This window comes from Arachis hypogaea, chromosome 20 (genome assembly GCF_003086295.3).
Source record: "Arachis hypogaea cultivar Tifrunner chromosome 20, arahy.Tifrunner.gnm2.J5K5, whole genome shotgun sequence".
Lineage (NCBI taxonomy): Eukaryota > Viridiplantae > Streptophyta > Magnoliopsida > Fabales > Fabaceae > Arachis > Arachis hypogaea.
Window position 1 is genome coordinate 26,105,114 of NC_092055.1, and position 72,089 is coordinate 26,177,202.

Genomic DNA, 72,089 nt, shown 5'->3' on the forward strand with positions numbered 1-72,089 from the left:
GGAGTTGAACGCCAGTTTGTAACCTGTTTCTGGCGTTTAACTCCACTTTGCAACCTGTTTCTGGCATTTAACTCCAGAATGCAGCATGGAACTGGCGTTCAACGCCAGTTTGCGTCATCTAAACGTAGATAAAGTATGGAGTATTATATATTGCTGGAAAGCCCTAGATGTCTACTTTCCAACGAAATTGAGAGCACGCCATTTGGAGTTCTGTAGCTCTAGAAAATCCACTTTGAGTGCAGGGAGGTCAGAATCCAACAACATTTGCAGTCCTTTTTCAACCTCTGAATCTGATTTTTGCTCAAGTCCCTCAATTTCAGCCAAAAATACCTGAAATCACAGAAAAAACACAAAATCATAGTAAAGTCCATAAATGTGAATTTTAATTAAAAACTAATAAAAATATACTAAAAACTAACTAAATTATACTGAAAACTATGTAAAAACAATGCCAAAAAACGTATAAATTATCCGCTCATCAGGGATCATTACTCTCGGTCATAGATTTTAGGATTGTTTGATGCGATATTTCATGTCGGTTAGACTATACTCACGATTGGACTCATTGTTAATTTCTAATCCGGCATGAGAATATAACGTTCATCAAAATGGCGTCGTTGCCGGGGATTTACTTATGTGTGCCATTCTATTGGTTAGTGTGAATATGTTAATATGTGGATACTTGCATTTCTCTCTGGATTTTTTGTTTGTTTGATTGTTAGTTAGGATTAATCTTTGCTTAAATACCACTTGATGTCATGAGCTTCTTATCTCCTTCATTGTATGACGCGTTCACTACCAAATCCGAGTTTATCCCCATTTGATTCGGAAATTGAAAGAACTATGCTTCATATTAGGCAAGCTCGGAGGCGGTTAGCCTTTGAGGAAGGTGAAAAGGTTTTTACCAATTCACCAACCATATCCGAAGTAGATTCCGACTCGTCATTCAAGGAAGGCACTAATTACTCTTCCATTGATACTACTAATAGTTCTTCTTTTGATCTAGGTGTTGACAACATGGCCGCTCCAAGGAGAGTTACTCTCAAGGAAGCGGGTGCACCGGACTTTGTTCTCCAACCTCTTCATGTACTTCATCCCAACTTGAATGCAAACTTTGAACTCAAGACCGCTCTCATCAATCTTCTACCAAAGTTCCATGGACTTCCCGCACAAGATCCAATTTGACACCTTAAGGACTTTCATGGTGTATGCTCGACCACTAGGAGGGAAGGATCTGATGAAGTGGCTATATGGTTGTTTGCCTTCCCTTTCTCTCTTGAGGGAAGAGCCAAGGAGTGGTTTTATACCTTACCTAGTGATGTTGTCTCCGATTGGGACTTGCTTAGAAGAGAATTCCTTGATAAATTCATGCCCGTAGAAATGACGGACAAGCTAAGAAAGGAGATCTCTTGTATTGTACAAGGCGAGATGGAAACCCTATATGAGTATTCGGATCGGTTTCGCAAACTTCTTGACTCATGTCCCAACCACATGACTGACACTCAAGTATTACTTAGCTATGTGTGCCAAGACATGAGAGAGCAAGATAAGAATCTATTGGATGCCTCAAGCAATGGTTCTTTGTCAAAGTATAGGACGGCGAAGGAGGCATGGCAACTCATTACCGACTTGGCCGAATCCACTCAACATGCTAGACGGAGAATCAACCGCCCAAAGGCCGTGAATGAAGTCTCTTCTAGTGGTGAGACCGCTACCCTTACCAAGACCTTGTGTGAGATGACAAGTCTTCTAAAGCAACTCCAAGTGAATAAACAACAACCTCCACCCTCTCTTCAACACCAACAAAGCCAACAATTGGTCCCTCAAAAAGTATGCGGCATCTGCTCATGCTACTCCCACTACACGGATGAATGTCCAAGTCTCCAAGAGGATAATACTCTAGCGGCTACCCACAACTTCTATGATCGCTCCTACTATGATCGCCTTAATCAAGGATACCATTCACAAGGGAGCAATTACAACCAAGGGTACCCCCAACAAGGAGGCAATTATAACCAAGGGAGTAACAACTCTAATCAAGGTTGGAGGGATAGCTCTAACCAAGGTTGGTGGGACAATTATCAACAAGGAGATAGGGACAATGGAGGCAAGCAAAGATGGAACACAATAACCCACAAAACCGATACTCAAAAACCCACCACCTCAACAACCAAACCAAGGAAGGAACTACCAAACCTAAATACCACCTCATAGACAACCACCTCAACCCAACCAATCACAAGCACCACAAATCACATATCCCTCCCCTTATTTAAATCAAGATGAGACACTCCGATCCATACTCCAAGGGCAAAAAGAACTCCAAAATACACTCAACTCAAGTCTCAATGGTCATACTTCTACCCTTCAAGCCCTCATTGCTCACATGGAGTCACCTTCTACCTCTACTCCTCAAGCTCCAAACTCTAGTGCCATACCCTCTCAACCTCTACCCAACCCCAAGGGTGGAATCAACACCATAACCTTGAGGTCCGGAACTCAATTGAAAGAGAAGAACTCAAAGGCACTTAGCCCAATGATAGCTACTCAAGAGGAGGATGGAGTTGAGATAGAAGAAATTGAAGAGGAGGAGGAAGCACATGTGATAGTTGAAGATGAAGACCCTCAACCAAGGAGTGAAGTCCCTAGAAAGGAGCAAGTCTTAGAGGAAGTGGCTCAACCAATCCCATTTCCTACATTGGCAAGAAAGGCTAAAAGCGTGTAGAACTTGACCCAAAAATGGTAGAGATGTTCAAGAAAGTGGAGGTAACTATCCCTCTCTTTGATGCTATATATCAAGTGCCTAAATATGCGAAGTTTCTTAAGGAGTTGTGTATGAACAAAGATAGAATCCATGAGTTAGAAACTATTCCATTGAGGAGTTCTATTTCGGCTTTGATGGGAGCCATTCCGGAAAAGTGTGTTGATCCGGGCCCTTGTTTAGTCTCTTGTGTCATTGATGGAGTCCAATTCATTGATTGTATGTGTGACCTTGGTGCATGCGTTAGCATTATGCCCCTTTCCATTTGTCATATATTGAAGCTCCCACCGTTGAAGCGGTTGGCGGCTAGGTTTGTCTTGGCGGACAAGATCATAATAACTGTGACGGGTATTGCAGAAGATGTGTTGGTTAACATAAAGGGTTTGGTATTTCCAATTTATTTTCATATCCTTGAGATGCCACCAAGTGAATCCGAAAGGACATCATCTATCCTACTTGGGAGGTCGTTTTTGAGGACCTCTAGATTCAAGTTGGATGCCCATTCGAGAACCTACTCATTTGAGATAGATGGGAGAGTCGTAAGTTTTAGCTTAGAAGAAGTAATGAGGCACCCACCGGAGAATCATTCCATATTCTGGTGTGACTTAATTGACAACTGACGATCGGATTCTTGCTAGTAAAGAATTTTATAAGAATAATCACGTTGTAAGTATAGTTTCTAAACCAACAGAGAATCCTTTCGTACAAAAACTTTGGTTGTCACAAGTAACAAAACCCAATAAAATTTATAACCGAAGTATTTAAACCTCGGGTCGTATCTCAAGGAATTGCAGGGAGGTGTGATTTATTATTGGTTATGGAAGATTATCTTTTTGGGGATTTTGAATAGTGAACAGGAAAAATAAACTGGCAAGAAAGTAAATTAATTATCATGAAAACTATTGCAAGGTATAAGAACTGGAAATCCCATCCTAGTTATCCTTATCAGGTGTGATGAGAATTGTTTATTGCTCCCACTTAGTTAACCCTTACTAAATAAAGAAAAGTCAAGTGGACTAATCAATTTGATTCTTCAAGTCCTAGTCAACTTCTGTGGAAAGACTAGCTTTAGAGGGATCCAAATCAATCAGCAAATTCCAATTTTCAATCAACAGCTGAGTTTGATAACTCAAGTGTCACAATTACTCAACCAAAGCAAAGGGGAAAAAATCTAAATTATTTATATCATAAATAGAAGAAAGAAATCATAAATCTGAAATACCTCAAATTGCATTAAATAGAATATTCAAATCTAACATGAAGAGTTCATAAGCCAATTTGGCAACATAAGTAATTAGCAATTGAAATAGAGCAACTAAAGTAATAGAGTGAATAAAAGTAGATCAGAGAAAGTAAATTAAAAGAACATTGAACCTGGAATTGAGAAGAAGCAATCCTAAAATTAAGAGAAATTCTAAATCCTAAATCTTAAGAGAGAGGAGAGAGCTCTCCCTCTACTAAACTACATCTAAAGCCTAAAATTGTGAATTATGAATGTTATCTCAATAAATGAATGGATTCCCCCACTTTATAGCCTCGAATCTGTGTTTTCTGGGTTGAAAACTGGGTCAGAAACAGCCCAGAAATTGCCCCCAGTGATTTCTGGTACGTACAGGTCGCTGCAAAGTCACGCGTGAGCGTCGCGTGGATTGGTTTTTTGCCAGGTCACACGTGTGCGTGATCCACGGGTGTGTGTCACCTATCTTCGAGGCAGCTATGGCAAATTATATATCATTGTGAAGCCCCGGATGTTAGCTTTCCAACGCAACTATAACCGTCTCATTTGGACCTCTGTAGCTCAAGTTATGGTTAATTTAGTACCAAGAGGTCAGGCTGTACAGCTTTAGCAGTTCCTTTAGTTTCTTGTATTCCTTCCACTTTTGCATGCTTCATTTCCATCCTCTAAGCCATTCCTGCCCTATAAACCTTAAAACACTTAACACACATATCATGGCATCGAATGGTAATAAGAGAGGATTAAAAATAGAAAATTTAAGGGCCCAGGAAACATGTTTTCAATCGTAACACAAGATTAGGAAGGAAAATGTAAAACCATACAATTAGTATGAATAAGTGTGCAAAGACTTGATAAAAACCACTCAATTGAGCACAAGATAAACCATGAAATAGTGTTTTATCAATCTCCCCACACTTAAACATTAGCATGTCCTCATGCTAAGCTCAAGAGAAGCTATAAGAGAGTGAAGAGGAATGGTAGAAAGTATGAAATGTAACCTATCTATATGAATGCAACTACATGCAAAATGTTTCACCTACTTGGTTAAAAGTAAACAAATCCTTCAAGAAGAAATATGAACTAGATTTCACTAATTCAAATCATAAAAATGAAGTACAAATAGACTTGCAGAAGAAATAGCTCGTGAAAGCCAGGAACAAAGAATCGAGCATGAACCCTCACCGGAAGTGTATACACTCTAATCACTCAAGTGTTTAAGGTTGATTCTCTCAATTCTCAACTAACCTTGCTTTCTAAGGCTTGCTCTTCATCTAACAATCAACAAAAATTTAATGCACAAAATACACATATCAAGAGGTCTTTTAAGGGTTGTAATGGGGTTGTGGTCAAGGTAGGATTGTATTTGGCCAAGTGGACTAAAATCTGAATCCTTAGTTAACTTAAACTTTCCACCTAACTTAGGACAATGCATGTAATCATAATATAAAGCCTATCTACCCATTGATTATGTTTTCCATATATTCATGCATCCGAATTTCGAGTACAGTACATATGCTTTGCTTTCACCATTTACTTTGGGGCATTTTGTCCCCTTTTTATGATTTGCTCTTTTTCTTTTCTTTTTTCTTCTTTATTTTTTATTTTTTTGCTTTATATATATATATATATATATATGGTGAATTCTACTCTACCCTTCCTATAATAACATGTAATTTACCCTCTATGACATGTCATCTTTTAATTGGTTGCTATGTTAACTATGGTTAAACTATTAGTAATTAAATTATAGCCCAAAGTGGGTGATTATGTAATTTACTAAAAATTCAATCTTTAATTTTTCCCCAAATCCAGCTCCCACACACCTAATCCTCTGTATCTCCTTTCCCATCTCCGTTTGTCCTTCTGTCTCCTCTCTCCGCTGCCATGGATCCATACTTTCATCACTACTATCGCCCAAATTCTTCTCCAAATCAAGCTCCCACACAATGAACCCTAATCTTCTATATATCCTTCCTCCATCTCCGTTTGTCCTTCTGTCTCCTCTCTCCGCTGCCATGGATCCCTACTTTCATCACTCCCGTCGCCCAAATACGTACATTCTTCTTCCTCCGCCGTATAACCACCACCATTTCCGTCAGGTTCCCAACCACGTTCTTGTGAGCCCTACCGCATTCAATTTCAACCCTCCCATTTTTTTACCCGCCAATCCACTCTTTGTTCCTCAAGTTCCTATTCTTTTCGAACATGATTCGTGTCACCGTAGTTCAATGCTATCGCAGTCTCCTTCAAATTCTAATCCTTGCCGCAGTGCTTCCAGGTTCAGTAAGGAGTGCTTTGGCGGAGCAAACCGCCGTTGCCATGTGGTTGTTCCTCCGAATTCCGGTATCGAATCGAAACTTTGCTCGGAAGAGGCGCGAGACTCTTCTCTCGAGACAACGGCTTTGGAACTGGATAGGTACGATTATGATAGAGCAGATAGGGTTCATGATATAATGGCATTCCAAAGAAACAGGTTAAGAGTAAGAGTGTTTTTCTTAGAATCCAGGCGCCAAAACCGAGCAATGGTAAGAATGAGGATGATGAACAATTACATTGTGATGATTGTGCTGTTGTTGACTCATTGGTTATTTTAACACTAAAAAAATTATTTGGATAAGTTTTGCAAAGGAACACACTTAGATGCTCACACCCAGTAAGATTGTTTTTGACACACTGGCTTGATGGTAATAGTTTCTTGTGATTTGGAATTTTGTTTCCCCTAAAGGATGTAATGCTACATGATCTGGATTCTGCCAATGCACAACCTCAGGGTGGGCAAGAATCGATTGATGAGTGCAAACAATGGATATGGTGGCTTAGGAGTACAGGGACAGAATCGATTGATGAGTGTTGTGCTTCCACAAGGTACGTATTTTTATGGATGTCCATTATAATGGTGTTGAACAATACTTATCTACAAAGATGTTCTCATGCAATGACCCCTAATTGCATTTGCTTTGTGCAAGTGCAGCCATAGAGAAGATGACTTTATTTTCTGTTTGCATTGGTTCAACTTGTCCAACTAGTTGGCCTTCTTCTATGCAACCACATTGTTCGCTTCCACATGTTGAAAACTGTTAAAGAACTGATGGTTGTTTTAGATTTATATGTAATATGCTTGATGAAATCATTTATATTTGTTTTCATGCATGTTGAATGCACAAATATTTTTCTTACGATTGATACTCATTTGAGCTTATGATAGGTATTGAAGTATTTCTTTGTGGTGACAAGAGCTTTTGATTCAGGATCTCCGTAGGTGATTTCAATGCTAGGGAACTCTTATCCCAATGCTGGTGGTCCACTTTCACAAAGCCATGTTATGGATATGTTGAATGATGTAAACTCAAGTGATAATTCTCGTTTTGACATGAATGACTTCCCTCAACTGACTAGTCGACCTAGTTCTGCTGGAGGGCCTCAAGCACAATTGGGTGCAAACGAAGATTTCCAGCTTTGCCAGGATTCAAAGGTGTAGTAACCGGAGAAGATATGTAACCTGATTGGCTGTTATGCATTTCTTTCTAGCAATTTTGGCTGTTTTATGTTATCAAATAGTTTTTTTGTATAGTTGCCTTATGATTTGTTGTTTAAAGAGTCTCTTCTTACAGAGTTGGGTTGTAGACTGAATTATGCACTTTCTCTTATGGAAAGTTTTATGGATTTACGTGCATATCTACCTTAGTTCCTTTGGTGCTTGGTTTTATTGCTTTGTTTATTATATTCTGAAATTGTAAGTCATGTAAGGTGTTAAATAAGCATATGGTTTTCTGGTTTGTATCTCATCAAGTGTTTGTAGGTTGGAACTACTTAATGTTGTCTTTTTATCACAAAATGTAGAATCACCATTAATAGATTGTTCCAACTCTTACTTCCTTGTGCAATTTGATTTTAACATGCTGATTTTTTATGTTGTAAGATATGATTCTGATTGGACTGAAAAAAAATATTTTTTGCAAATCCTTGTTTGGACACAGAACAGCATAGTGAGTTCAAATTCATAATGATTAATGAGATCTGATAAATAAATGTCCTACTCCCTCCGCAAGTGAATTATGGTTAATATTAATAAACATGGCATAGAGAGTTCAGAATAATTAAAGAAAGGGAACCGAGGAATTTTCACGGTTCTTTCGGATTTTAAGAATTTGTTTAAAGATGGGTTTGGAGCAATGATTGAGTTGTCTTTGTGTGCATAAAAGTAATTATCTTATACATTTTCTTTTAATGTTGAGTGTTTCTTGTTTTAGAGGATCTTGGTTGCCTGAAACTTGAATTTAAGTAAACGGTGGAAATGTGTATAGTAAAGTGGATTTTTTTTACTTCTTTTCATTATATTCCTCTAATACTTGAAATCTTAGTTCATAATCATTAGCAACTGCTCCATTGTAGATTGATTTAAGAATTTCGAAGCTAAGACAATTCATCTGCAAGAAAGAATCCAAGCAACATCTACCTCAGATTAAGGAAAACACACAGGATTAAGTAAAACTAATGCAGATGCTTATAATTTCTATATCTATTTAGTTGGAACCTAACACAATGGACATTTTGAATTCCATCTTGCCTCAAAGAGAAACACAATGTTCAAAACATACATCCCGAGAGAGGCAATGGCTTGATGAGTGTCAATGGCTGAAGCCATTTTACTTGTGGAATACCCTTCTAAAGCTTTTAAATGTTATAGAATTAACTACTATATTAAACATGATTCCACATAAAAATGTGACTATTTTTGTAAAACTCCAAAGTGTGAAACAACTTGTCGGTTGCCACCATTCAAAATTCACCTTTGCCTTAAGATTACATTATGGTCTTGCTTTCCATCTCAATCTTCATGGCTATCTTCATCTTCTGAATCTGCATAATGGAAATGAAGCAGTTCGAAATCAAATAATCAGTTGGAAGAAATTCATATTAAGCTTTTGAAACTTTTACAGGCTGAAGCTACTATTGAAAATAAAGCAATATAGTTGACGTAAATCCATCAAGATTTATTGAATAAAAGTAAACTGCAGACAGCAATGTGTTAAGGCACAAAGATGTCCTACAATCATATACAATTACATTGAAGGAAGCAATTTAAGGGGAAGAAGTCAACCAAAACCTAGCTACCATATCAATACAGATACCAGATTCAGATGACACATTAATAACTTGTGCCAGAACTTCTAAAGCATGTCTACTTCCATGAACATACTAAGCATGCAAAACATATTGAGAACAATGCTCTTTGAATCAAGAGTTTACATTAGCAAGCCAGGATCTTTCAACTTACCAGATCGAACATCATCACTAATTTTTCCTCTTGCTTGAATTTGTCTAACAAGCATCCGAAATATCAGCACCCACCAGTATATATGCAGAACAAGCAAGCAATATAGAAGACTATTGAACACATAATAATATTTTCGACCCTCCACTTTGTGCTTTTCCTTATCCAATGTGAGCCAAACTTCATAGCTGGCAAAGAAAGATGTAAAACTACTGAGCATCGAAAAGCAAGATTATACAGACAACCAACAACTGTAATATTACACTTTGTAATCAATTGTTGAAATTTATGCATGGAAAGATCTTCTTTCTAATTTAGTGAATCTTTTATATGAGCTATTATTTGATAGGAAGGGGAAAATACAACAGAGGATAAAAGATTACCGAAAAGAAACCACAAAGCTAAAGGAAAACAAATGATACCCCGACCCCCTCCCCCTTTTATTCTTTTTTCTTCCGCAAAAAAAAAACACACAAATTATTCACAAATGCATTGTTAGGAGGACTGGAGCAAGTTATTATTCACAAATGCATTGTTAGCAGCAACAACTAATCCCTAGTCACACTGAACCTGAAATTTCAACAGCAGCAAGTACAGCAACAAGTAATCCCTAATCACACTGAACCTGAAATTTCAACAGTAGCAAGTAATCCCTAATCACACATTCACACTAAACCTAAAATTTCAACAAACATTACAACACAGTAACAAGTAATCCCTAGTCACACTGAACTTGAAATTTCGACAGCAGCAAGTAATCCCTAATCACACTAAACCTGAAATTTCAACAAACATTACAAAACAGCAACAAGTAATCCCTAATCCCTAAACAAAAATGTCAACAATGATTTGATTTTCAATTTTAGCAGCAACAAGAAAATTTCAACAAAAATTTCAGGAAGTAAAGAAAGAGCAACAGCACAAAATCAGCAAAAATTAGCAATTTCACAGTTTCACATTAAAAATCAGCAAACAGAGGCTATGGGGAGAGAAGACTGAGACACGAACTGAAGAACTGAAGAACTGACGAATTGAAGAAGTGAAATCAGCAAACAGAGGCTCTGGGGAGAGAAGACTGAGACACGAACAAGAACTGAAGAAGATAGCTGTGACACTAACCTTCGACGGAGACATGAACGGCAATCGGGGAGACGATGGCGAGCGACGACACGGCGAGCTGCTCCAAGCCAACAAAACAGAGAAGCCATGGAGGACGGATGGAGGACAGGGGGAAGGAGGACGCTGAGCTACAAGAGAGGGCTTGGCCACAGACGATGCCGACAGCACGGACGGCGGCAGCAGTGCGGCAGAAATGTTGCAGGGAGGACCTAGGGTTTTGGTTTGGGGATTTAACTTTGCTTCAGAGTAGAGTGATTCATGAATTGGTAGGGGGGTTGTTGGGGGAAGGGGTGAGGGTGTAAACTGTAAACGCATTAACGCAACGTTGGGTTTTTTTTTTTCTCAAAAAAATCAAAACAGGGTCGTTTATCAAGAACCGGAGAGTTACCGGTCCGGTAGAACCGACCAGTTTTTGGCCGGTTCGATGGTTTGATAGAGATTTTCTAAGAAGAGGTTATTAGAGGTGGACCGGATCATTTTTACTGCCGATTCCCAGTTGGACCGGTTCAACTAGCCGGTCCGGTCCGATTTTCAGAACATTGGTAATTAGCATGATTTAATCAAGAATCCTCACAGATATAAGTATATAACCATTTCAGTTTGAATTTTGCGAAAAATAAACAAACACAAACAAATTAAGAAAATTATAGATTTGTATCTCCAAAGAAATTACAATTAAAAAACAAAAAAAAATTTGCATGACAAGAAAATAATAAATTAACACACCTAACAATGTAAGATAGCACAATGAGAATGAAAGTAGCCACATGGTGACCCATGGACACCCCAAAGTCAGAGCACCGTGTCTCCCAAAATATTAAAGCAAAGAAGGAGTAGGAATATAATCGAGCAGCATACATGTAGAGTGCCTTCAGTTTCAACCTGAAATGTTTAGAGCTTACAACTCTATCACCAGACTTAATTTGAACACAAAATTTATAGCAAGGGAAAATGATTGATGAAAGATATTAAACATTGCAACTGGATAACTATAATAACTGGGCTTGTAAGCAAATAATCTTACTTAATCTTTTGATCTGGTCAGACCTGGATCCCAGGCCCCACCCAAAAATTTCTTGTATTAGTAAACCAAGGTTCATCATAAGCTACGGACAGAGCAAGTACTTCTGCTGACAGAAAATAAACACATTTCCAGGCTGATTCCTTGAACTTCCTAATTTTTTTCTTCTCTTATCATTCTGGAAATCCAGCTGCTTATGCCCCTTTCCAAATATCAACCGTCTACCCAATTTCTGTAAATGTTGTTTACTTCAGTTTATATGAACAAACTAGAACCAGAAATAGAAAATTCTAAAAGTATAGAACGACCACAGTGCAAGGCCACCAAATGATGACTCATATCATCATCACAGTTGATAGATAAAACAAGTGATGAAAAGCATAAGGAAAAATAACATGAAAAAATGAGACGAGAAAGAAGCTTATATGTTACCAAGATTATATAAAGTAAGAATGTAATCACCTAATTCAACATAAATATTTAAAATCAGTTTTACCATCTATCATGAACGAGGGAGGGGGGATGAAGCATGCAGATATTCATTGTCTTTGGAATTTCCAATGATGAAGGGTCAGCATTTTCGCTCTTTTAACAAAAAAGTATGTTAACATCATAAATTTAATTAGCTTGTGAAGAAAGCTAACCAAACCCTCACTGATAAACACACTAATCCAATAAAGGAAAGCAAAAAAAGGATCAAAATGTTGATGCTGAAGCCCCCAGTAGAAATAAAGAAGATATCATAAAATATCAAGGCATATCTGTGAAGATAGCATAGAATTAATTTTGTTATTTACTTTATATATGATCAAATCACATCAGTGTTATTTTAATCAAAATTATACCATTAATTTGCACTGAATTTTGTGAAAATTGAACATCAATAAGACTGACAACTCATATTTATGCATATTTGAAACTCTTATATATTACCATCAATTTTGATCTATAAAAAAGTATGTCTAATGATTTTAGATTGATATGAAATTTTTTAGATTTGATCTACAATTCACAAACTTCTAATCCAACTTATTCAACGTAATAATTTTGATATAATTCAAGTTTCTATCTCTTCCTCTCCTACCTAAGACCCTCAATCTCAACAGAGCTCCAGATAACAGAATTGGATTGAATTTAAGGATTCAAAAACACATTGAAGATACTGTAATCACCCCCAAGCTAAACAGTGTAGGAACCATCTCACACATCTGAAACTATAATAACAATAACGCCGCACAGAACAACACTCCTTAAACTGATACAACAACTCACACATATTATACTCAAAAACTCTATTCCTCAACAAATTCTCATGAAAACTCAGTAACAAGTAGCAAACGTAAACAACAATACATTCAAGTCAATGCCACCATGAAAACACTACTGAAAAAAAATTACGAACTTAACGTAGAAGCCCTTGCAATCGCAATTGTACTTTCCTCAATATTAAAGGCATTAATATTAAAAAAAAATAGGAACACAAGCTAATAAGAAAAAGTAAAAAAATCCAATATGAGTAACTAAGAGAGAATTAGGGAATATTCAAATAAAGTTTGCCCAAGTTAATTCTTTGGTTGACATGTATGCTAAATGTGATTCAAGGAAGCAAATAGGATTTTTGCAAATTGGGCTCTTCAAAGTTCAGTTCCTTGGACAGACCTGATCTCGGGTAATGTTCAGACGGGACACCCTGAAGAAGGTATAAAGCTATTAATTGATATGCAAAGAGCTGAAAAGACTGCAGATGCAGCTACCTATGCCAGCATCCTAAAAGCCTGTGCAAATTTAGCCTCTCAGGCTCTGGGAAAGCAGTTACACTCGCACATTAATATTTTGGGTAATTTTTAGTTGGTCTACCAATCTGATATTTAATACATTACCAGTGTTATCGACAGTATATTTGTGAATCTAGTAGATTCAAACAAATTCTGATAAAGCTTTATGCGAGTGAAAGCCTAAATACCTTACGATATGAATGTAAAAGTGTTCTTTCGAGTTTCTTGTCGAGTCTTTTCAAAGGCTATGCACTGAAGGAAAAAAAGAATATTCAACATCAAATCACATTGCAAGGCTTGAATCACTACAGAAGCACTGGAGGTTAAATCATTCCTGAAGCTCAACAAAATAATAGACACATTACCTCTCTCCAGTTACTGCTCTAAATGCGTCCATGAATACTTCAACATTATGGTTTGAACATTCACATTCAACTTCTAATTATACTGTTCATAAATTAGAGAGGAGAATAGTTCTGATGCTTAAGAAAAATGATATTTTCACCCAACTGGTCGCAACTGTAAATTGAAAAATGGTTGGCAATGAATTACATAAACCTTAACAACAAGATTTGTTGCAAAATTAGAAATGCCATCCTTTCCCTCCAATGCTTCTACAACAGCAAGAGCCTTATCTGCTAGAGGTCTAGGAAAACTCTTGGACTACAAAAGGAAATAATAAACAAAATGTAAGTACTCATTCTATGGCTCCTACTAATGCTCAGCAGCAAACACAAAAGCAATACAGACGTTGATGCAAATAACATCTTATTCTTACAATTGCAACTCTGTCTCCAGGACTAACTGAAATAGATTCAGAACTTGGAGCCTCCTGAAGCTCAACACCGTTCTTCAATTTGTTCTGTTCATCCTGCAGATGATGAATCTATTTTGTTAGACCATATTAAACCCTCTAGATATATATTACGTTTACAGACAATTTATTGTATAGAATTACCAGATCATGAAGAAGCATATCCACCATAGGAGCTGCTATTGTTCTTAGTAAATGCCTATGTAAAACAACATGCCATCATTTACATGTCAATTTGCACATTTCAACAATGATAACAGAAAAATAAAACTTCTAAAAAACATAACAGAACTTACATAAGAGTAAAAACTGGAAATGTAATACGTCAAAAGAATTTAAAATTGCTTCCAATTGTTGCCAACCAAACATTGAGAGAAGGATCATCAAGGGTTCAACCAAAACAAAGGCCCAAGAAAGAAACCATAAAACCTTAATCTGGACATCACTTTGACAATGCATAATCGATCGCAAACATGTCAGTTACAGCTGGTGTCCAATGGACTCCTGCACGAACTGATCCTTGAATCTCGCCTTCCTTCACAAGTCCATTAAACAAAGATTGGAAGAAAGATTCATCAAACGCCACACCACCGGTTCCGCCCATTTCCTGCAGTAACTGCTGCAATGAGCTCCATAAGATTTATATTTTTTTTTGAAAATAAGGGAGAAAATTGTTTTTTTTGAAAGATTTTTGAAAAATTTTTTGAAAATAAAACAAAAAGAAAATTACCTAATCTGAGCAACAAGATGAACCGTCGGTTGTCCAAACTCGAACAATCCCCGGCAACGGCACCAAAAACTTTGTATGCACGTCTTAATAAATTGTTTTTCATTCACAACTTCGATACAACTAACCAGCAAGTGCACTGGGTCGTCCAAGTAATAAACCTTACGTGAGTAAGGGTCGATCCCACGGAGATTGTCGGCTTGAAGCAAGCTATGGTCACCTTGTAAATCTCAGTCAGGCGGATATCAAATAGTTATGGAGTTTTCGAATATAATTAATAAATAAACAGAAAATAAAGATAGAGATACTTATGTATATCATTGGTGAGAATTTCAGATAAGTGTATGGAGATGCGTTCGTTCCTCTGAACCTCTGCTTTCCTGTTGTCTTCATCCAATCAATCTTACTCCTTTCCATGGCTGACTTTATGTAAGGACATCACCATTGTTAATGGCTACTTTTAATCCTCTCTGGAAAATGGTCCGATGCGCTGTCACTGCATGGCTAATCGTCTGGAGGCATCACCGTGGTCAATGGCTGCATCCTATCCCCTTGTGAAAATGGTCCAAATGCTCTGTCACAGCACGGCTAATCATCTTGAGGTTCTCGATCATACTGGAATAGGATTCACCCTCCTTTTGCGTCTGTCACTACACCCAGCACTCGCGAGTTTGAAGTTCGTCACAGTCATTCAATCCCAGAATCCTACTCGGAATACCACAGACAAGGTTTAGACTTTCCGGATTCTCATGAATGCCGCCATCAATCTAGCTTATACCACGAAGATTCTAATTAAGAGATCCAAGAGATAATCATTCAATCGAAGGTAGAACGGAAGTGGTTGTCAGGCACGTGTTCATAGGGAATGATGATGATTGTCACGTTCATCACATTCATGTTGAAGTGTGAATGAATATCTTAGAAGCGGAATAAGTTGAATTGAATAGAAAAACAGTAGTACTTTGCATTAATTCATGAGGAACAGCAGAGCTCCACACCTTAATCTATGGAGTGTAGAAACTCTACCGTTGAAAATACATAAGTGAACATAGGGTAAGCATGGCCGAGTGGCCAGCCTCCCATGGAGGTCTAGAGATCTAAAAATGATCAAAAGATGTCCCAAAGATGTTCAAAGATTCAAAGATGTCTAATACAATAGTAAAAAGTCCTATTTATACTAAACTAGTTACCAGGGTTTACAGAAGTAAGTAATTGATGCATAAATCTACTTCCGGGGCCCACTTGGTGTGTGCTTGGGCTGAGCTTGAATGTTACACGTGCAGAAGCTCTTTCTGGAGTTGAATGCCAGGTTGTAACGTATTTCTGGCGTTCAACTTTGGTTTGTGACGTGTTTCTGGCGTTTAACTCCAGACAGCAGCATAGAACTGGCGTTCAACGCCATTTTACATCGTCTAAACTCGGTCAAAGTATAGACTATTATACATTGCTAGAAAGCCCTGGATGTCTACTTTCCAACGCAATTGGAAGCGCGCCATTTTGAGTTCTGTAGCTCCAGAAAATCCACTTTGAGTGCAGGGAGGTCAGAATCCAACAGCATCAGCAGTCCTTCTTCTACCTCTGAATCTGATTTTTGCTCAAGTCCCTCAATTTCAGCCAGAAAATACCTGAAATCATAGAAAAACACACAAACTCATAGTAAAGTCCAGAAATGTGAATTTAGCATAAAAACTAATGAAAACATCCCTAAAAGTAACTAGATTCTACTAAAAACATACTAAAAACAATGCCAAAAAGCGTATAAATTATCCGCTCATCACCTTCCTTCACAAGTCCATTAAACAAAGATTGGAAGAAAGATTCATCAACCTCCACACCACCGGTTCCGCCCATTTCCTGCAGTAACTGCTGCAATGAGCTCCATAACACCGTCAAATTTGTTGGCACTGTGATGCCCCTTGCTGCCCCCCGAACCATTGCATTGATGCGGGCCACATAGGCGGGAGTATACAATTGCCCTCCCTCAAGCCTTCCTTTCACCTGTCCCAAAGATCAACATCACGTAAAATATAACTCCGATGTCATTCCAGATCTTACATAACACATGAGAAACACTATTGCGGTGGGTCGTGGCTTAGTGGTCAAGGATAAATAACAAGGAACAGAGTTGACGAGAAGATGAGTTTAGAGAAGGATAGACGATGGGTTTAGGGAATAAAAGCTCAGCAAAATAGAGATTTTGGTGAGAAGCATTGACGAAGGAGTTAGGGAAGGATGGAGAAGAATGTTTTGTTTTGGGCGGGTTTAGGTTTTCCTTTTGCGCCAAATTTTGGGAAAAATTGAAAGAGGCGCCTATTTATCTAAGATTAAACATTTTTTAAAGGGGTTTATAAAATCAAGTAAATAGAATTTCGAAAAAATGAAAAGGAAAAAAAGAATTCTCCTATTAATATTGCATGAATTTATAAAAAGTCATAGTAAATGATATCAGTAAAATAAAATATTTTTTGGAATGCACAATAATTTTAAATTGGATGAAACATTATTCAAGTCTAGTGTACTGACCTGCTTAAATATTATATTAGCAGTTTAATATATTCAGTAGCTTTTTAAAAGATTAAATTTTCTAATTTTAATTTTAATCTTATTAATTGGACATAATAATTTAAACATTACAAATAAAAACATTAAAAAATGTATAAAAATTTTTTAATTTATATTATATAAAATTAATAAATTTAAATTAAATAAGATATTAAACAAATTTATCATGTTGTAATAACAACATAATAAATTATAAATAATTTATAAACATTATTTTTAATTATTTATAAACATTATAAATAATTAATTATTTATAAACGTTATTAACTTTACTTATTTATTTTTAATAGTATCTAATTTGAAGTAGAGATAAAAATTCATATTCAAAATACTCTTTATATTCATACTTAATATCAATTGATGAAAAATTTTTTGTTAAATTTTATGTTTAATTTTTTAAATTATCTTTATTTTTATTATTTTTTTCAAAACATTAATATACATTTTTGTAATATCCCTTCACTATATTAAACAATATTCTTTTTTTTTACAGTATACTAATCTCTGTACACATACCTAATATTAACTATTAAATTACATTGGCCTTCCTTCTTATTTTTTTCTTCTCCTGTTACCTTCTCTTCACCCGATCGTTATGAGTTATCACCACGTATTATCATCGCAACTTTCACCCTTGTCTATCACTATAATCTACAACCATCTATGCTGTTAACTTTTATGAGTTGTTGAAGGTTTGTGGAAAAAATTAAGACACAAAGCATTTATAATTTTTGGTCAAATTATCAAGATTTGATGTTAGTAATCCTATAAAACAATATCAAAATTTATTATTTCGAACTAAGTTAAAAAAAACAGCTCATAAAAAACAGCTCATGAAAGTTATATCTTTGGATTTATCTTGAAAGCTAAAAATTAAAGTTATATGATATTAGCTCTTTTATTAAGCACATAAATAAACATCAAAAAGAGTCAACAATAGGTTCGATTAGAGAACAAAATATCCTATAATAAAAGAATCACTTAAGCTAAAACGTGCATAACAAAATATGACGTGTCTCGGCAAATATAAAATGCGATGAAAATAATAAACTATATATCCTTTTGCAGTCGTGATTGTTTTTGTAGTATTTCTTTCATATATGCATGTGCCTTATCCATAACTTCTGACTTCTTTAAATTGAATTCCTTGCTAACCAAGTCGATTGCTAGCCTCATCCTATCACTGTCATAGACCTAATAATTTTAAAAAGTACGAAGTAGTTAGAATAACATATATATACCTGGATACATATTACATTTTGTCCTAATAATAATGAAAAATTTAGAAAATGAATAAAGTTGGTTACCGTGATGCCAAAATCATCAGTCCATCCGCATTCTTTCATCCATTGAGCAACCCAGATACCGCAGTCATTACTGTTTAGTTAAATGTGTGATTGTACTAATTCATCAGTTTAACCGAACACATGATTCGTACATAACAAACTCAAAAGACACGATAGCAAAAAAAATTAAAATTAATATTACTTACGAGCCTTTCCTCTGTTGTGGCAAGTCGGACGGTTCCACGACACGAAACTCAGAAATCCTAGGTACAGTGATTTCACTAGACATGTAGAAAGATTTGTGTTCTAACATTCCTTCGATGAATATAGCCTGTGTGACATAAAATATTGTTGGTTACTGTGTAGTACAAGCAATGTAACGGGTTAATTTTTATTACCTGTCTAAAATGGATAGATTATTAAAAAATTTAAAAATAATTAATTCGATATTAGTGTTAACAAATGAACCTTCATTTCAAATTAAACAAACTACTAAATTGCTTACAAACCAAATATAGCAATGATCTTAAATTACAAATTCAAATTGTAATTTCAAACGATGTCGTGTTTTTTTTTTTTGTTATATACAAAACATTCAAAATTAATAGAGAATAAACGTTTAAAAACTAAATGTACTTTTAACAAAATCAAACTAGACCACTTACCATGGTTTTAACTGATAATAGCCTACCATAGTTTCTGTTTGGTATTTTACAAGAATCAAGCACAAAGATCTTTTCTTTTTTCACGTCTACGATCATCAGGAACCAATGCTCATTGAGGTCGTTGATGGGGACAAAAATCTACTTATTTACAAAATAACGAGGATTGTGAATCTATGCTATTAAGATAAACATACAATTTGGATTAAATAAATCATATATTCTTTACTAAAAAATAAAGGACTTACCCTTGACAAATACTCAATCTTATGCATGTACTTATCCGCATATTGTTCCCTTAGTTGATTGGGTGGTCTAGATCATGTAAGTGCTAGTTGCTTGAGTATATTGTAAAAAAAAAAATAATACATCAAATTATTCATATGCGGCTTGAAACTTAATTTAAACAAAATATCAAATACAGATTTTTTTGAGATATTTTTTTTACTGAAACTTACCAAAAAGGTTGTTGGCAGAAACCATATGGATGGCAACTTATTAAGCTTTTTATGCTCTTGTGTGAGAATGCAAGTAAGGGAATCTATAACCTACAAACAAATAAATTTGTACATTTTCAATTTTACGATATATAACATTAACATTTTGTACTTTTTTAATGTTAACCAATAAAAAATAAATATTTACATCCTGGATGACTAGTTCTCCTGGAACTAATGTGGCTAAACTTTCTCTATTTGCATATGCGGTACGAGTTGACACCAGTACTTCATCCCTTTATGAATACACATGCAAATATTTATCTCAGAAAATTGTCGTTACGAAATGATAAATTAGACCTGCATCAAATCGAATAGTGTTATAAGTATTTACCGATTAACTTGCCACTTTAAATCCGGGCCAAAAATATAGGCGGCACAAGCAACTTCATCCGTCGTTAGAATCATGTCCTCCGGTGGTCTAAAACTAATGGGCATCCACTGCAAACACGACACCATCATCATGTGTAATTAGACAATAAAATTAAAAAAAGTAATACTAAACAAAGTCATCACAACACATTTTCATGTTTTCATACACATACCTGTGGAACTTTCGGGCCACATGAACGCCGCGGCAGCACAAATGATGAGGTACCCTTTTTACCAATATATATTCCCGTATTTGAATTCAAATATAATTCAGATGATCTTCGTGGGGAGGCATTTGGTTTGAATATCTCCTTGAGATTCATGTCATTTGCGTGGTTATCAGAATCGTTGCTAGGGGAGAATTTGTGTAGGGTGGGTTGTACAACTGTTTTTTGACATTCTTGGGATCGAATGAATTTGCTCATTATTTTATATATGTCGACTTTATTATCAGTTTTTGAATTATTAATATTCGTGGTATTATTAATAGCTAGATTTTCTATGTACGGATTGTCCGATCTAGTTCTATTAACGGCGTACAATGGATAAGCCATTTGGTTTTGTTTTTCGAGAATTTTCGTCAGACAGGTTATGGCTGTTGTCATCTTATCAACTGCATTAGTAAAAATAATTTCACAACGGTGGTGGTACTGGTTGTAGGTGGGTGGTGAGTGAGCTTCAATGTCTTGAGAATGGTTCTTCTTAAGGGGCGAACTCACCTCCTTTTGTTTCTTGTTACCCGTATTTAAACTTCCATGAAAACTGTATTTTAAATGTTGCAAATAATACACAATTTAAGAACACTTATTTAAAGCATCAACAGATACTAAATAATTAATAAACGTTAATATTGTATTCTAAATATTACATAAAATTTAATAAAAATTAATTCCTATTAAAACATTATCACAAAGTTTGTATCTTATTGAAATTGAAGAATTGATTACTTCGTTGTTCACTAAATGTACGCTGAAATATTAATCTGATACATTGTTCAATAAGCTCTGGTGCAGAATAATTAATTACACAGGAAAAAATGGTTCATGTTTTAAAAATTATAATTAAAATTGATCTACAAAATTTCATAGGTTGTTTAAAATCTTGTACTAAAGATATGTACTAATAAATAATAAAACAGGTTTTTTCCTATTATATTAAATATTACGGGATAATAATTAAGAATTAAATTAATGTTAAGAAAAACACAAAATTGGACGTACATCTATTACTCAAATAAACCGACCATACTATAAAGAAAATATTTAGTTGTATAATAAAATTGGACCGGTTACCTTGAGGATGTATCTATTATTTGTTTTAGTGTTCTTTTCCTCTGTTTTGTCCTATTCTTGTCCATGCTGTCCGTTGATTCGCTTGTTACGTTGATGGTAGATCTAGCTCTTTCCTTGCTCGGCCTCCTACCTCTCCCCCTCGAAGACATGTTTTTGTGATAATAGTTAATTCAAGCTAAAATTAACTAAAGTTTTTCTCGTATGAATAGGTAAATTATAAAAACTTTTGACTAGAGTAGATCCATGTGCTCCGAATTTATAAGGGCTACTGATAGAGTAGATTTCAAAAATTAAAATTTCAAATATTGAATTTTGAACAAATCAAATTTAAAGTTACGGAATTCAATTTGTTTTCAATCTACATCATGTCAACCACATTTGAAAAAAATACACTAAACTATTAAATTGAAGTGATAGTTTCCCTTTTTAAATTTATCCAAATATATCTTATTCCAATATAAAGACGCAAACACATTTTTTTATATATCTTTAGAAATCGCTACTAGCAATAGCGGTTTACGTAAACACATAATCCGCTATAGCCAGCTGCATATTACATGCAAATGGGGGAACACATAATCCGCTAAAAAAAGTCGCAGTTTCTGTTTATCGATGCTTGGCCATAAACCGCTACTGGCAATAGCGATTTATGTGCATAGAGACACGTGCATAAATCGCTGGAGGCTATAACGATTTAGTTTGAAAAAAGATATTTGTTGTTTCTGTACCATTTAAGAGAAAAAAAATAATGCATTTAAACTCAAAAAGCATTAAATCGAATTTATTTTTAACCGAATTGCTGAATTTCTTTAGTTTAAAATTTAAATGGTATTGTTGTTATTGTTTTCATATATCGTAGTTAATTAAAAAACAACAGAAATTGATAGCGATAATTAATATTATTCTATTACGCCTATACATCTAATATTCTTCAATTTTTGAAACCACATATGTAATATTTAATTTGTAACCATATGGTTTGGGCTTTTTTTTATAAATCATTGGAAATTTTAGTTTTTAAATTTCAGTTTATGTATATCATTTATTTGCAACTCATTTTACACATATTTAATCTTATTTAAATTTTCGTTTCCAACAAATGCTAGAACGATAAACTATCGCTTTTAATTCTTATTAAAAATTGATTTTTTTGAAATCGAATTTGTAAATTTCTTAATTTTAAAATTTAGATGGTATTTTTTTAAACTATTGGAGATTCGTTTACGAGTAACGATGATCATGAGATTAACGTTGATCATGAGTCATCCTCTCTGTGTAGAAGATATCGTTGGACAATTCAGTTGGTTAGACTATCTCATTCTTGGACTATTAGATAGTTTCAGTAACAAAATACGTTTGTTAAACTTTTTAAATAATTGTTACATAATTCTTATTTAATTTTAACTATAATTTAATCTTTTATATACTATTTAATTATTAATTTTATCTTTTATTTTATAAATTATTATCTCTTATTCATGTATCATATTTAATAATGTTAAAAATAGAAGAAACAAGGAAACACATCTTCCATTAATCAACAATTTTTTTTCCTTGATCCATCTCTAAACACCAATAAATTCGTGTTTCTTGGTAAATCAATCGAATTGGCCGTACAACACCATCGTTTGAATATCATATGTTTCTTCAAGATTCAATTGATTAGTGGTAACACCTTTAATTTTAAATTTTATTTAGAATTATATGAATATGTTTATTTAAATAAAAAAATTAAAATAATAAGAGTACATTTATTTAAAAAATTTTAATTTAAAAATAACATAAATGTATTTATTTGTAAGTTAACATTTAACAACCGTAAATTTTTTCTTTTAAACAAAATCTAATAAATAAAATTAATAACATCAGTACAATAATACGAACACATGCAATTTAATAAATCATTAAATTTTAAATTACAAAGTACTACAAATTTTATAATTTAGATTATTAATTATTTAAATAAAATTAAATTTATCAAAAGATAAAAATATACTAATACACTTCAAATTGTATTAGAATTATACAGGTTTGCTGAGTCCATAAACAAACTTTACGTAAATAAATAAGTCTAAGTCAACGGTGAATTTTGTGCAAACATTTCGAAAACACATTAATAATATTAAATATTAAAAAGTAACATGATTTTTTTCAGAATTGCATTTTTTTAATCTATAACAATATATATCTATAACAATATACCATCAGAATACGGAGAATCTGTTCTCAAATTCTCTCTTCCTATTTTACTCCGATTTTTATAATCTAAAACTAGAAATACGTACTCAATTTCTGTCAATACTACATTAAGTCAGCACAAAAATATATAACTGCTTCACTTTCAACCATCAAAGAGATTTAAAAAGAAAAACCGCTCAGTCTCAACGTAAAATTATAAAGATAGATTCGTTTGCAAAATAATTTTAACACGGTAATTTTTTAAAATAAATCTTCCAGAAAATAATTTTCCTCTTTAAAATACCTGTAACAATATATAATGGGAATATGAAAGATGTAGTATCCAATTCTTTTTTTCTATTTTACCCCTATTTCTTATAATCTAGAACTACATGCATGTACTCACGTTTCGTAAAATTTTACATTGACTCTCGAGAAAAAAATATAACTACTTCACTTTCAACCATCAAGGAAATTTTAAAAATCTGCTCACTCTCAACCTAAAATTTAAAAATAGATCCACTTACAGAATAATTTAAATAAGCTGATTTCTTAAATTAAATGTACAGAATAATGTTTCTCTTTAAACTATTATCATACTATGTTAATATACTCTTGATACTTATACAATATATTATGATAATTGGTGTGTACATTCAAGCTTTAATAAAATAGGTTTATTATTAAATAAATTCTTTCGTCAATTATGTTAAATTCAAAAATCTCTAACCATTTTTTCACATATATTTTTGCTGGATGTAAATTAATCTTACAGATTTTCTTAATAGGATATTTTTATTCGTAAAGGATTTAAAATAGTTGAACGAGGCTAGTTTTTTGTTAAAAAAAATTTATAAAGACAAATTTTTCTCGTTAAATTATAAACACACTTTTCTAATATACTCTAGGTACCTACACAATATATGATATCAATTACCGTTTATATCTAAGTTCTAATATTGTTATTAATGAGATAGATTTATTATTTTTCAAACAATATAGAGACAATAATTTTTGTGTCAACATATCATGATCTATTTGACATATAATATTTATTCATATGAGTTCATGATGTGCTTTAAAAAATAATGTTTAAGTAATTTATTTATTTTTGTAATTTTTTTTATTTTGAAATTCAAATTTTAGTACATTTATTTTTATTCAAGGCTTATTTTTTTATTTTATTTTAATTCTGTTAAAACAAGTTATGAATTTTAATTTTAGTTTATAATTTTTAGGATAAATAAAACGCTAAGATTAATTTTATAAATTAACTTAGTGAAACATATTTAAGATTTAAATTAAATTTTGAAAGGCAACATTTTTAAAATGAAGTTTAAACGGTTTGCCACTTGTGCAAAGACTAACTTAAATTTGAATATTGTTAAAGGCCATCAGATAAAAATTCGTAACAAATTCCACATGTGTAGTCGAATTAATTTAAAATTGAAAGAAAAAAATTTAACTTAAACCTCCTAGTTTTTAGATAGTATTACCTTTTCAAATTTCAAACGACAATGGAAACATTATAAATAACTGTTAAAGTAGTCACTACTGTTCAGGCCTCCCTAACAACTTGTTTTATGTTTTTGTGTTATTCACCCTTTTTAGCACTCACATTACCATTAAAGTGACATCATGACTGGTCGTGCAACTAGGAGCAGTTCAAAGAGGTTTGTAACGTCAAGTTTTTTATTAATTTTTTGGTATCTAACTTTATTTCATTTTAATTTTTGTTTAATTTTTATTCGTTCCATACTATGCTTCGTATTTTATTGTCTACGTGTTAGTATTAACCTATAAAATTGTAACTGATGATTAACTTATTTAAAACTCAATCTGACATTATTTACGTGTTTTTACTTTGTTTGAAGAGTAAACTCAACGCAAAAAAAAATATGGAAAAAAAGGTCACGCAGAACGAAATCATCACCGTCGCGCAAGATGCTGTTTGTGACATATCCTCCAGGTAAATCTCAATTTAAAGGTATTCCTAATTATTCAATTTTCAGATTACCAACTCCAGTTAAACATTCACGAATTGGAGTCTAAGTCAAAAGGGACGACCAAGAAAATAGAGTATGAGATTATATACTACTATTCTTATTCGAAATTTCAATGGTTCAATTTTCACGCATAACTGGTTAAATTTACACACTCTAATGGTAAGATTATTAGATTACATACAAACATGTATAAACTTAGTTATGGTCATATGATTTAATGGTTAAATTATTAAAATTATATAAAATTATATAATCATTAATCTTTTCAACATATAATTTTTTTATTATGAAGATAAAAGTTATATTTCGCATTTGTTTGTTATTCATCGATAACGTAAAATTATTTCCACTGTTAATTAATGGAACTTGAGAGGGTAAAAAATGGTAACAAAATATATACAAAGCTACGTTCGATCATGAAAACAATGCAACACAAGGAATAAAAATATAAAATTTAGTGTTCAGTTTTTATATTTTATTTGATAATAAATTACACATAAAAACTAGAATATAAAAGTGTATTTATCATTATTTTTCATACAAAATTTTACAAAATATATATAATGACAAGAAATTTAATTATAAACAATTGATAAGAATAATAAAAAATAAAAATTAAGTTGAGCTCCTAATTAATATTTCATGTCTTTCGTATAAAAAAATACAAAATATATCAATTTTATGTTTCTAAATATCATATATGTGTTTATATCTTATCTACTAAATATAATTTTATAATTTTATTTTCCTGTTTTAAACATACTGTTAACTTATTTATTTATTTACAAAAATTAATCTAAAGTTTAACTACTTAGGCCTGCAAAATAACATGGGAAGACTCAAATAATTGCAATGCATGATTGATTGAAAATATTTATTTTGTTTTCATGAATTTAGATTTTGAAACTGTTTTTTTATTTGTGTTTGAAAAATAAAAAAAATGGGATACACAAGTCATAGTTTCCGATATGTGTTTAAAAAATTTAACTAAATTGGAGTACACAGATCTACATTTCGGAGTGCATATTTCAAATTTTTTTAATTTTTTAAACTCAAATCCGACGATCCGATTTCTACTTCCTAAATAAGATCATCACACTTTTAATACTAGAATAATTTACAATTAAAAAGCATCCCATTGTTAAATTAGTATTAAAAATAATAATGTGGAAATATGTAGTGAAAGTCTATGATAATAGATGTTAGGGTTGGCTCAAGTGAAAAGAAACCTCTAACTTTTAATTACACTCCAATTCAGGGATGCCCCATCGGAGGTGTCATTTCTACTGGAGCCAGCCACAAACTGGTCTCCCCATTTATTGCGTGGGCGCCGTGCCAGAAATGCCGCTCATGTCAATCCAAATTCATGGCTACCACATCTGAACTAGAGTGTAAATTCAATTCGCAGACGCGCCGCCTATGCTTTTGTGAATTTTCGGAATCATTTATCTTCATGCTTTTTTTGGAAATAATATAGTTGTGATATTTGTTTATATAAAAAAGCCTATGTATATTGATCACTTATATTAAGTAAACAAATTTTCTTAAAATTGATTTTATACTCAATCTTTTCTAACAGCTATGACTTCCTAATTTAATTTACTTTATACATTAGTTATTTGACGTCCAGAAAATAATTCACTAATTATTCTTTATTCTTAAATTTCAGTAACAATAAATTGTTTATAGAGCACTTTCAAGTTTTTTTCTGATCAATCTAAAATTAGACTATGATAATCTCAGCAACTATGTTACACTTTTAAGCCATGTTATATAAATAATTATATGTTTGAGTACATTAAAAATATTTTTAATTCATATCATATTGTAACTATAATCTATTTTATTACAATTATTATGGCTCCTTTATCAAAAAACTTTATTTTATGAACAAAAATTTATAATGGACTATACTGTGTATTAATTTATCATAACATTTGGTTTTGATAAAAAAAATAGCACTTTATATAAGTATAATATTAATTACTTAATTAATACTTAAGTTTTTAACTGTAATAATATTCGTAATATTATGTTAATCTAAATAATTAATTAGTTTTTTTTTATATATCAATGACGAATAAAAGAGTGATACATTGTGCAAAAAATCTTGTAAACTATCTCTTTAATCTTTTGAAAACATAAGATGTTTCATTTCACTAGTCATTATTGAAGAAACACTTTCATATTAATCAACTGCAACATTTCAATCAACCGGGATTTAGAGGATGGATTTGCTGGTTACACTTTTTTTAATAAATTTGTACCGTTTTAATAATTTTTATGCATAAAATCATTAATCAACCATGAATAAATATTTAAAATTAACAACTATATATTTCCGGCTTTATAAAAGTCAATTGTCTTAAAATTATTTGTTTAGTATTTGACTATCAGTTTTATTTTTTACAATTTAATCCTATGTAAAGTAAATTAATATTAAATAAATTTTTGTTACGGTATTTTTTTCTTTTTGTTATTTTCTCACAAGAAGAGACCTGTATGACAGTCTAAAAAATTTTTTTTTAACTATAATTTAATTTCGCACTTGTGTAGCCAAAGTCTTTCCAAGAAGAACATAGAAGCCTCCTTCGACAATTTATTTGTCAGCAATCAACATTTAAATTTACTCTCAGAACCAATGTATCAATGTTTAACTGAATACATTGATTCAAAGATTTTGAGAGTGAAACAAGAGGTACAAATAACGATACGCCAAGAGTTTCAGAATTTGGCCCAAACATTAACTCTTCCTGCAAACACCGTAATGTCTACTGCTGGAGGTGAAGAAGCAAATGGCAGTAGGGTAAGTAACAAGAATTAGTAATCTCTATTTTAAGGATTACTAAAGTTTGCCAAATGCGAATTTCATGCTTAATAGTAGGTGAATATAGTAACATATGAACAGTACGAAATTGTGTTTAATGAAACTGAAAATGATCAAAATAAATATTTGTAATGTATACATTTAATATGCAGATAACTAACCATGATGGACAACTGTGTGAGTTGGATGTCGTCAAATGTGAAGTTGAAAGATTGCGTTCATTGACAATACCAGTAAGTAAAAATTATTTTATTAAGAATATGTTCATTATGAATAATTTGACTATGATTTCATGATTATTTTTATTTCAGTTGACGTTTGAAATCCCCAGAGATATGCTGGTCAATGAAGAAGAAGCAATGGTAGCTATATACTTATATAATGCTAATGCCTCTCCCGAGTAAGTATCTTGTTAATATACATATAGATAAGAGTTGTTAAATATTTTATTTCACGTGGTAAGATTATTTATTTATTTATTTATTTATTTTTACAACATCGAGAAAATACTTGTATACGAAGGTGTGGATGGTTGTAGAAGATCATTCGATGCACTTATGCCTATGCGACAGATAGATGCTAATGTAACATTCCAAATTTTTTTCGTTAAATTTTTTATTTTTCAATCCTCTGAGACTAACTTTATTTGTTACCTTTAAACTTGCTAGATATTAACAATGGTTGCATGCAAAATGATTCATGATGAAAAAAACCGTTCCGGAGGTCCAAAGATATGGTTTCTTCCGCCTAGGGTCTCCGTAAGTCATATGAATTCAAGGTCTACTATATGCTTTAATAAAACAACCAAAGTGAATCACAATTTTCATTAACTGTAAAACTTGATAGGAACAAGCACTTTCCTTTTTCTACCCACCATCAGAGGTGGTAATGAACCATTCAGCATACTTATCTGATGTTAGCAGCTTATCAAAGGTAGCTAATGTATTTGTTTTAACTTTGAAACCTACCCATCTACTTTTATTTGCCGTTATATGTTTTTATAATATTGGGTTTTTGTGATTTTTAGATTTATGTACCAATTAAGGACCTCTTTAAACACTGGTACTTATTATGTGTTGACGTGAAGAAGAGGAAGTTGATATGTATAGATCCGATGCAACAACGACCAAGGAAAACCATAAAGGAGCGACAGATTCGACAACTAGTGAGTTATTCATGCTTCTCAATTGAATTTGTTGCCAGTAACTCATTTAATTTTCAGCAACAATTACTTATAGTTATAATTGCTGTCAATGTAGGCAAATTTCATTGACTGGATGATCCATGAACATTTGGCCGATGAGAGATTAGCGGGTAAGTCAGAGTTGGATGAAGTTGTATATCAACTCGGTGAATTTCAGATCTATTATCCACAGAATCTTCCACAACAAGATAACTCGTAAGCCAAGTTACTATATGAATTTAAGCAAATTCAAATAAGTTTCTAGGAAAGATGAAACAAATACTTTAATTCGTATGCCTCAGGTTTGATTCTGGGATGTGGGTTGCTAGATGGCAATTATATGCTGAGACCAGAAATTCATTTATCATACCAGTGAGTATAACATTATAATTCCTGATATTGTATCCTTATTAAATAGAATGTTCACTAATTTATTAATTTCACAACATGCAGCCAGTGGATGAATCTACTCACATGCGATTGGCCTTAGACTTAGTGTTGAGTAATTACAATAAGGTCAAAGAAAACACCATCGAAGCCGCAAAGAAATTGGTCACCAAAATTAACTGAAATGCAGCCATTTTTTATGTTAATGATCCGAGTCTTATTTATTTTTTGAAGTTTAAGATTTTTTGAATTATTTACATTGACAGGGTTGGGTATTTTATTTTAGTAAGACTTTATACTATAACCGTTTCTAATTATTTGTTTCTAATTCTGCCGTTTTTATCGATAGTATTGTGTTGTTTCCATTTATTTTACTAAAATTGTAAACTAAAATAGAAGAGACGTTGCAACCTCAAAATTGAATGAGTAGGTACACTACACTACACAATAATTACAATTTTATGGAAATTATATAGCAAAGGTGTTAGAGAACTCCGCATGTTCACCCGAAAACTCTGCTCCCTTTGTAATTTAACTGATAGCGGTTGTTGTTCTGAATAGTTTGGGTGGTAGAAACCCCCCAAAAATTAAATCTACGAGAATCAAAAAATACTCTCACACACATACCCGCCAAACCAAAAACCCCGATAGCCCCAAACCCGCGAAAAATAAAGCACTCACCCAATTTTGTGACCCTATCTTCAGCCTTTCCTGTAAATTGGCAACGACGTCTGCTCCCCCGAGGGTCATCGCTATTCATAGTGGCCCTATTCTCGGATTGATCTTTAGGTTAGTGGGTTTCTTATTCTCTTCCTTGAATTGCTGTCGTATTTCACTTTTTCCCCCTTTTTTTCAGATGACAAGTCAAGCGGAGAATTACATTAGATGTTAGTTTCTTCTCCCTTTAGAAAGTCTTGGAAAGTATAAGAGAAAATTGTTCATCTCAACTCATACTACATAAAATTTTGCCCCTTTCCAGAGGATAGGGTTTACAAAAAGTTTGGTCTATTCATTATGCCATGTCTTCCAGCAGAGGCTGAGAAACTGGAAATTGATCTTCATGTTGCTCATCGTAGATCTGTTATATCAACATTTGTTCCATTTGGAGTTGTAGAATTCGACAATGATGAGGTAAATTGGATTTTATTTTGTGTTAAGCAGAAAAAAAAAAGAATTTTAAGAGTATGATTGGACTCGTCCTCTTGCAGATTAAGATGGTTGAACATTTTTAAGAGATGTTCCTTAAAATTATTCTTGACCAATCCGAATTTGTGTCCGATCGTGTAACCCTAGGTAAAGGTGTTGAATCTCACAATGATTCTTCAACTAGGTCTTGTACTTTGATTAGTATCTTCTTGTTCATCCCAATTCTTGTGTTCAGTTTTGAAACTTGTCGTAGTCCATCAATTTAGTATCACAATTTGACATTATCATGCTTGTGGCAGGCAGTTCAAGAGGTTGTCTGCTATGGAATTATCAGATTTTGGCTGATTTCTTATTATGAGTTGTGGAGTCATGCTTCTGCAGCAGGCAGGTCTTTTGATTGTCTACTCCTATGATCGTATGTTATATCATTATTTTTTTGTGTTGATAAGGTATAATGCCATATAATGAATTTGTTTTATTCATCCTGAATATCATGCCGCCTCATATATCATGTTAATATATCATATGATTCCGTGGTCAAGGAACAATTAAATACTAATGTGGTATTCAATGTTTTAGAGGTGATCATTTTCGTAATACATAAGGCTCAGTTATAGGGAATAAGTAGTTCCCTATATGTCGATCCTTATTGTCAATTTTCAATCAAGAGTAATGTTAATGTGAGAAAGATATTGGCGTTACAATGGAAGGGAAATAATTCAACTCAGACATTAGTATAGATGAGATTGAGATTGCTTTGGCTACAATCGCAGAGCCTCCAGTTGCCCGGTTGCGAAAAGTGGTGAAGGAGAATCTAAAGAAGAAGAAAGGTCATCACCAGAAAAGTGACGAGAAGATGGAAGAGGATAAGGAAGTTGTGCACAAGGAGGTGGTGCAGACGGATCATGTGCAGGAGAATGTGAAGAGTCATGTTAAGGATGAGGATAAGGAAGTGGTCAAGAACCCAACTGAGAAACACAATTTGGAAGCAAGACCTGTTAAGCGGCGAGAAACTGCGGTTACAAGGACAGTGAAGTTCATATTTGGAGAGGATATACGATGGGCGCAGTTGCCAGTGAATTGTAGTTTGACGATGATAAGGGATACAATAAAGGATCGGTTTCCACAATTGAAGAGTGTTCTTGTAAAGTATAAGGATTGAGAAGGTGATTTTGTTACAATAACCAATGTTGCTGATTTAAGGCTAGCTGAAAGTTCCGGTAATGTGCTGGGATCAATTTGACTTTATATTCCTGTGAAGTGGATCCTTCACAGGAACCATCTTATGATGATAAAACCATGGAACGTGGGGTGCCAACTTATGTTATCAAATTAGGTAAGGATATAGAGAATGTAGCTAGGCAAAGAGCCGAACCGGTAGCAAACTGGGTGATTACTGTGGAGGACTGGCTTGTCCAGTTTGCAAGGCTGTTCAAGAACCCTGTTGGATTTGACTCTGATGCATATCTATATATTCACGAGGTTGGAATGAAGCTATATTCCGAAGCAATGGGGGATACTGCATTGGATGATGATGCTCAAGAACTGTTTGAAATTGCAGCTGATAAATTTCAAGAAATGGCAGCTTCGGCATTGTTTAATTGGGGGAATGTTCACATGTCTAGGGCGAGGAAGCGTGTATCTTCTGCAGAGGATGGATCAAGAGAGTCTTTGGAGAGTATCAAGTCTGCATATGACTGGGCTCAAACTGAGTACACAAGAGTAGAAACGAGATACGAAAAGGCCGTGAGAATCAAACCCGACTTCTATGAACGACTTCTTGCACTTGGGTATCAGCAGTTTGAGCAAGCAAAGCTTCATTGGTGTTATTCGGTGGCAACCAATAAGGACCTGGACATTGGTGCTTCTGAAGAGGTTTTGCAGTACTATAACAAGGCAGAGGATAGCATGGAGAAAGGCATGTTGATGTGGGAAGGGATTGAGAAGCAGCGTTTGAATGGATTATCCAAATTCGACAACTATAAAGAACAGTTAGAGAAAATGGATTTGCATAATCTTTTCCGGTATGTTTCTTCGGAGGAAGCCGAAGAGCAGGCTTCAAAGATGAGGTTACAGGTATATCTTTTATGGGGAACGTTGTTGTATGAGCGCTCTGTTGTGGAATATAAGCTAGGCCTACCCACATGGGAGGAATGCTTGGAGGTTGCAGTTGAAAAGTTAGAACTAGCTGGAGATTCTTCGTCCGACATTGGCGTCATGATAAAAAATCACAGTTCTAATACAACAGCACTTGGAGGTATGTGAAGGAAAAAATATTAGCCATCGTGTTTAAGACTCACATCCATTTTGAGTCTCAATTATTTCAGGGCACTAAAAACACATTATTAAATTTTAATAATCACAGGGTTCAAAATTGACGAGATGGTGCAAGCATGGAATGAGATGTATGATGGGTGGCAATTTGATGTTCCATCATTTCGACATGAAAACATTTTGAGGGATTTCATGGCCTCGTATACGTCAAACTTTAATACAGGACCCGACTTAATTGAGAATTTACATGATTGATATATTTTAACTAAATATATATAAAGCATTAATAAAACAGAAAGCCAAAAATATATTTATGTTTTTTGTGCACTAATTCTAATAATTTTATATAAAGAAAAAGGTATAACTTTTGTAGTTTTTACAAATAAATTTATTGATTTGAATCATAAAATTATCCATTACTTTTCGTAAAATTGGATTAGTTTTAATATAAATTGGTTACTGTAATTTGTTATTTTTTTAAAATTGACACTGCAAAATATTATATAAAATTCGTTTTTAAAAGATACATTACATAAGAATTTTTTAAAATAATTTGTTGAATTGAAATCAGCATTACATTTTTATTTACTAGATTTTTTAAAATTATGAATAATTAAAATATGTGTCTTTATTCTTTACAAATATATATAAAGTTAAATGCTATATATTTGGTACAACAATCCGCGCATTGCGCGGGCATTTACCTAGTTGAAAATTATAAGAGAATATCAATCACAAACAAAAAGAGTAAAACAGAAACCAGGGATTGCATCGCATAGTTATGTGCAAAATAGGATTGGCTTCTGAAATGACATAATTCTTCATGACGATTTGATTTTTGGTCATTGTCAGATTCCATGACGTAACTGACCTCGCCTAGTAGAATAAGACTTTGTTACTGGTGTTGGATTGCATGTTAGTGCATATAATTCAATATTTTATTTTCTTCTAATCCTTTCAGTTAAGTTGTATTTATATAATGTCAATGATGACATTGTATCTCTTTGATTGCAAGGATTTTTTTCATATTTTTTTTATTTTCTCCCCCTCCATGCTGCTTTGAATAGCTCATTGATGGTTGCTGAGATTGGATTATGTTTTCATTTCCATGTTAATTTTGAATGAAGTTGGGATGTCATTCTAGAAGGCATTGTTATATGTATATTTTTTAAATCTTTTATTAGGGTATTATGGTGTAAGTTTGTCATTCTTTTCGGTTGTAATAGCAGTATATGATTTCATTTATTGGCAAGGTAGTGAGGTGACCTGAATTTTTCAGTTGGAAAAAGGAAAAAAAACCAATAAAATGATTGTTCAGTGTGTTGATCAGCTGAGGTTTGCTGATTATTTTGGTTGTCAAATTGCCATTTTGTAAAATTATATGATTGTCATATAGCAAAAAGTATGTATTTTCATCCTGTATTCCTTTGTTACTACTTATATACTATCCTTTTCCACTTTTAAATTTACATATTGAGGAAACGTTGGTGTTATACTTATAGGTTGTTATTGGCTCATTGTGTGTTATGTTGGGTGTGAAATTTGTAAAACGGTTAGAAACAAATCAGACCATATGAGCTTCTTAATTATTTTATATTTTAAAACCTCAACACTAACCCGGCAATTTTCCAGCCTTATAAATAAAGAAAAAAGAAAAACCTCAAATCGGAGGTTCCGAGTTACAACCCTTCAAATTTGAATTTGTCATTCCATAAATCGAAGCCTCTGGTTTTTATGCTTTTCAAAAACTGCGGTGCAGGGACAAATAATTTTAATATGAATTGTCAGAATATCCCCCAAAAACAGAAAACAAAAAAATAAAAAACTCAGATTCTTCATCTTTAGAAGCTGATAAAGAGTATCTCTGGGGAGAAGTCAGCTTTTAGCTATTTCATTTGTATAAAAAATAGAACTCATACAAAATCACTTTTTCTTTATTCAGTAGTCAGGTTTTGCAAGCCACAAAAAAAACCAAGCAGTCGATCAGATCAACTGTCTTCTAGCCAAACATAACAATATAGAATGGTTCTCAAAAGCATGTCTAAGACCACAGTTTACCATACCATCAGAGGAAGGCAAAAGTAAGATAGATGTTAATGCTCACCAAGTTTATTATACATGATTTTAAGTTCAGAATCAATACTAAAAAAGATATATGCTTCAAGCTAGTGAATTAAATTTTATGGAACAAAACATACAGCATTCACTTTTGTAAAAAAAATAAAGCAAAATGAAAGAGCCAAGAGAGATATACAAAGTGAAAGGAAATAGTAGTAAAAAAGATGCATCAAATCAGAAGGCTACTGAAGCGACTGTTGTAAATAAGGGATATACAATTATTTCTTTTGCATCATAGTAAAATGAAATTCAAGAAAGGAAGGACGGGGGAACGACGAAAAAAGCAGGAAATAAATACGTACAAGTATTATTTACTCATTTTCAGTCATTAATATGTGCAAAGTATTCAAAACAGAAAAATCAAAACCAGCAAAGAAAGGACTGTTTTACTGAGAACCGAAAACTTATCCAACATTAATAAGCAAAAGATAGAGCAGGCCATATAAAAACTCTGCATAATGCCTCATCAACCATTAAATTGTGTAACATCACCTTACCCCAAACTTTAATAGGTATAAATTCGTCCATTGTGCAATGGTCTCACCATTCTCCATTTGAACAGCATCCACTGGGTTGATGCCATATAACCCTGCATGCTGCAAAATTGGATCAAATGAACAAATTAAGTATAAAATTTGCGTGATAGGAAACTAAGTTAACTCTTCAAGGAGGCCAATTGGCGAAGCTAATTTTCAACAAAATAGTGTAGCATATGCGGTGAAAGTATTTACCTACCTCACAAAACTTAAGAACTGACATGTGGCAAGAGTGGCATAAGCAAACAATACCAAGAAGCCCTGTATTGCTGAGAAGAAGGTATCCACCTGTTAAGATAATATAAATACAAATGTGAGTTGTCAATATAGGTAGAATGGGTATCCCTTAACTGCAGTTGGGGTAAACAGAATCTTGCATCGCTCCCACAAATTATCTGAAACAATGATTAACTCCTCAGTAGCTACCTTGGCCTGCATTCAACTCTTTTTTAAAACTAACATAGTCATTCTGAACATGAATATCTTTTTTAAAGAGAAATAGAATTATAGAAATAAAAAACGCAGCAAAGGCAAGGGGGAAAGACACGGTAGTAAATAGAAGACACGAGTTAGCGTTCGTAGTTATAATTTGGTGGTTAACATCCGTATACGTAATTACTTACTACAGTACATGGGGACACTTCAAATGAACTAGCATTAAGCTCAAATTTGTTTATTGATAGAATAAGTCGAAAAGCAATTTCTATAAATTTAATAGTAAATGAGCAAAATGACATAATCTTCCTAGTTCAATAAATGTCAATTCAATCAATGAATGCAAACTATACAATCATCAATAAAAGGTAATTAGTAAATGGAACGAAATAACCAATCATCGAAAAATCTGAATCATCTTCAAGCTGCCATTCCAGTTTTAGGGGCCACAACAGAAGACCCAGCTGGTATGGAACCCATCCCGGACTCTTCGTTACTTGTAGACGCACAAACCAGGATATTGGGACCAAGACTTGATGTTTTCACTTGATCAATAAAAGCCGACTTAGCTGCTGAGGTTGGTGTTGTTCCACCACTAATGTTCCTATCTTTTTCCATCTTATGCTGATTTTTCATACTGTCATGTCTTTTGTGCTGATCACAAAGCAAACACCACAGTCCATTACAAATGCATGGAAGTAACATAGTTTATAAATCCATAACACAATATGACAGATCAGCATACAACAAATGTCTAGACATAGTTATAGTATGAGATACCTTAGGGAGGATGCTGCTGATATTCGTTTCTGTATCATCGTCTACTGGCTCCTTTGGGATTCTACCAGGAGCATTAGGACAACTTTTGTTGTAGTGCCCTGTCACACTGTAGTTTGAACACTTTCTCTGTTGCTTGAATTTTGAGTTTTTCTTGGGAGCTCCCTTACTCTTCACCACCAATGGGTCACCAACGCAGTCATCGTCTAAGCGTTACGTGGATTTTCACCTCACTTTTGGAGTTTTGTAATTGTGTCGACAACACTATTCATTGCTTCGACAAAATCACTTGAATTCTTACAGGCCAAATCCATCAACCTAGAACACTCAGCACCCAACACACCCAAACGACACTTTAGTACCTTATCAGAATCACTTGGATCATCGACGTTTGACTTCATGAAGTCACTCTTGGTATTCTTCGTCCAACGCTTGCACACTAAGCTTTCTGGAATGACTTCAACGTGTTGGTGCTTTAGGCAGGTGAATATATGCATGCAGGGAATTCCTCTATTTTCGAACCACAGACACTCGCAACAAAGAATCTCCCGAATTCTGTCAAACTCAACCACATGATGAATCTCTGGCACTCCAAAAATGTTACACTTGAAGTATAGTTTTCCACCATCCTGAATTACCAACTCTGTATTCATTGCACAAGCACCCTCAATTTCCTTCCTGACCTCCCGGAACATGTTACGAGTGAAAGTCTTTGCAGCAAAATCTTCAAGTGTCGGCAAAGAAGTCACAAGTACTGGAGCGGTATATTTACTATTGAACTCTGCGACTCTTTCATTGTTCCTGTAATGGATAACCACGGTCTCCATGTTATTGATGAATTCAAGAAGGGTATCTTTCTTTCTCATATATGCTTTTATTAGAGAGTTAATCCCTTCACACTGGGATGTTGTCCTGATTCGCCCAAAAAATTGGTCCCTTAAATATGCAAGAGCCCATAGATTCCTCATCTCATAGGTTTGGATGACCCAAGAGTTGCTTGATAAGTTATACCTGGCCACCATGTCTTCCCACCTGACCTCAAACTCTTCAACACTCACATTGGCATAAATCAATTGCTTGAAGTCCATTAGAAATCCACTGTTTTTAACCTTCTCGCATGCATTCCTATGTAAGTGCCATGCACATAGTCGATGTGTTGCAGAAGGAAAGACCTGTTTAATTGCTTCTCTCATTGAAAGATCTCCGTCAGTGACAACTACCGTAGGGTGTTTACTCCCCATTGCTTCCAAAAAAGTTTCCAAGAGCCACTTGTATGAACCAATATCCTCATTAACAAGAAGACCACAACCGAATACGACGGTCTGCCCATGATGATTGCTACCAGAAAATATAACAAGTGGTTTATTGTAGACATTCCTATTGTAAGTCAAATCAAATGTCAATACATCCCCAAAGCACTCATAATCAATGCGGCTAGTCCCATCAGCCCAGAACAAATTTTCCAATCGATTCTCATTACTTAATGTGTACTTGCCAAAGAAATAAGAATCGTTCCCAACTTTACCTCTCAGATAGCTTATTGCAGCATTTGCATCACCACCCTTCACCTTTTCCTTCCTATATTGAGTAATGAGGTTGTACATGTCTTTTTGGTTGAATGGCAAGTTTGCATATCCACCTTTTTGAGCAGCCAAGTATCCCAAGATGTGACAGATCCTGATGCCTATGTCGTGCAAATTCTTTGCCTGAGCTTTATCCGAGACACTGAATGTGCGATACTCAGGCATCATGCTAATGTCGAGTGGAGCAACTAATTCATGAGAGTGCTCTTCGTAGAACAAAACAACCTTCCATTGCTGAATTTTTGTATCTAGTCTTGCACGAATTCTAGCCGGGCAACAACTTCGAGTTAGGGGTCGGTGGTCCCTGATTCTTTCGTCCTTTTCAACCTCTTCCTTTCTTGAGCCCGCCCGATTGCAAACAATTTGGCGCATAATTATGGAACCATCGCTATCGCATCTGACTTCATCCAACCTCACAGCGAAACCGTGCATCATTGCATAAGTCTTATAGAATCGATAGACAGCTTCCTCATCTGTAAACTGAAGTTGCATGATATCTTCTTGTGACAGCTCTGATATTCTCTTATCTTGAGGTCTATCTTCATCAGCCTCTGAATCGTCGTCTAAAAAGTCTAGATCGTCTCCTCTAGGGAACCCAACATCGGAGTCTGATCCGAAAAAATCGCTATCCGACGGATCCATCTCCCAAAAACGAAGATACACCTCCAATTTATAAAAAAACAAACACATCACGACACAATTAACATTTCACAGATATGTAGACTACAAAAATTACCACTAATTCACATAAAATACAGCAACACCTTTTAAGGAACTAAAAGTTTTTAATACAATCCATCCAATTATATTTACTTTTATGTCCCTCATTTGGTTGACTATCTTCTTTGTATCTTAAAGATCTAAGCATAACAACATATATTTAGATTAATTTTTTTTAAAAATGAGCATCAATGATTTCATCACTTTAGAATTTCATTTGTAATGGTCTGTACGAAATAGAATGACATTCTCACCAAAATTGAGGTGGCTGCAGTGGTTGGCGTGGCTGCAGTGCTGCGGGCAGCAGGGCTGGGTAAATGAGTGGGTAGAGCTTGATTTGCCTTTTTCTTTCAATTTCAGAAAGGAATGGGGCTGAGGTGCATTGAGTTTCTGCAAAATGATAAAAAATATAACTTAACTTTTTTAATGCTTACAGAAATTATATATCCAGTCCTCTTATAAAAATATTTAATTACAAAATTGTCCTATTTTAGTTAAGATATTAACTCAAACTAAAACTAAACATCCATAATAATTAGCATTAAATCATATCCAGATTCAACATGTATAGCATTTAGTTCAGTTAGTACAAGTAACTACATTTATCCCATAATACATCACTAACCAATAATAAACTGTTATTTAGAATATCCAAAAATGATGTGCATTTATTTCATCCAAGCCTATATAAATCAGACTTCAGTTCCATACTTTGTTCTTTCCTAGTATAAACAATTTGATGGAGTCCTCAATAAATCTATGTTCTACACAATTCAAATAAGAGACAACGGAGTATCAATTTAAGACGCATCCATGTCCCAGGTTCCCCTCACCTTTTTTATTTTTAAATATCATTTCTTTTCTCAGTAAAAGCATAAGTAAAACTACATTAAATACAATAAATCAGAGGAATGAAAGAGTCAAAATAATGTCATAGTCCGTACTCCATATAATATCCTCACTGCCTGAATATAGTATGCTGTCTAGTTGAAAATGTGTACTATAATATCGGTGCCCAAGATTCATAAAAGAGTTCATATAGTTACAGTTTTCAGGATCTCATCCTCTAACATGCAAGATGATTATTAGGTATACATAACATCAGCTAGTAATAAGAAGAGTGTGGCATTCTTATGTCTAATACATTTCAAACTCTTACCGAATCTTACCCTTTGCAATTCTGGAAAAGTTTACTCTATATCAAGTAACGAATTCATATATACTGGATTAAATTGCAAAAATTAAAGAAAAAAAAAACCACGTGCAAAAGCACCATTCCTAGAGGATGTAATTTATACAGTCTAACATAATAAATGCATCCATGACCAATTACGCGACTTAATCTCGTGACCTTAAGGTCATACAAAGATAACTCAACCATTGCTCCAAGACATCTCTTTTATCAAAATGCAAATAGTTGAAGATAAATTTCAAACCAGCATAACAGCACTTTTTCTGTTTGTTGTACAGTATTGTAAGACCTCGTGTAATGCCACTGGTTTGATATCTAACACTACCCTCCAACCAGGTTACAAGAGTAGGATCAACAGTTGCAAGAAATGCAGTGGGGTCATGAAGGTAAACCCCTGCACAGAAAAAAACACATACATTAGAAAAAAAAGCAAAAAAAATAGGTTAAAGTCAGTATAAAATGCAAAGGCAGCAGCTGAAAAACCAAGGATTTTCCCGTTTCAGAAACAGAAACGTCTACCCAAAACATGTTATAGTTGTGAGCTCAAGTAAAAGATAACTATAACAACAAGAAAAGATTATAATTACTATAAGTGGATTATATTAATTTCACAGATTTGAAGTCAAATTCCATCTACTTGCGCAGGGACCCAATTCAACAAAGCAACCGTTGCTTACCAACTTTTTGTTTTTCTATACAGCAACTCGCTGACAAATGCTTTCCATAATCCCACATAATCATCTTTTAATATTTGGTACACAACGCTTACTCTTTCTGTCACTAATTAATTGCAAGAAGATAAAATAAAAAACAAAAGAAAACACCAACAACAACACGACATCAGCAACTATAACATGAAAAGTTCGGAAAAATAACACAACAACATCGAAGGTGTGTCTGATCAAAATTAAATCTACTCTTATGCCAATTACATACTTCAATTCCAATTAACTCAGTTCAGAACAAAATTAAAGGACATCAAGCAAACAATGAACAGCACAAAACTCAGGCTAGAATAAACCAATATAAATACTACAAAATGATTCCAAGTCACAGCAAACAGAATTCAAATTCCATCTAACGAAGATCATGAACAAAGTTAAGTAGTTAACCACAATACATGATTCCTATTCCCTAGTCACAGAAAATAAGACATGCAGAACTAAAAATCATGAACAACTTAGGTTAAGGATCTTAATGATAAAAAGTCTATTATTGAATAATGTGTATTTCTTGATTCAAAATTGGTGTCTTAGGCATCAACAAGTTAACGACTGTGACTAGGACAAGTATAAAAGGATACTATAGGAGTATAGTAGATATAGTAGAAAAATTGATCTGATTAAAAACTATGATGAGTTAAATATCTCTTTAATAGAAGTTCCAATGATATACTGTGATAACTTCAGTGCAGTATTATTAGCTGTCAATCCTATTTTACATTATAAGTCTAAATATTTTAAGACATACTTGTATTTTTTTAGAAATCATGTAAATAACAAAGAAATCGGAATATACCAAATCTCAAAAACTGTGCAAGTGGATGATATTTTCACAAAGGTTATACACTCATAAAACTTTCTACACTTCAGAGACAAACTTAGCATTAGTGATCAAGGTCAAATCAGCACAGCAACAGCAGTTTTCTAGAAAGCATAATTTAGAGATGATGAAGATCAAAGAAAAAAGAAACAGCTTAAAAAATAAGAAAATTAGAGATAATGATAGGAGTTACGGTATGTATATATCTTAGTAAGGACTTTCTTAATTATAGTTAGTAATGGGTCAGCACAAATTAGTTATAATTAGCTTAGTTATAGCTAGAGGTTAGTAAGAAGGAGTACATGCTAACAACTTTTGTTAGTTAGTTTATAATAGTAATTTCCTTTCTCATTGTAATTCACTTGGCTTTCACCTCATGTCATAACAGAATCATCTCATTTTGATTGATTCAATGTAACTCTCAACCAATTCCTCTTCTTCCTTCTCTACCCTCTAAGGCTTGGGGTTTTTTATTTCAAACAAAATGATTCTAAGTCACAGCAAACAAAATTCAAAATACAGCTAACAAAAATTATGAGCAAGATTAAGTAATTAACCAAAACAAATTATTCCTATTTCCTAGTCACTAGTCACAGAAGATAAGATATTCAGAACCAAAAATCAAGCACAACTTTAAAATTTCAGAATTAGTAACCACAAGCATCAACAGTGCAAAACTCAGGCTAGAATACACACATAAATGAATACTATACAAATACAAGTTTCTTCAAATCCTCTACCAACTCTTTAGGGTTCAGTTATAGCAAAATACAACACAAAATATCTGTCTAACCTTAATACTTATAAAATTAAGCATATTACAGAACAAGAGCAGTTGGATAAGAGGGCCACCATCAACACCGAAACAATCACAAGCATACAGAACATGTGAATATTATTATACCAAACATAATAATAAAATAGCTCTTCTAATGCATCTCCGAAAATATCCCAAATAAAGAAAACTACATAATCTGATCCACCTGGTTCAGAAAGCTACATACATTAGAAAAATTAAGAATCAACTAAGAGAAAAATAAAAAGAAAGCATGGTTGATTCGATTCAATTGACTGAGATGAAGAATCAAACAGGGCTGAGAAGCTGAGAGTTTAAATGTTAAACCTCAATATTCAAGTAACATGACTCCATTATTGTTATTATTACACCCTTCTGATGTCACAAATTCAATACATATTATGGTCCGTTGACACTAGTGTATTCACAACTTGGCCTCATCATTCTGATTCATACCTTAAGTAGAAGAAAAAGTCCCAATAAGCTTTCATTACAATTTTTTACAAAGAGTTGGGGCTTTGGTTCGGAGTTCATGCCATTGATAATTATGAGAGGCATGAAGCCGTGAATCAGTAATATAGGTAGTGCAAATTTTAACAAAGTTCACCACAATGAGTAACAACAAGCAAAAGCACTGAAGGAACACTCAGTAATATAGGCAGTTCAAATTTTAACAAACTTCATCATGATGATTAACAACAACAAAAAGAACTGAAAGAACAGTGAATCAGTAACATGGGCAGTGCAAATGTAAATTTTAAAAGTTATCAACTTAAAATTTATCATCAAATACAATCAGTGAGCAAAGCCAAGTATTCAAGCACTGATTGAGCATTCTGTTCTGATTCTGTGACTGAGAAGCTATAAATTCAGCAACAAGTACATGTTACAGCAATAAATTTAACAAATCCTAGTAAAGTACCGATTTACAGCAAAAAGGCGAATTTATTGATTACCAATTCAGCAACATGCGGGAACACAGGGAGAAATATATGCAAATTAACCATGCACAACCATCTGTTTAATGCCTTTTTAATCAGAATAAACAACCAAAACTAGTGCATGGATGATATGCACATAAAATCAGATGAAAAAACCTGTTTACAGAGGTCTTCAAGGAACTCAGATTATGTACTGGGTTTCATGTCATTGAATTTAACAATGAATGAATACTTGATGAGCTCAATTATCATTTCGCATACATATTACCATAGTTCTCACTCACTAACAATGTACCTCCTAATTGCCCATAAAACCCTTATCATAGTCATATCATATTTCATTAAAAAATCAAAACGCAAACATAAAATATTTATTAGTGTTTAACCAATGCAACCCATTAAGTCCTAACAAAATTAGAATTTAAATCAAAGGGATGCACTAATCATGGACTTCAACACCACATCTAACTTTCATAGTAAACAATCTCAAATACAATGATCACCAATATCCAGCAAATAAACAATAAATATACAGCAACAAGTTAGCAAATAAATAAAAACAAGACCTAAATAGAAAATCCAACAAATGAAGTCGCAGCAACCGAACAATTTGACAAATTAGGATAACATCAACCCAACAATTTAGCAAATCAACTTAAGAAATTCAATAACAGAAAATCACAACAAAAAAAAAGGTAACACAAGAACACAAGAACAATTAGCAAATTAAGAAGTTCACAATAACAGTTTAAACATTTACCAGAAGAACACTAATGCAAGTGCAATCATCATGCTAACATGTTTTCTGCAAAGATGCTATTTGTACAGCTAAAATTTCCTAATTACTATGATCCAATTATTCTAATTTCACATGCAATCAACTTAATAAGTTTCTAAAAGCTAGAAAGTATAAAACCAACTAGAAATATGGTTAAAGCAATTCATCAAACATGTTGAGTGCGGTAAAATTAAAACGAAATAAGAGAATTCAAAGCTTGATTTCATCGTGATAGAGAAGAGAACATAACTTTTGTAACTTTAATTAATCTACCAAAACATCCAAACCAATACCAAATAAAATAAGTACTTATTGTAATATAAATCATAGGTTGCGGAGTTTGAAGAAGAGTATTGGTGTTGTGCGAGTGTATTGTCTGGTGGCGGGTTTAGGGAACTCACGGCGGGGACAAAAGAGAGCAGTTTGAAGGCTGTGTGGAGCGCGCGGGTTGGTTGTAGAGTTTGAAGCAGAGCAACGTGGCTTCCAGACGCACGCGAACTCGAACGGTGAACGGCGATTGAATGCAAACGGTGAACGCCGAGTGAACACGTACGGCGAAGAATGCGATCGAAAACACGAACGTGAACGGCAAACAAACGGCGACGGAAGCGAGGCTGAGCAGACAAAGACGACGGATGCCGAGGTCGAGGAAGGAACCGCGATCGGTGACAGCAAACAGGGGTTGAAGATTTAGAGCACGAGGGACGCTAGATGACGGATGGTGAACTGTGAGTGCGACGGACGGCGGCAGTATGACACTCCTTGTGGCGGTGGTGTAGGCTTACAGTGCTAGGGTTTTGTGGTTGGGTTTGGGTGATTTCTTTGACTGAAAGAAAGAAACGGAGAAAGGGAGAAAGAAACGAATGAGCTTCCCTTTTTTTGTGTAAACCGGCCTGGTTCCGGTTCGATCCGACCGGTCGGCTTTTGTGCGGTTCAACGATTTTTTGCCGGTTTCTTAATTACCAGTTTTATATGCCTGCTCAGTCTGTTAGTGTTATTAGTTTGCGGTTAAACCGATCCGATCGACCGGTCCGTTCCAGTTTCGAGGTTTATTGTTGAGAACAAAAACCGCTATCAATTAAGCATCAACACATTTCGCGTTCAATAGTGAGGTTGCAATTTTTCATCTTTTTATTGCAATTTTTTTTCTGTAGGAGCAGCATGAAAGAGGTCCTGATGGAGGACCATGCTCTACTCTCTTCATTGCAAATCTTGGTCCAAACTGCACTGAAGATGAACTGAGACAAACTTTCTTAGTGTGAGTTGTTGTGTCTATAGTAAAGTTGTTCATATTGGAGCAGTGCTGGACCTACTGGTTCTTGTTATATCTTGATCTTGCAATGTTCATCTTTCACTTGATTTTGAGTTTTTACTATCGAGCTTTAATGTCTTAAATCCATTTTCCAGGTATGCTGGATTCACATGGTCAAAATCCGTTCTAGAGGAGGAATGCCGGTTACATTTGCTGATTTTGATGTGAGTCATAGTTCTTGTTCAATCCCCTGTTGGTCAGTATAGTAAATTTTGCTTGCTTACCCCTTATCAATTTACTAACCTTTATTCTTTTACAGGAAGTTGAACAAGCTACTAAGGTCATGGAGCAGCTTCAGGGCAGCATGCTGTCGTCGTCAGATCGGGGTGGCATGCACATAGAGTAACTTCTAACCTAATGGTTTCTATTAATTTTAGATACTCTAGCTAGGATTGATGTCTTATGTCCCTAAATATTTTCTTGTAGATACGCAAGGTCTAAAATGAGGAAGCATTAGAAGAAAGGGAAGCAAGCCAACCAATGAATTTATGTTGTCTGAACCCTCTCAGGATTGTCATCATCAGCCAACCAATGAATTTTGCTTCACATGATTCCTAGAAGTCAAGAATTCAAAAAAGCATAGGACATTGTCAACATCAGCCAACCAAGATTTTTTGGTTTTATCAATTGCTTCAAAATTTTAAGATTTTTAAAATGGATAAACTCTATCAGTCTCATTAACTGCTACTATATATTCAACATTTTTTGCTTTTTTTTTGTCATGTCTATACTTACCTCTTCTTTAATTATGAGATATTGAGATTAGTGCTATATTTTAAAAAATATGAAGATATTGTGTCATGAGTCATGAGACTTGCATATATTAGAGTTTAGTGTACATTTTCATAAATAAAATGTTTCTGATATCATTCAAACTCAAAAAGGTGAAGTGTCATTATTAATTACCCTATGATTTTAGTACCCTTCATAGATGTAAAAGGCTAACTCTGATTTGTCTGTGTCGCTGTCCAAGTTGGTTCAGAACTTCAGATGACAACCATCAAACCATGTTTGTTTGCTTCTCAACGCATGCATGTGCATGGACACGCACATGGAAAGTGAAAAGGGATAATTAAACCAACAATCTTTGAACTTAGAAGAAGCTACTCCATTTCATTTCATTTCAAGACCCCACAAACTCTTTGATGGAAAGCAGAAGCTGGTGAATTAAAAATTTATTAAAATGGTTACGTTGCAAGTATAGTTCTTAACTCACCGAAAATCTGCCTATCAATTTAGAAATGTGTCACAGAGAGTTTAAATTAAAATTACTGGGAGTTTTAAGTCCCAGGTCGTCTCCCAACGAGTTGCAGAAAAGTGTGCTGTTTTATTAATCAGATGTTCCAAGAAGTTGAGCTAAGTAAATTGGAATTTAAATTGAGGATTTTTTTAAATAATATAAATAAAAGCCTTGACTGGGAATTGATTGGTTAGAATCTCTATCATTGATGGTGTGATTGTAAGATTAATTTGTAATTAATGGTTGTTCTGTTTGGTTATCCTTAACTAGGTAAGGAAAAGTCAAACAAGTGGGAATGCCAGATCTGTTCACAAGTTGCAACCCACTTAGTTCAAAGGGATTGGCGTCGGTGATAGGATAGCAATCCAACATTTAACCCAATTACAAATTTTCTTTCAATCCTTCCAACTCAAGAGTTCCTTTTAATCAACTCCCCATCAAGTAAGGAAACTACTCACGCATTGTAAATAAAGAATCCATAGCGCATGAAAGGGAATTAAAAGAAGACATGATTATTGGAATTGAAATTGAATTAAAAAGAAATAATCCTTGCATTAAATAATCATAAAAGTATCTGAATGACAAAATTGAACATAACAAAGAACATGGAAGAATAGAACCAAGTTAAGAGAACAAACTAGAATGATGAAGTCTTGATGAGGAAATAACTCTTCTCACTGTTCCAATGCTAAGACCAATTGAAAATTAAAATTCTAAAACCTAGAGAGAAAAACCTAAGAGAGTGAAAAACTAGATCTAAAACTACTAAATGAATGTCTCTGTTGTTTCTGCATATTCTCTGACTCTAGTCTGCTGTCCCGGGCTGAAAACTGGGCCGAAATAAGGTCCAAAATCGCCCCCAGCGGATTCTGCAGATTATGCAGATCGCACATGTCACGCGATCGCGTCGTCCATGCGGACGCGTCGCTTGCGCTTTTTCCTCTCCACGCATTCGCATCGTCCACGCTACCGCGTCGCTTGCGCTTTTCAATCCGCGCGGCCGCGCAAGCTATGCGGCCGCGTCACTGCGATTTGTGCTCCTTCGCGCGGTCGCGTGAGCCATGCGACCGCGTCACTTCTTGCTGGTTATCTCCTCAAATTCTTGTGTTCCTTCCATTTTTGCTAGCTTCGTCTCCAATCTCCATCTCATTCATGCCCTATAAAGCGTGAAACACTTGACACACAGATCACGGCATCGAATGGAGTAAAGGAGAATTGAAAATAAATAATTAAAGTCTCTAGGAAGCAATTTTCAAACATGTACTGAATTTAGGAAGGAAATCTAATTGCATGCTAAATTGATGAATAAGTGGGCAAGGATCATGACAAAACCACATAATTAAACACAATATAAACTATAAAATGGTGGTTTATCACTCTCTCAAGTCAAAGAGGCCCTTTTAGGCACAATAGTGTGTACATGATTTTTCCTGAAGAATTTCAAAAACTTCTATATTTTTTTACCTAGCCTACTTTCACATGCAAAATTAGATCACTGCAGAAAGATAGCTAGAAAGATACAAAATTACAAAATAGGAGAGAAAATAAACATATTTAGCATAACAAGAAAAAAGCAATTCTCAATTTTGATCAAGTATCAACCCCTTTCTAAATGTCATCTTCACATGAAGTCCTTCTTGCTTTGTTGTCCCTATCCCAATATGCAGGCCTCTATTTGTCAAGAGATAGCTTCCCACTGAATGATTCAAGTGACTCCTCTAACAGAGGACCCCTGTAATGGTGCTGCCTCTGCAGCGGCTCCGACCAGAGTCGGCCACTCCGGTTTCCCACATCATAACTTGGAGTTGAAATGTAACTTGTGTCCATGACCATGTCGCCGTCCATTATACGAAGAACCTTGAATAAACAAGCAGAAATAATTTTAAAAACAGTTAGGCAGGGAACATGGTCAAATTCAAAAAACATGATCTAAACATACATCATTAGCTTTTCCTATTGATTTTAACTTAAAACAGAGTTTGATCAAATTATAATAAATATGTGATTAAGAATTCTTCAAAGAAATTTTTTCCAACAAAAAATAAGTTTAAGAACTTGTTTACCTGTGACATGCGTGGTCTAGAATGAGGATCTCGCCGTATGCATAATGATGCAGCATGCAACATGCAATATACCTCATTTTCTAAGTATTGGTTCCCCAGCCTTGGATCAATCAGTTCCTCAATGGCATATTCTTCTAACAGAGGTCGTGCCTGTTAAATATCAAGACATTTACTCAAATTTCGACAAGACTTGGCATGAACAACCAGAAACATAAAAGGGGATTAATATAGGATTTCTGATTGTTAATTATAGACATAGCCATACTTAACTCTTAGGCAATGTTTGGTTGGGGATAAAATAAAGGGTGAAATTTTTCACAGAATGGTTCGAGTAAAAATTGCAAATATAACTTACCCACTCAGTAAGACACTGCTGTCCCTTAGGCCGCGTGAGATCCACAGCTTTTCTCCCTGTAACAATCTCCACCAATACCACCCCAAATGAATAAACATTAGCTTTCTCAGTTATTTGGCCGCTTTGAGCATATTCAGGAGCCAAATACCTACACAATAACGACATATCTTAATTGTGAGTTCATATTTCTCAGACAAGTTTTGATTATGAAAACCATTCAGGACAAACACAAATACATACCCGAATGTTCCAATTACTCGGGTTTCCACACCCGTGTCTCCATCAGGTTGCCACCTCGCCAATCCAAAATCACCAACCTTGAAATCACAATATAATGCTGTTAGAAAAATTAGGCATGTATGTAATCCAACTCAAATTCAGCATACACCAGAGTTTAGAATGTAATCTATACAAGACTCAGAAAATTCTGTCTTTTACATCCAATGGTAAGTAAATTTAAAAATGTAGATGGGTGAATATTCAAAAGTGAGGTAAAGGTGCCTTTTATAGTGTAAACTACAAACCTACAAGAATGCATTGTACAATAGGCAAGCACTACCATACCAGTGGTTCAAAATCATGAGTTATGAGAATGTTGTTAGGCCGCATGTCACGGTGGATAATGCATCCCACTTTACACTCTTCATGAAGATATCGTAACCCACAAGCAGCTCCAATGGCAATTTTTTGCCGTGCAGCCCATTCTAATGGTTCTCGCTGTCTCCTTAAAATAGTTTGAAATATTAGACTAATTTACAATCATATCAGGAAAATATATGTCTTGTTTCAATCACTGTATTCAAAATGAAAAACATCGTCACATTAATCCTACTTCACCACCTGCTTTTAGTTGGCATCAGATTAATAAAAATCAAAGTAGCAAACATAAGTCTGATATTATAGTCTAGTGCAATTGAAAAAAATTCTATAAGAACAGAAGTTCGGATGCAAGAGAGCAAGAGAAATCACCAAATAAATGTGAATCTAATGATCCATTGCATATGTACTCGTAAACTAGTAGCCTTCTCTTATCCTCTATACAGAATCCAATCAGCATAACAATATTTCGGTGCTGAGCACAACTCAGGACTTCTACCTCTGAGCAAAACTCAAGGTCACCCTGAGAACTAGCCAATTTATGTTGCTTGACAGCAACGACTTGTCCATCCGGTAGAACCCCTCTGTGAACGGATCCAAATCCCCCCTCAGCCAGGAAGTTGGCCTCAGAGAATCCACCAGTGGCAAGTTTTAACTCGGCATAGCTGAACCATCTTCAAGTCAGTCACTGACTTGCCATTATCTTACACAAGAAATTAAGTAAGTATTTCATGAATCAGTTTAACATGAAGCCAACCCTTGAAACTATCTAACTAATACAATGTTAGCATTGGCTGACGGCTCTGTGAGTTATGGTTAACAGATTGGCTTAGAGCATGAGAGAGATTTGCTCTCGGTATAGGTAAGAATTTCTCTGACCACGCTCACTATCTCAGATTTTAGAACTATATCAGATTGAAGAAACAAAAAAGCATGAAAATTTTCAGAACAATATCAAATCAATAACAAAATTTCCAAACAATATCAAATCAATAACAAATAAATTCAGAACTGTATCATAATTAAGGCAAATCAAATTCATGAAAAATAAGTTATCTAAAAAAAACCTCAGGAGGGCAGTTCCATAACTGTTTTGCTAGAAAAGGGGAGTTGAGGGAAGGGCGAAAGCGAGTTGGCTGCTTGAGGGTGAGAACGACGGCGAGCGTACGGCTTCTTCGACAGTGAGTAAAGCCCGCCTTCCTGGTGTTATCATCGTTCTGCTTCTTCGTTGCCATTGAAGCTCAAGCTCTAAACTCTGAATGGGGATGATTGATTTTGAGTCTGAGCAAGCCGTGAGACAGCTACTATCATTTGAGCCGCAAACACAATATCACCAAAACAAAAGGAGTAGTCTGGGTGCTCTACAAGTTCCCAGACGCTCACAGTTTTTTCCGTTTTTTCTCCAGCAAAATTATCTTCATTGGAATTGGAAACATCTTTCCATTGTAGAGAGTTGAGTTGATTTCTTCTTTCAATTTCAAAGAGAAATGGGATCGGGGTGAATTGAGCTTCTGCACAATGATAATAATATAATTTTACTTATTCATGTTTATAGAAATTATATGTTTATCCCTCTTGTAAAAATATTTAATTACAAAATTACCATACTTTAGTTAAGATATTAACTCTTATTGAGTTAAATTAACTCAAACTAAAACTAAGCATCCAATTAAAACATGCCATGTCACGAGGGGTAATTTACATGTTGAAATAGAGGGGGTTGGGTAGAATTCACCTATATATATATATATTTTTTTTTCTTTTTTTTAATGCATATGATTAAATTATTGAATGCATGAACATGTCCTAAATATTTTTTTCACATTTTCATAAAGATATATAACACCCAATTCTTAAACCAAATATTTCCAAACCCAACTTCCCCACACTTAAATCATGAACACTCTCACTAGTCTAAGCTAACCAAGGATTCAAATTAAGGACATTATTATTTTCTGCTTAGAGTTAATGATGTGCTAAAGTAAAGAATAAAAAGGGTAAAATAGGCTCAAATTGGTTTGCAAAGGATAATGAAAGGTTAAGACCATATGGGTATGTAAGCTTAGTGAAACAAGGGCCTCAATCATATAAGTGTATGCATACATCAAACCATGGAAATATAGAATTAATCAAGACAAAGATCACAATTTTAGAGAGAACAACACACACCAAAAATAAAATATTGGTTGATAAGATGCAACCAATCAAGTAGGCTCAAAATCTCACTGGTTTTGTGTGTTCGAGCTCTAAAACCATGTTCCAAATTAAAATTTCTTCAAACAAGTTTTTCGAAAAGTTTAATTCAAATTAGTGAAATGCTATAAAAAGTTTCTTAAAGAAAAAGAAAATATTACTTCAACCAAGTGGTAAAATATGCACAAAATCAAATAAACATGCAAATGCAACAACAAATTTAACAGGGAAAATAAAAAATTGGTGTTGAAATAGGAAATAACTAACCCACGGAAGTCAGTATCGACCTCCCCACACTTAAAGATTGCACCGTCCTCGATGCATGCAGAGATGTACAAGTGGACGGGTGGCTCCAACTAATGCTTTTTCTCCAAAGATTGTGTGGCAGACTTGTCTGTCTCCCCATGTAAACGTCTTCCGGTTCCCTTCCTGGTGGCCATCCTGAAAGAAAAAGGGAAGAAAAGTAACCCAGAAATAAAGATAAGAAAATAAATAAAGTATGGGTGGGTTAATGCCACATAACGAGGGTCTAAATTACATGGTAGCTACAACATGCAAGTAAGAAAACAGTAGAAGCAAATGGCATATCAATAGTGCAAAAATTGCAACAAATGGGGGAGAGAGATTGGGTAATGAAAAATGGTGTAAGTGCATAGCAATGCAAATGGAATACAAGTATCATAAAAGATTAGCATTGGCTTATGAACAATAATACCCAGTAATATAAAACAAGTCATGAAACACCAGAATAATTCAAGAAAAGATGCAACAGTTGAATAAGAAAATTTAACACCAATAAAAACATGCACAAAATTAGAATGCAATGAATGAAAGTATACAAATAAATTAAGTAAAATAGAATGGAAAAAAATAGGGATGAGAAGTTGAAGAGATGAAGAAGAAGAAAGTAAGAAAGGAAGAAGAAAGAAGGAGAAAGGAGGGAAGAAAGAAGTAAGAATTTAGAAACGGAGCGCGACGCGTACGCGTACGCGTACGCGTACGCGTGGACACTGAGTTGGCCATCGCCTACGCGTACGCGTGGGTGGTCTGAAAGCAAAATGACGCACACGCGTCAGGGACGCATACGCGTGGGTGATTTTGTGCCTCTAGCACAGTACCAGCCCTAGACCAGCACAACTCTCTATTTAACATGCTTTTACGCTGATTTTTCATGCCCACGCGTACGCGTCATTGACGCTTACGCAGGGGTTGAACTTTTTGCAGGGGACACATACGCGTGAGGTACGCATACGAGTGGGGTGGCCTGTGCGCTACGCACCCCTCCCGCGCGTCTCTCGCGTAACTTTCTGTAAGGTTTAGCGTCGCATGTGACGCGTGCGCGTGGTTCACGCGCACGTGTGGGACGGGCTTTTTTTTTTAATGCAGAATGCAAAATACAGAATGTAGATGATTATGCAGAAATTATAAGTGAACACGAATAAAAATAAAATAAAATAAAACTAAGAACAAAAAAGAAAAGAATATACCATGGTGGGTTGTCTCGCACCTAGCACTTTTAGTTAAAGTCCTTAAGTTGGACATTTGATGAGCTCCTTGTTATGGTGGCTTGTGCTTGAACTCGTCTTGAAACTTCCACCAATGCTTGGACTTCCAATAAGCTCTATCAATACCAAGTAAATTTCTCAAGCTTTGATGGAATTCTTCACAAGCTTTGAGCTCCCAAATTTGATCCTCATATATTCCCGGATCTCAAATCTTGTTTCTACACCCGTCTTCAAGTGGATCATGATGATTCCATCCGGGTGGTTCAGCCTTAGAATTCTCATTTAGGCACCCAAACATCCTCCTAGAACCATACAATCGAGCTCTACACCAATCCTTGCACTTCAACTTGGAGTATGCAACCGTATTGAACCTTGCATGACAACTTTTACCACTAACCATCTCCCTCTTACTCTTATAGCCACAAAGAACTCTAAGTTGCCCATCCGTCTCAAGCAAAGCATATTCAAGTGGGCTAATTAAGCTTAGAGATGAAAGATTTACCCACTTGAATGAAGGAATAGACGGTGATGGCTTTGGGGGAGAGGTCTCCAACAACTTTGGCAAGGTGATTTCCAGCTCCATTCCCTTGAGCTCTTCCTTGACAACTTTCACCTCCTTGCAAGCTTCTTCAATTTTAACCTCTTCCTCTTGGTAGCCTTCTTCCAATTCGATCTCTTCTTCATTGTTCACCAAGGGCATGGGAGGTTATACTTCTTCTTCTTTAATCTCCATGTCAAGTCCAATGGGAGAAGATTCAAATGTAGATAAGAAGTCATCAATGATTGAATCCATCTCTTGATCACCCCCTTCAAAGTCTTCAACCATGATATGTCTTGGAGGTTGTACACCCTCCTCAACATCAAATTCAAACTCCTTAGAAGGGAGCTCTATGACTTAACTTTCCCATGGAGGTTCAGCATCTCCTAAGTCTTCAACCACTTCTTCCTCTTCAGTAATTTTGGCTTTCTCCACTTGCTTTAGTACAAAATCAGACTCCTCCTTGATGTCTTCCTTTCTATGATAACTCCTTTCAACTATTCTTTCATCTTCAAGGGTCTCTCCTGCCGCTACCTTTAGGGCCTCCTCTAGCTTCTTATGATGTATGGATTTACGAAGATGATTCCTTCTTTCTTGTTCCATATCAATAGCATAATTGGGATCATCTTACTCTTGGATTGATGGATGTGGGTGCTCTTCCATGGAGGGTGGTTATGGGATGGAAAGATCATTATATGGTTAAAAAAGAAGTGCACTAGAGCTTGAGGGTTGAATATTGGAGGTAGAGGGTTGGTTCATGCGGGATATAAGATTTTGGAGTGTAGAGGTGAGACCAATGATGTTAGAGATGAGTGTGTTGTTATCCAATGGAGGTTGGGTTGGATAGAAGGGTTAATTTGTTGGGAAAGAGGGCTCATAATACGGAGGTGGTTCTTTTTGATAAAGATATGGAGATGGTGAATATTGAGGTGGTGGTTTCGGGTATGGTTCATATGGTGGTTGGTGTGGTGGATAAGGATTAGGGTCATATAGAGGTGAATGGTGGAAAGAGACTTGTGAGTATGGTAGTTCAGAGTTATGTTGAGGAGGGGGTTCATAAGCATATGGTGGGGCTTGTTGGTAACTACAAGGGGATCCACCATATTTATCATCTTGGTACACACCTCGGCATGGCTCTTGACCATAGTATTTTGGTGGAGGTTGGTTGTCACGAAAAGATCCACCATAACTATTGTCTTGGCATGCATTGTAGAACGGTCGTTGTCTATGGCACCTTGGAAGGCGTTGTTGCAAAAAGGGTTGATCAGATCCTCGTGGCTCCTTCCATCTTTGATTGTTTTGACCTTGATGCATGTTCCTATTATAGCTTCCATTCCTTACAACAACATCAGAACCAAACTCAAAGCGACGGGGGGTGAGAACTCATAGTAGCTAATAAAAATTAAAAACAAAAATAAAAACAAATAAACAAGCAAAATAAAATATTTACAATAACAAATAATAAGGCACACGTTTGCAATTCCCCGGCAACGGCGCCATTTTGACGATCGGATTCTTGCTAGTAAAGAATTTTATAAGAATAATCACGTTGTAAGTATAGTTTCTAAACCAACAGAGAATCCTTTCGTACAAAAACTTTGGTTGTCACAAGTAACAAAACCCAATAAAATTTATAACCGAAGTATTTAAACCTCGGGTCGTATCTCAAGAAATTGCAGGGAGGTATGATATATTATTGGTTATGGAAGATTATATTTTTGGGGTTTTTGAATAGTGAACAGGAAAAATAAACTAGCAAGAAAGTAAATTAATTATCATGAAAACCATTGCAAGGTATAAGAACTGAAAATTCCATCCTAGTTATCCTTCTCAGGTGTGATGAGAATTGTTTATTGCTCCCACTTAGTTAACCCTTACTAAATAAAGGAAAGTCAAGTGGACTAATCAATTTGATTCCTCAAGTCCTAGTCAACTCCTGTGGAAAGACTAGCTTTAGAGGGATCCAAATCAATCAGCAAATTCCAATTTACAATCAACAGCCGAGTTTAATAACTCAAGTGTCACCAATTACTCAACCAAAGCAAAGGGAAAAAAATATAAATTATTTATATCATAAATAGAAGAAAGAAAGCATAAATCTGAAATACCTCAAATTGTATTAAATAGAATATTCAAATCTAACATGAAGAGTTCATAAGCCAATTTGGCAACATAAGTAATTAGCAAATGAAATAGAGCAACTAAAGTAATAGAGTGAATAAAAGTAGATAAGAGAAACTAAATTAAAAGAACATTGAACCTGGAATTGAGAAGAAGCAATCCTAAAATTAAGAAAAATCCTAAATCCTAAATACTAAGAGAGAGGAGAGAGCATCTCCCTCTACTAAACTACATCTAAAACCTAAAATTGTGAATTATGAATGTTATCTCAATGAATGAATGGATTCCCCCACTTTATAGCCTCTAATCAATGTTTTTTGGGCCGAAAACTGGGTCAGAAATAGCCCATAAATTACCCCCAGCGATTTCTGGTGCGTACAGGTCGCTGCAAAGTCACGCGTGAGCATCGTCCACGCGTGAGCGTGGATTAGTTTTTTGCTAGGTCACGCGTGCGCGTGATCCACGCGTGCGCATCACCTATCTTCAAGGAAGCTATGGCAAATTATATATCTTAGGATTCTAACCAACTTCATCATAGCAAAGGATATCAAAAACGATGTAGTCTTGGGGACATCTTTTATAATCCTTTTGTTTCCCTACTGTTCCGAGGGTTACCTGAAACTGTAGGTCGATCTCGGACGAGATCTTCTGTACTGGTCGGAGATGACGTGTCCGGCTGGTGGATGGCGATCGAAGCTGTCGTGTCCGAATTGTGAGATTGACTACACTGTTGATCCTTCGTCACCGGAGGGTAGGGGTACCTGCAAGAGACTCTGATGCTTAAGTTAGCATGGGTATTAAACATGTTTTTTGTAGAATCAGAGTATAAGTTATACCTGGGTGCTCCAGTGTATTTATAATGGTGTGGAGTGACCTTTTTAGATAAGATAAGTTAGTTATCTTATCTTATCTTATCTTATCTTTGAGTTAAGGTCAGCTTATCTTTTAAGGGAACCGCCCTTATCTCTATAGGCTTGGACTGCCTTTGGATTTGGGTCGTGTTCCTCTTATTTGGGCCCCTTATTGGGTTTTCCTGTCGATTCGACCGACCTCTTTGAGAAGAGGTCGGATAGCCTGACCTGAAGAGATCGGTCGCTTTATTACTGAACATCCCGGATCGGATAGCTCGACCCTGGGTATGAACAGTGCCCCTGCTTGAGCTCGGTCTTCTGCTTTGAGGTCGAATCTTTGACTTCGATCTTTCTCTAGTGAAGCCGAACTTGAGCATTTTATTGATTCCTTTCTTTATAGAGCCTTTTTTGAATGTGGAATGTTTTCCTCTAAAAGCGCCCGATTTTTATATCAGCGCTTTGTTCTTGGGAACGTGTGAGGGTTTAATACCTTCATTAATTGATATTAATTGCCCCGTTTCCCTTGGATTTTATTTTGAATTTTGTAATTAGAAACGGTTTCTCTCCTTCATTTTTCTTTGTAACTTCTCCCTTCATTCTCTCGCTTTCTGTTTTTCGCCTATAGCTTGCCTTTTCTTGCGTTGCAGTGTCATTCAACAATCCGGCGATTCCATCTTTCCATCTTCAACTCTTCTGAAGCTTTCAGCTTTTTTCCAGGTTGGTTCTATTTACAGTTTCTTCACTTTTTTCATTGCTTTGTCTTTGGTTTTGTTTGTCATTTGGCTGCATGCTGAAAAAAGCTTGAACCTTTCTATGATCTTGTGTTTACTTGTCGTTGTAATGTGTTTTTTTTCTTTTTCGTTTTTACGCATTCTCCTGGTATTTCTGTTTGAGGCTTCCTAGGGCTTTGCATGTTCTACTGTCGCTTCTGGCTGTTTTTTGAAAAATCTGTATCTTGCTCACAATTTCAAAAGATTGCCCCTTGACTTCTGCTCTGTTTTGGTGGCTTTCCTTGTTGCTGTACCTTTGTAGGAGATAACGATACCCATAATTTAATTTTTGCCTTTTGTTCGGAGTGCGTTGACTTCCTCTTGATGCTTTTGTTGCTTGTTAGTTCTGTCTGAGACTGTGAACTTTGGGAGGTAATTATTTTGATGATTTTTGATATGTAACTCGTGGCTTTTCTTCTTGGAGTGTTATCTTCCTGTCAGGACGTGTAGAGATGTAAACTTGTAGGTTTCCTTGAGTCCTCGCTCCCTAACTTGCCCCCAAAAGGATGCCCCTGGATCTCTAGTGTGAGTCCTGGGGTTTCCTTTTGTTGTATTGCTCCGTGTCGCACTTGTCTGAGCTGTTCTGAAATGTTTTGTTTTTTATCCGAGATGTTTTTGGGTTAGTAATCTGTTTTCTTCTCTTCTTGCTGTAGGACTAGTTGACCTCATGTCTTCTCGCAAGAACATTGTTGAGACATCTTCCCAAGTCCCTGAGGGCATGGCTGATTGGGTGGATTCAAAGGTTCTTTTGTGTGTTTCTTTGGTTGATTCTGAATTTTGTCAGCAGCTTAGGCAATTTCATAGGGTTTGTAGTAGTGCTGGTGAGGAAAAGAATTACGAACTTGTACCTCCCACTTCTGAAGAGAGAGTTTGTTTTTCTACTCGGGTTGCTGGAGATCGCCCTTTTTTCTATGCTTACGATTTCTTTTTTGGCCAGATGAGTATCACCCTTCCTTTTACTGATTTTAAGACCAACCTGTTATGGTCCTGTAATGTTGCTCTTTCCCAACTTCACCCCAATTCCTAGAGTTTCATAAAAATCTTTCAATTGTTGTGTCATGGATTCGGTATTCCTGCCTTGTAATCTCTTTTCTTCTATCTCTTTGTTTTGACGAAGCCTGGGGTAGTAAAGAAGAAAGCTGCTTGGGTTTTTTTCCGAGCTTCCCAGGAAAAGAAGGTCTTCTCCATGTTTGATGAATCTTTTCGTGATTTTAAAAATTATTTTTTTAAAGTCTGAGCTGTTGAAGGAGCTCGGCCATCATTTCTGGATGAAAATGACGAGCCCGCCTTTCCCTTGGAATGGCAAAAGGACGTGAGAGTATCTAGATATTCATAGGAAATGTTGGATGAGGCTGAGCAAGCTTTCGTGACTGTTCTGGAAGAGACCTGGGGTCAGCCTCCCCACCTCGACACAAAGAAATTTTTAACCAATCCCTCTCTCCTCCAAACTGAGCTGGGTAGTTAATCTTTTGATTTTCCTCTTTTGTCTGCTCCTATATTGTTTGCAAGCTCTTTTCTAATTTGTTAATTGATTCGTTACTGTTTGTGCTTTGCTTGTAGAGATGATTAAGGATAATGAATCTATGAAGGCCTTCAAGAGGGCGAGGAAAGCTATCGCAGCCAAAAACGTCTCGGCCAAGGCGGCCGGGGAGGGATCATCCCAGGCTCAGTCGAAGCCGGCTGTTTCGAGCTCACCTGGGGCAAGGAAGGTAATCCCGACTCCCGGGTTCGTTTGATTGATCCTCCCCAAGCCTCTATTGCTACTTCTAGTGCTCCTCCCAACAAAAAGTAAAAAACCATTGAGCCTTTCAACCTTGATGCCCCTGATTTTGATGCGGTCGAGTTCGTAGATCAGCAGATCGGTCCTTACGGTGTCCTTCCTATGGATGATGTATCACTCCTTCGCCATTTGGACTTTATAACTCGGAGTAGTGTTAAGATGGCGCACATGGGGCTGCCTTGTACCGAACTTCCCAAAATCTTCATCTTCATGCCACCAAAGCCTTCATGGAGGAGGCTAAACAGGAGTTTGATCGGATGAAGGGCTTGAAGGAGGGGCTCGAAGAGAAAGTGACAAAACTGGAGAAGGAGCTGGAGAACGAGAAGGCTAGCTCCCTTGCCTTGGCGGCTTCTGTGAGGTTGGCCGAGGACACGGCATTTAGGCATAAAGACAGCTATGTTACATCCTATCGGGAGGTAATGCGTCTGAGGGAGGAGTTGGAGTCTGCCCGAGCTGATTACTCTGAGCTCCAAGGTCACCTTGTCGGCAGCGTGAATGCTGCTTATGAGAACCTGAAGGAGCAGGTTCGAATTCTAGTTCCCGAGGTCGATCTTTCTCTATTCAGCCTGGACAATGTTGTGAGGGATGGTAAGATTGTCCCTGACGACCCGGATGATGATGATGATGTCGAACCTCCCCCTGCGCCTGTCGCCAAAGTGTCAACTTCTTCAGTTCCTTTAGCTGATGTCGGTCATCTCGTATCCGATCCGGACTGTCAAATCCTGAATCGAGATAATGGGACCGTGGATGCTGTGCCCATTCAGACTCGCCCTCCTTCTCCCCGTGCTGATGCTACCAGGAAGGCTTCTAATGTTTAATTTAACTTTTTTATCTTGGTTGTGTAGATAGCCCGGCTTGTGGGCTTTTAAACTCTTTATTTTGTAAATTGTATTTTGCTGACTGTTGATACTTGTTTAGTTGCTTGTCTAGCAACCTTAGGCTAAAAAACAAAAAATAGCTTCCAAGTTCTTGGGGCTGATTTGGGTAGCCCTCTTGAATTTGTTTTTATCACAACTTCGCGCCTTTAGTATCATATCGATCTTTATCTTGTCTAGGCACTTTTTCTAGGCTTTTGGTAGTGCTTGGAGTCTTGTTGCTCGATCTCTTTGAGTGGCTTTTGTGCTTTTGGCTTTGATTCCTTTTGAGGCAAAAATCCTGTTATTTTGGACCTTTTGTGGGGTCTCTGGCAAGTATTACTTTTTGTAGCCTTTGCACTTTATGTGGATCGACTTGGTCGTGTCGGGCCCTTCTAAGTTACTTTTGTAATCCTCTTTTTTGGACTTTGTTCAGATCCCTTTCAGGGATTACGTTTATAACTTTTATGTTTTGGGCCGACTTCGTCATGTCAGATTAAGTTATTTTGTAATCCTCTTTCTTGGACTTTGTTCAAGTCTCTTTCAGGGATTACTTCTATAACTTTATGTTTTGGACCGACTTCGTCATGTCAGATCAAGTTATTTTGTAATCCTCTTTCTTGGAATTTGTTCAAGTCTCTTTCAGGGATTACTTCTATAACTTTATGTTTTGGACCGACTTCGTCATGTCGGATCAAGTTATTTTGTAATCCTCTTTCTTGGACCTTGTTCAGGTCTCTTTCAGGGATTACTTCTATAACTTTGTGTTTTGGGCCGACTTCGTCATGTCGGACCCTTCTAAGTTACTTTTGTAATCCTCTTTCTTGGACCTTGTTCAGGTCTTTTTTAGGGATTACTTCTATAACTTTGTGTTTTGGGTCGACTTCGTCATGTCGAGCCCTTCTAAGTTAAAGTAATCCTCTTTTATAGGGTTGGCCAGACCTCTTTCCAGGGTTTACTTATAACTTGGTTTGACTTGGTCCGACTTCTTAACATCGGCCAGTCTTTTAAGTTATTATTTAGTAATCCATCAGGACCTCGTCAGATCCTTTCTCCGGATCACTTTCGATAACTTCTTGCATTATTCTGTTTTCATCTTTGCCGATTTGTAGAAAGTGGGTTAAATCCTCGTTTAGTCGACCTTTAGATGAATTTGGTTTTCATCTTTGTTGGTTTTTATCGTGATCGTGCAGTGAATTTGTTTTTCACTTTCTGCCAATCTGTCGCTTTATAATCGGACGATGAATGTTTCAGATTAATGCGTCTTGAAAACTTTGTAGAACGTCTAATATATTTTATTTAAAAGAAAATGAAAATATATACATATAGAGTTTTTATCCTCTGAATCTCAACTTGGTGCCTCATTAAAAAACTTTTTCAGGAAAAAGAGTGCCTCCTATGATGAGATTTTTTATCTTTTCTAGCTATAGTACCTTCTTAGGTTGTAGGCGTGCCACGACCTGGGAAGTTCTCGCCCGTCGAGTTCGGATAGTCTGTAGTAGCCCTTCCCAAGTACTTCTATGACTCGGTAGGGTCCTTTCTAGTTTGCTGCTAGCTTTCCTTCCCCAGGTCGAGTTGTTCCAATATCATTTCGAATTAGGATGAGATCGTTCTCAGTGAAGCCTCTTGGCACTACCTTTTGATTATATCTGTTTGCCATTCGACGTTTTAGTGCTTCTTCCCTTATCCGAGCTCTTTCTTGAATTTCAGGAAGTAGGTCGAGCTCTTCCCTTTGAAGTTGGGAGTTGGCTCCTTCATTGTAGTGGACCACTCTAGGCGACTCTTCTTCGATCTCTACCGGGATCATGCCTCCGTTCCGTATGCTAATCGGAAGGGTGATTCCTTAGTGGTGGAATGTGGCGTTGTACGATATGCCCATAGGACTTGTGGAAGTTCTTCGGCCCAAGCTCCATTTGCCTCTTGTAATCTCCGTTTTAGCCCGGCCAATATGACTTTGTTAGCAGCTTCGGCTTGTCCATTGGCTTGGGGATGTTCGACGGAGGTGAACTGATGCTTTATGTTTAAGTTGGCTACTAATTTTCTAAAGCCTACATCTGTGAATTGGGTGCCATTGTCTGTGGTGATGGAGTATGGAACCCCGAACCTTGTGACAATGTTCCTATATAGGAATTTTCGACTTCTTTGAGTAGTGGCGTTAGCTAGGGGTTCTGCCTCGATCTACTTTGTGAAATAGTCTACCCCTACTATGAGGAATTTAACTTGTCCCGATCCTTGGGGAAAAGGTCCGAGAAGGTCGAGTCCCCATTTCGCGAATGGCCAAGGTGACGTTACGCTGATGAGCTCCTCTGGTGGGGCGATATGGAAGTTGGCATGTTTTTGACATGGTGGACATGTCTTTACAAACCCTGTAGCCTTCTTTTGTAGAGTTGGCCAATAAAATCCTGCCCGAAGTACTTTTTTGGTGAGTATTTGTGCTCCGAGATGATTGCCACAGATGCCACTGTGTATTTCTTCTAGAACTTCCTTTGTGCTGGAAGTTGGTACACATTTTAGCAATGGTATTGAAATTCCTCTTTTGTATAGAATATTGTTTATGATAGTGTAGTATTGTGCCTCCCGTTTTAACCTCTTTGCCTCCTTTTCCTCTGTAGGGAGTGTTTCTGTTTTGAGGTAGTTAATTATGGGGGTCATCCATCCTTGATCCTGACCTGTTATGGTTAGGACTTTTTCCTCTTCCGAGATTGACGGGTTCTGTAGCATTTCCTGGATGAGGCTTCTATTGTTGCCCCCTGGTTTGGTGCTGGATAGTTTTGAGAGTGCATCAGCTCGGGCATTTTGTTCGCGGGGTATGTGGCGGATCTCATATTCCCCAAGTTGTCCGAGCTGTTCCCTGGTTTTATCCAAATACTTTTTCATGGTGGGATCTTTGGCTTGGTAGCTCCCTGTTATTTGTGAGGTGACTACTTGTGAGTCGCTGAAGATGATGAGTTTTTTAGCTCCCACCTCCTTAGCCAGCTTCAAACCAGCTAATAGTGCTTCATATTCCGCTTGGTTGTTCGAGGCAGGGAACCCGAATTTGAGGGAAAGCTCAATTTGAGTTCCTTGGTTGCTTTCAATTATCACACCTGCGCCGCTTCCGGTCTTATTCGAGGAACCGTCCACGTAAATATTCCATTCTATGGGGGTTTTCGTAGTGTCTGTAAATTCTATAATGAAGTCGGCTAAGTATTGTGATTTAATGGCTGTCCGAGCTTCGTATTGAAGGTCGAATTCGGACAACTCGACTGCCCATTGTAGGATTCTGCCTGCTAGATCTGTTTTCTGCAATATCCTTTTTATGGGCTGGTTGGTCCGAACCTTGATGGTGTGAGCTTGGAAGTACGGGCGGAGACGTCGAGATGTTAATATGAGCGCATAAACAAATTTTTCTATTTTTTGGTAGTTCAGCTCGGATCCCTGTAGCGCTTTACTAATGAAGTATACAGGTTGTTGCCCTTTGTCGTCCTCTCGAACTAGTGCTGAGGCAATTGCTCGACTTCCTACCGCGAGGTATAATATGAGTGGTTCTCCTTCTCGTGGCCGAGATAGGATAGGTGGCCGTCCCAGAAATCTTTTGAAATCTTGGAAGGCTTGTTCGCACGCCTTTGTCCATTCGAACTTCTTTCCTTTCTTTAGAGTAGCATAGAAGGGAAGAGATCTTATCGCTGACCCCGCTAGGAATCTGGATAAGGCTGCCAGTCTCCCGTTGAGTTGTTGTACCTCTTTGACACAAGTTGGGCTCTTCATGTTGAGTATTGCCTGGCATTTATCCGGATTTGCCTCAATTCCTCTTTGTGTGAGCGTAAAACCTAAGAACTTGCCTGCTTCTACTACAAAGGGGCATTTTGAAGGATTGAGTCGCATGCCATGCTTCCTTATAGTGTCGAACACTTGGACCAGGTCGAACAATAATGTCTCTTCACTTTGTGTTTTTATTAACATGTTGTCCACGTAGACTTCCATGACTTTTTTGATATGATCTGAAAAGACTTTATTCATTAACCTTTGATAAGTAGCTCCCATGTTCTTGAGACCAAAAGGCATCACAATGTAGCAGTAATTTGCTTTTGGTGTTAAAAACGAGGTTTTTTCTTGATCGGATGGGTACATGGGGATTTGATTGTATCCGGAATATGCATCCATAAATGAGAGGTATTTATATCCGGAGGAGGTATCTACCAGAGCGTCGGTACTTAGGAGTGGATAAGGGTCTTTTGGGCAGGCTTTGTTGAGATCTGTATAGTCGGTGCACATTTACCCCTTCTCGTTTGATTTTTTCACCAAGACGACATTAGCTAACCATAGTGGGTACTTGACTTCTCTTATGAATCCTGCCTCCAGTAGAGCTTGTACCTGCTCTTCCACAGCCTTGGATCTTTCGGGTCTGAGCTTTCTACGCCTCTGTTGTACTGGCCGAGATCCAGGGTAGACTGCTAGCTTATGACACATTAACTCGGGATCTATGCCTGGCATGTCTGCAGCCTTCCAAGCAAAGAGGTCGACGTTGTCTCATAAGAACTGTACAAGTACTTCTTTTATTTCTCTTTTTAAAGTCGTGCCAATATTGGTTGTTTTGTCCGGGATGTCTCCGATCTGGACTTTCTCTATTTCACCTTCAGGTTGTGGACGGAGTTCTTCTCGCCTCTGCACTCCACCGAGTTCGATTGTGTGGAATTCTTCTCCTCTGCCTCTGAGGTTTAGACTTTCGTTATAACAGCGGCGTGCCATCTTCTGATCTGCTTTTATCGTAGCTATCCCTTCTGCAGTTGGGAATTTCATGCATAGATGTGGAGTTGAGACTATGGCGCCGAGTTGATTTAATGTTGTTCGACCTATTAGGGCGTTGTAGGCTGAACTCACGTCGACCACGATGTAGTCTATTTTGAGTGTTCTGGATTGGTTTCCTTTTCCGAAGGTTGTGTGTAGCGGGATGTATCCGAGTGGTTGCACTGGAGTGTCTCCCAACCCAAACAGGATGTTTGGATATGCTTTGAGTTCTTTATCTTCCAAGCCGAGCTTGTCGAAGGCAGTTTTGAATAAGATATCGGCGGAGCTCCCTTGGTCTATCAGTGTGCGATGGAGATTGCATTAGCCAATATAATGGTGATGACCATGGGATCGTCGTGTCCTGAGATGATGCCGGATGCGTCTTCCTTGGTAAACGTAATTGCGGGAATGTCGGGTGCTTCCTCCTTTCCTTCGACATGATATACTTCTTTGAGATATCTTTTCTGAAATGGTTTGGAGATTCCTCCTCCTGCAAATCCTCCGTGTATCATATGGACATGTCTTTCTGGCGTTCGAGGTGATCGCTCGGTTCTTCCCACCTCCTCGTCTCTTCCCTTTTTCTTTGTTCATCGTCTCGGGTAGCCAGAAACCGATCTAGTTTTCCTTCTCTCACTAATTTTTCTATGACATTTTTTAAGTCAAAGCATTCGTTGGTGGAGTGCCCACGAACTCGATGGTATTCACAATATTCATTCCGGTTTCCTCCTCCTTTTTTTCCTTTGAGTGGTCGGGCTAGGGGTATTTTTTCTGTGTGGCAAACTTCTTTGTAAACATCCACCAGGGACACCCTAAGAGGGGTGTAATTATGGTATTTTTTAATTTTTTCCCTTTGTCGATCTTCCTTCTTTTTGGACTCTTTGTCTTTGTCTCGGTAGGTGAATCCAGATTTTGAGGTTTCTCCTAGTCGAGAATTTTCTTCCATGTTGACGTATTTCTCTGCTCGTTCCTGCACTTCGTCCAGAGATGTGGGGTACTTCTTTGATATAGATTGGCTAAAAGGTCCTTCTCACAGGCCATTAATGAGGCCCATGATGGCGGCCTCTGTTGGTAAGCTTTGTATGTCTAGGCATGTTTTGTTGAATCTTTCCATGTAGTTGCGAAGACTTTCCCGATCTCCTTGCTTGATTCCTAGTAGGCTGAGGGCGTACTTAGCCTTGTCTTTTTGGATGGAGAATCTGGCCAGGAACTTTTTGGCTAGGTCATCAAAGCTTGAGATGGACTTCGGAGGTAGGTTGTCGAACCATCTGATTGCTGTCTTTGTGAGAGTTGTTGGAAAAGCTTTGCAACGAACTGCATCTGAGGCATCGGTAAGATACATTCTACTTCTGAAATTGCTGAGGTGATGGTTGGGATCCGTAGTGCCATAGTACAAAGTCATATCCGGAAGTTTGAAGTCCTTAGGAATTTTGGTCTTCATGATTTTCCTAGTGAATGGATCTTGATCTTTGCGTGAGTTGTCCTCAGGGGTGGTTCGAGTAGCTCTTGCTTTGAGATCGGCTTCGAGTTTTAGAAGTTTATCTTCTAATTCTCGACGTCGTCTTACTTCTCTTTGTAGATCCTTCCCGACTTCTTGTTGATCATGGGTTTCTTTTTCGAGTTGCTTTAATCGATCTTGAAGCACTTCTATCACTCCCGGATTTGATGAATTTTTGTCCCCGTTGGATTCCGGAGTGTCTTTTAGCGTAGTGTCCGTGTTTTTGTGCGGTGTTCTATCCTCTAGATCTGAATCGTGGTCGTTGTCATGATCGTCTGCCATGGTGGTGGGATGACTTCCAGGTTCCCCGACAACGGCGCCAATGTTCCGAGGGTTACCTGAAACTGTAGGTCGATCTCGAACGAGATCTTCTGTACTGGTCGGAGATGACGTGTCCGGCTGGTGGATGGCGGCCAGAGCTGTCGTGTCCGACTTGTGAGACTGACTGCACTGCTGATCCTTCGTCACCGGAAGGTGGGGGGTACCTGCAAGAGACTCCGATGCTTAAGTTAGCATGGGTATTAAATAGGTTTTTTGTAGAATCAGAGTATGAGTTATACCTGGGTGCTCCAGTGTATTTATAATGGTGTGGAGTGACCTTTTTAGATAAGATAAGATAGTTATCTTATCTTATCTTATTTTAATTACTCTGTTGGTCCCTATAGTTTCGCGAAATTTTCAATTAGGTCCCTATACTTTTTTTCCTTTTAATTGAGTCCTTTGGTGCACGAAATTGTGATCTCTGGTAATGGCTCCAAAGACTTGGTGCTCTAATCTCAATTCATAATTTGTCACAACTTCGATACAACTAACCAGCAAGTGCACTGGGTCGTCCAAGTAATAAACCTTACGTGAGTAAGGGTCGATCCCACGAAGATTGTTGGTATGAAGCAAGCTATGGTCACCATGTAAATCTCAGTCAGGCGGATAATAATTGATTATGGAGTTTTCGAAAATAATACTAATTAAACAGAAAATAAGGATAGAAACACTTATGTAATTCATTGGTGAGAATTTCAGATAAGCGTGTAGAGATGCTTTCGTTCCTCTGAATCTCTGCTTTCTTGCTACCTTCATCCGATCAATCCTACTCCTTTCCATGGCTGGCTTTATGCAAGGGCATCACCGTTGTCAATGGTTACATCCCCTCCTCTTGTGAAAATGGTCCAAATGCTCTGTCACAGCACGGCTAATCATCTGAGGTTTCCGATCATGCTGGAATAGGATTCACCCTCCTTTTGCGTCTGTCACTACGCCCAGCAATCGCGAGTTTGAAGCTTGTCACAGTTATTCAATCCCAGAATCCTACTCGGAATACCACAGACAAGGTTTAGACTTTCCGGATTCTCATGAATGCCGCCATCAATCTAGCTTACACCACGAAGATTCTGATTAAGAGATATAAGAGATAATCATTCAATCGAAGGTAGAATGGAAGTGGTTGTCAGGCACGCGTTCATAAGGAATGATGATGATTGTCACGTTCATCACATTCAGGTTGAAGTGCGAATGAATATCTTAGAAGCGGAATAAGTTGAATTGAATAGAAAACAGTAGTACTTTGCATTAATCTTTGAGGAACAGCAGAGCTCCACACCTTAATCTATGGAGTGTAGAAACTCTACCGTTGAAAATACATAAGTGAAAGGTCTAGGCATGGCCGAATGGCCAGCCCCAAAACGTGATCTAAGATAGCATACAACTGATCAAAGATGTCTAATACAATAGTAAAAAGTCCTATTTATACTAAACTAGTTACTAGGGTTTACAGAAGTAAGTAATTGATGCATAAATCCACTTTCGGGGCCCACTTGGTGTGTGCTTGGGTTGAGCTTGAATGTTCCATGTGCAGAGGCTCTTTCTAGAGTTGAACGCCAGCTTTTGTGCCAGTTTGGGCGTTGAACTCCACTTTGCAACTTGTTTCTGGCGCTGGACGCCAGAATTAGGCAGAGAGCTGGCGTTGAACACCAGTTTGAATCATCTAAACTTAGGCAAAGTATGGACTATTATATATTACTGGAAAGCCCTGGATGTCTACTTTCCAACGCAATTGGAAGCGCGCCATTTTGAGTTCTGTAACTCCAGAAAATCCATTTTGAGTGCAGGGAGGTCAGAATCCAACAGCATCAGCAGTCCTTCTTCAACCTCTGAATCTGATTTTTGCTCAAGTCCCTCAATTTCAGCCAGAAAATACCTGAAATCACAGAAAAACACACAAACTCATAGTAAAGTCCAGAAATGTGAATTTAACATAAAAACTAATGAAAACATCCCTAAAAGTAACTAGATTCTACTAAAAACATACTAAAAACAGTGCCAAAAAGTGTATAAATTATCCGCTCATCACAACACCAAACTTAAATTGTTGCTTGTCCCCAAGCAACTGAAAATAAAATAGGATAAAAAGAAGAGAATATACTATAAATTCCAAACTATCAATGAAACATAGCTCCAATTAAATGAGCGGGACTTATAGCTTTTTGCCTCTTGAATAGTTTTGGCATCTCACTTTATCCATTGAAGTTTAGAATGATTGGCATCTATAGGAACTCAGAGTTCAGATAGTGTTATTGATTCTCCTAGTTCAGTATGATGATTCTTGAACACAGCTATTTTATGAGTCTTGGCCGTGGCCCTAAGCACTTTGTTTTCCAGTATTACCACCGGATACATAAATGCCACAGACACATAATTGAGAGAACCTTTTTAGATTGTGACTCAGCTTTGATAAAGTCCCCAATTAGAGGTGTCCAGGGTTCTTAAGTACACTCTTTTTTTTTCTTTGGACCTTGACTTTAACCGCTCAGTCTCAAGTTTTCACTTGACACCTACACGCCACAAGCACATGGTTAGGGACAGCTTGGTTTAGCTGCTTAGGCCAGGATTTTATTCCTTTAGGCCCTCCTATCCACTGATGCTCAAAGCCTTGGGATCCTTTTTATTACCCTTGCCTTTTGGTTTTAAGGGTTACTGGCTTTTTGCTCTTGCCTCTTGGTTTTAAGAGCTTTTGGCTTTTTCTGCTTGCTTTTGCTCTCTTTTTTTTTGCCTATTTTTTTCTCTCTTTTTTTTTCTGCAAGCTTTGTTCTTTGCTGCTTTTTCTTGCTTCAAGAATCATTTTTATGATTTTTTAGATTATCAAATAACATGTCTCCTTGTCATCATTCTTTCAAGAGCCAACATATTTAACATTTGTGAACAACAACTTCAAAAGACATATGCACTGTTCAAGCATACATTCAGAAAACAAGAAGCATTGTCACCACATCAATATAATTAAACTAAGTTCAAGGATAAATTTGAAACTCATGTACTTCTTGTTCTTTTGAATTAAAACATTTTTAATTTAAGAGAGGTGATGGATTCATAGGACATTCATAACTTTAAGACAAAGTTACTAACTACTAATGATCATGTAATGCAGACACAAACATGGATAAGCACTTAACATAGAAAACGAAAAACAGAGAATGTAAGAACAAGGAATGAGTCCACCTTAGTGATGGTGGCGTTTCCTTCTTGAGGAACCAATGATGTCCTTGAGCTCTTATATGTCTCTTCCTTGTCTTTGTTGCTCCTCCCTCATTGCTTTTTGATCTTCTCTTATTTCATGAAAGATGATGGAGTGCCCTTGATGTTCCACCCTTAGTTGTCCCATGTTGGAACTTAATTCTCCTAGGGAGGTGTTGATTTGCTCCCAATAGTTTTGTGGAGGAAAATGCATTTGAGGCATTTCCGAGATCTCATGGTGATGAGCTTCCTGTGCCTCTTGAGCTCCATGAATGGGCTCTCTTGCTTGCTCCATCTTTTTCTTAATGATGGGCTTCTCTTCCTCAATGTGAATGTCTACTTCTATGAAAGCTCCAGCTGAGTAACATAGATGGAAAATAAGATGAGGAAAAGCTAGCCTTGCCCCAGGGGAGGGCTTTTCGGCTATTTTGTAGAGTTCAAGGGAGATGACTTCATGAACTTCTACTTCCTCTCCAATCATGATGCTATGAATCATGATGGCCCAATCCACAGTAACTTCAGATCGGTTGCTAGTGGGGATGATGGAGCGTTGGATGAACTCCAACCATCCTTTAGCCACAGGCTTGAGGTCCAGTCTTCTTAGTTGAACCGACTTACCTTTGGAGTCAATCTTCCATTGAGCTCCTTCTACACATATGTCCATGAGGACTTGGTCCAACCTTTGATTAAAGTTGACCCTTCTAGTGTAGGGGCGCTCATCTCCTTGCATCATAGGCAAGTTAAACGCCAACCTTACATTTTCTGGACTAAAATCTAAGTATTTCCCCCGAACCATTGTAACATAATTCTTTGGATTCGGGTTCTTACTTTGATCATGGTTCCTAGTGATCCATGCATTGGCATAGAACTCTTGAACCATTAGGATGCCGACTTGTTGGATGGGGTTTGTTAGAACTTCCCAACCTCTTCTTTGGATTTCATGTCGGATCTCCGGGTACTCATTTTTCTTGAGTTTGAAAGGGACCTCGGGGATCACCTTCTTCTTGGCCACAACATCATAGAAGTGGTCTTGATGAGCTTTGGAGATGAACCTTTCCATCTCCCATGACTCAGAGGTGGAAGCTTTTGTCTTCCCTTTCCCTTTTCTAGAGGATTCTCCGGTCTTAGGTGCCATCAATGGTAATGGAAAAATAAAAAGCTTATGCTTTTACCACACCAAACTTAGAATTTTGCTCGCCCTCGAGCAAGAGAAGAAAGAATAGATGAAGAAGAAGAAAATATGGAGAGGAGGGGGGGAGGTGTGTTTCGGCCAAGAAGAGAAAAGAGGGTTGTGTTGTGTGAAAATGAGGAAGAATGGAGGG

The 72,089-nt window shown here is 36.2% G+C and overlaps 2 protein-coding genes, 3 long non-coding RNA genes and 1 pseudogene across 5 annotated transcripts; 3 read left to right on the top strand and 3 right to left on the bottom strand.

Annotated features, from left to right (window-relative positions):
- Positions 1 to 6,730: 6,730 nt before the first annotated feature.
- On the top strand, positions 6,731 to 7,671 carry LOC140182723 (uncharacterized). The gene is made up of 2 exons (XR_011878781.1): positions 6,731 to 6,863; positions 7,247 to 7,671. It is a non-coding gene; the product is annotated as an uncharacterized lncRNA (long non-coding RNA).
- Positions 7,672 to 8,398: 727 nt separating this feature from the next.
- LOC140182629 (uncharacterized) lies at positions 8,399 to 9,455 on the bottom strand. The gene is made up of 3 exons (XR_011878593.1): positions 9,277 to 9,455; positions 8,789 to 8,858; positions 8,399 to 8,425 (listed from the first exon to the last, which is right to left on the bottom strand). It is a non-coding gene; the product is annotated as an uncharacterized lncRNA (long non-coding RNA).
- Positions 9,456 to 28,225: 18,770 nt separating this feature from the next.
- On the top strand, positions 28,226 to 33,656 carry LOC112785648 (protein PHOX1-like; annotated as a pseudogene).
- A 3,254-nt stretch (positions 33,657 to 36,910) lies between these two features.
- Positions 36,911 to 41,503, bottom strand: LOC112785649 (protein FAR1-RELATED SEQUENCE 5-like). Its single transcript, XM_025829098.1, has 6 exons — positions 41,440 to 41,503; positions 41,007 to 41,156; positions 40,617 to 40,636; positions 37,502 to 39,513; positions 37,271 to 37,376; positions 36,911 to 37,144 (listed from the first exon to the last, which is right to left on the bottom strand). Exons 1-6 carry the CDS (start codon positions 41,501 to 41,503, stop codon positions 36,911 to 36,913), a joined length of 2,586 nt encoding a protein of 861 aa, XP_025684883.1.
- A 4,743-nt stretch (positions 41,504 to 46,246) lies between these two features.
- Positions 46,247 to 46,608, top strand: LOC140183316 (uncharacterized). Its single transcript, XR_011879270.1, has 3 exons — positions 46,247 to 46,295; positions 46,391 to 46,473; positions 46,558 to 46,608. It is a non-coding gene; the product is annotated as an uncharacterized lncRNA (long non-coding RNA).
- Positions 46,609 to 48,918: 2,310 nt separating this feature from the next.
- LOC112783851 (inactive protein kinase SELMODRAFT_444075-like) lies at positions 48,919 to 50,507 on the bottom strand. Its single transcript, XM_025826923.3, has 5 exons — positions 50,354 to 50,507; positions 50,030 to 50,106; positions 49,790 to 49,937; positions 49,435 to 49,584; positions 48,919 to 49,228 (listed from the first exon to the last, which is right to left on the bottom strand). The coding sequence occupies exons 1-5, from the start codon at positions 50,396 to 50,398 to the stop codon at positions 49,043 to 49,045; spliced, it is 606 nt and encodes a 201-aa protein (XP_025682708.3). The 5' UTR covers positions 50,399 to 50,507; the 3' UTR covers positions 48,919 to 49,042.
- Positions 50,508 to 72,089: the final 21,582 nt, after the last annotated feature.

Bases quoted from the DNA above. Each gene is read 5' to 3' on its own strand.
- LOC112785649 (XM_025829098.1), bottom strand. From the start codon at position 41,503: ATGATTATGTGGGATTATGGAAAGCATTTGTCAGCGAGTTGCTGTATA. The intron at 40,637-41,006 runs GTTTGAAATTTA...CTTGCATGTTAG, and splicing joins GAAAAAGTGCTGTTATGCTG to AGGATGAGATCCTGAAAACT. The intron at 39,514-40,616 runs GTAACTATATGA...TATAAATTGGAG, and splicing joins AGGATGAGATCCTGAAAACT to GTGTATCTTCGTTTTTGGGA.
- LOC112783851 (XM_025826923.3), bottom strand. From the start codon at position 50,398: ATGCGGCCTAACAACATTCTCATAACTCATGATTTTGAACCACTG. The intron at 49,938-50,029 runs GTATGTATTTGT...GTTATTGTGTAG, and splicing joins CGAGTAATTGGAACATTCGG to GTATTTGGCTCCTGAATATG. The intron at 49,229-49,434 runs GTAAACAAGTTC...TGTTTATTCAAG, and splicing joins CTAGACCACGCATGTCACAG to GTTCTTCGTATAATGGACGG.